Below are 72,089 nucleotides of genomic sequence, written 5' to 3'. Positions count from 1 at the left end.
CAGAACCATTATCTACCAGTGTTCGTCTTATAGCAGTGTCATTTATGATAACCACAATCATCAAGGGATCATATTGATGTTGAATTTCACTAGTAGGCAACTCATCTTGAGTAAACACAATTTGAGCTTTAGGATTCATCATAGAATTAACCAATGACACTATATTACTAGATGTGTTAGGTGGAGGAACATTCAAATCTTTCAAGGCATTTTGTAACATTCCATGATGAGCGGAAGAAGTTTGGATCAAATCCCAAAGGGATATCTTAGCAGGGGTAGCTTTAAGTTGTTCTATAAGATCACATTCCTTACCAAGAACGTGTGAAATATGTGGAGCTTGAGGAAGAATAGGTTGAGAAGGAGGAAGTGAAGTTGGGATAACTGGAGGAAGATTAGGCTGCCTATTATTTCTAGTATTATAAGTATGGGCAACCGCATGATAACTCTCTCTAGTCAGTTGCTTAGCATACTCATAAGGGCTCTTAGTAGAATAACCTCCTTGCACAGTAATAATAGGTTTCTTAGGAGTGCAAAAAGAATCATTAGCATAACCACCTTGAACCACTAAGATAGGCTTATTTAAAGGTTGAGAATTTTGAGAAGGATAGGCACCTTGGACAGTGAAGAGAGGTTTGTTAGGTGTTTCATTCACATGTATCAAATTAATTGAGGATGGTTTAGAGGAATGAACAAAAGTGTTGGAAGAATTGTTGATAGTCTTCTCTTGCACTAAAATCTCATCATGGATTAAATCAATTTTAGGAGAGAGACAAGGGGTAGGCATTGATGTTCCAGTAGGAAGAGTAATACTAGGAAAGGTGATATCATCCTCTATCATCAAAGGATCTACATGGGGAATAAACTCTCTAGGAGAAGGATCAACATTACTCTCTAAGGTCTCACTTTTGAGAGGGAGATCTTTGAAAGACATGTTAACCATCTTGCTTTGAACTAGGGTTTCCTTATGAGTAGAACCAAGTTGAGGAGAGGGAGATGCTTTATTTTTAGAGGGAGAATAATTGAGATTCAAGGAAGGTGAGAAATTATCAAGGGAGAGAGAATAATCTACACCCTCTTCTAATGGTTCATCCCAAATAGTGAAGTGGTTGAAAGGAATGTTTGAAGTATTGTTAATTTCGGGAGAGGAGATAACATTGTTTATTAATTCCTCATCCTTAGGAGGGAGAGCATCAATAGATGTGTTAAACTCATCCTCTTTCCTCAAAATATGTTCAATATGATCTTTAGGGGAGAGAGAATTAAGGAAATTGATTATTATTTCATCTTATTTCTCTAAGGGATGCTTATGGGTAAGACAAACTTTAGGAGAAGGGTAAGCATTTATCATTAATTCATCATCTATAGTGGGAATTTTGTTGGAAAAGGAAATGCCATCAATAGGAAATGTAGGGATAATGTCATCTTCTTGCACAAAAGGATCCTCATGAAGGGAGTGTTTTTTAGGAGGAACATGAACATATTTCTCCAAAGATTCATGCTTAGGAAGGAGATCTTTGAAAGAAGTGTTCATAACCTCTTGTTGCACTAACATGCCCCCATTGGAAGGACCAACTTTAGGAGAAAATAATTCAATGTCCATCAATACCTTTTCACTTAGAGAGGCATCATGTAGGGAAGATAAAGTAACATTAAGAAAGGTGTTTATGATATCATTCTCTTCCTCTAGGATAGCTAAATAGGAAGGGCACATTTTAGGAGAATTGTCAAGATCACTCTTAAAGTCTTCATCCTTAGAACATGGGAGAGTCTCAAAGGGATTGGTAGCAACTCTTTTAGGCACTAAAATGTTGTTATAGATGGGGGCAGGTTCTTTAGGAGAAGGAAAAATTGAAACAAGGGAAGCTAACCCATTATCACATCTATGAAATGAATGCATCATGACAACAATTTTCCTCTTTCAAATGATAACATATGCAAAATAGAAGGAAATGTTTAATTTTAACCAATGCAAGCACTTAGAATGTAGATTTAGAAAATGAAATTTATGATTCAAATGAGTTCCTAAATCAGATTTGATCCCAATTAAGCTATCCACAAGTTCAACTTTGAATTGAAAAATTAGGGTTTTAGCAAAAATTTCCACTAAATTTTTTGAATTTTGCAAGAAATTAAAACTTGTAAATACAAATTTGAATTTGAAATAGCATAAACACTCAAATTTGAAAACATAAATCAGAATTAGAGAAGATTGGAATTCACGTCGGGTTCACCAAAATGTGTGGGGGAAAAAGTGACACTAAGCAAACATGCCCTAATCTCACTTTCAATCACACATTTGTGGAATACGAAAGAGCCTAGAGGTATCACACAATTGGCTACTTCTTTTTGTGGAAGAGAGAGCCATGGGCTACCTATTAGGATTTCTATTCCTTTGTTGCAAATGATAGATAGAATGATGCAAGTTCAATCCCTAACCCCAAAGTGCAAGTATGAACTAATAACAAGATTGCAGAATTGAACTTAAACTATGGAAAGCTGTAAACACAAGGACAAGACAAGAATGCAAATGCGTACTCGGAGTTAAAATCTAAGTGAAGATGTCTGGGACGGGGGCGCGGGTGCCACTGTCCTGATTCTGCACCTGAAACTGCTCCGGAAACTGCTGTTTTACAACCTAGAAAGCTGTCAAAAATGCTGAAAACTGCTATCTGACAGAAGGACCAGGGCACCCAGCGCCCCTGTCCCAGGGACCAGGGTGCCCAGCGCCCCTGTCCTGGTAGGACCAGGGTGCCCCACGCCCCTGTCCTAGCTTTCTGGGTTGGAATTTGGTGTGAAGTTCGGTCTCAGTTTGCTTCTCCCGGATCTGCAACCTGCGTCGTCGTCCGAGTCCCGAAACCTGCACTTATATCTGAAAAGGGTATGGTGGGCGGCTATATAGGGTTTTGCCTTAGTCAAACCCCCACTTTGGTGATTTCCACCTCCATGAATAGCCAAGTTGTATTGTAAAAGTAATGTGTGTGCAGACCTTGTGTGTGTGCAAGATCTAAAATGCAAGTAAGCAAACTAGAGCAACCTAGAAAGTAAACCCTAATTGCTTGTAAATGACAATGTAAATGCTCCAAATCAAGATGCCAAGTGATCTAAAGCATGAATGTAAGTGACATAATGAGGCTTATGCAAAGACATGAAAACAACATGAAATCATACCCAACCCCAAGGGAGGGGTACAAGCCAATCTTCAGTCGGTAATCTCTTATTGCTCTTCAATGTCTTCCAAGCCCTAAATGGATGAATGAAATTGATGAATGCTTGATGGATGGATGTTGAATGTTGTTGAAGTCTTCAAAGATCCGCTCTTTCGCTGCATAGAAGGCCCTTGAAACCAAAATTCCCGCATCCTTTCAAATGAAGAAAGAGAGTTCTTATATATGAAACCCTAGGTCTTAATTTCAACTTTTCGCCGACCTAGAGATTGAATCTCCCACCAATTTCTTGGGGTTAAGCTTTATTTTATGATTGGATCGTGCTCCTAAAATTTTGGGAAAAATGTCCGGGACCATGTGCACACCGGGCGCCATGGTCCTGACAACTTTTCACCAAATTTTCAGGGCCGTCGGATATGATGATTTTAGAGCAAGTCCCGAAGTTACAGGTGATTTCAAGATGTTTTGACCCCCGAAATCAAGCCCCCAAGTTCAAAATAGGACCTAATCAGGGTTTTTAATTAAATGATGTATTGGAATAATAAAATGAAAGGGGCACACCTTAATGAAAAGGGCCCAACTTTATGATATGGAAGATGATGAAATAGGACCTTAGACCTAATTAATTTGATTAATTAAGTGCTAAAGGGGAAATGCAATGCAAAATGCAAAATGCGCCAAGGCGGGTGCTAAACTAGGTGTGAAATTGTACCACCCTAGCAAGTGCGTACAATTTACGACGCTACAAATAGCATACTGGTTCTCTTGCCAGTTTGCTTACTTCAATATACCGGTTCATACTTCAGCATATTGACATCAATGACAACATACAATATCATCATGTCATCAAGCTCTGCACATATGCCAACAGACATCAATGACAACAACATATCCTCACAGCAGCAATGACCAACCATATCCAACAATCTCCCCCTTTGGCATTGATGGCAACATATGAATGTGAAAAATGATCAATGTAAAGAAAGAAGATATCTCCAACAAACTCCCCCTAAGATCAAGACAGATAAAGCAGTGTTTCACATGATCTCTCTCCCCCTTTGACAACAATGCCAAAGATCTCAAAACAGAAAACCAAACTTACTCTCCCCCTTAGAATATAAAACATTAATCTCTCTCCAAAACACAGACTACTCCAACATAGGAGCAACACCAACACACCAATTTGGATAAAAGGATAAGGCTATGATACCAATTTTTAGCAGCAACCAAGAGGGAAGACTAAGGGGGGGTGAATCAGTCTTCACAAGAATATCAAACTTAATCACAAAACACAAATATGATAAACTGCAATAATAAAACAAATAAGCAAATTAACAGCACAACACAAAAGACCAAGATTTTTAATGTGGAAAACCCGGTTAAGGGAAAAACCATGGTGGGAACCTACCCACAATAACATGATACTCTGCAGTAGTATGTGTAAATATTACAATGGGGAATGCACATGCAAGGCACACTACCTAGAGCTCACTACTCAATTATAATGGCTCAAAAGGCTACAACCCTCATGAAAGTCTCACAGACTTACAACAAGATTCAGACTAAAATCCAAAATAAATGAACTGAAAGAATAACATCTCCAAATTTGATTACAGTTCTAGTTAAGCACAGATGTCTGCCCTGCAACACCAATCTCACCTTAAACTCAATACCGAAGGATAAATCACTTGTTCACACATAAACCTATCTTTGATAATGCAAACAAAACATTGACACCTAAATTACATGAATATATCTCCTATATATACAAATCATCAACCTTGACAACAAGGTCGACTAAACCCTCAACCCTCAATTACAAAATTACAACACACGATACAAAGATCGACCACTAGACCAATATAATGATTTACATAGCATAACATGGACCTAAATCAAATTCCCAAATGCTCAACTCCACCAGAAATCATGCCAAGATCAACCACAACACGCTACATACTAGCAAAATGCATAACACGAAAATCATCATTGGTTCATAGAAACCACCAAAAACTCGCACAAAGATCAATATGGATCACCAAAAAAAATATGAAATGACTAGGAAACACCAGCAAGCATGTTAGAATCATCAAGAACAACTACACCAACACCACTTATCAAATCGTCATCAGTCAACATTTGAAAGCTCAAGAACACAACCAATCAGCAACTGTCACAAAGAAAGATAACTTGCGGAGCACCAAATCACGATCCAACTAACATGAAGATACACAAGACCATCCTAAGAAATATCCCAAAGTCTCAGCACAAGATCTGATCACACCGAAATATACCGGAGGATATACCAAATTATGCAAAAAAGTGATCATCAAAACAATACTGCAAATCGGATCATAAGATCTTCCCAATCACACTGGAGCAAATCACAAGAATATGTTGATATCAATGACAACAACATATCCTATCAAAAGCAATGACCAACCATATCCAACACTAATATTATATATTCTTAAATATATATTATACATTCCTAAGTATAATAAGTTAAGCACTTGTGGCATGTTTAACCTTAACAGAAATTTTAGTTAAGACACCAATCCCTCTTAATTAGGATGAAGTTATATGTTCCCACATAGTTAAGCTTATAAATAAAGAAGCGAACTCTCTCTCATACCATCATATCATCAAATATTAAATTCACATATTATAATATAATTATTGGAAGTCACCCCCTTGAAGTGGTCTACAATATTTTTTATTGTTACAAATATTTCTAAGAAATATCATAACAAGTGGTATCAATGCTACGATTTGGGTCAATATTTTTGTTTCCATCAAATTGTTGGAGTATATATTATTTACTCGTGCTTAAGTCTGACTTAGGCATTTATCATTTAATAGTTTTAGTCACATCTAAATTGTGTAGTTGGCTTCTACCTACCCTCACATGCTATTGAGACACATGTCCATATCATGTGATATCCTACCTATCGCTCTTTCCTCTTTAAGAAAGGCTATTGCACATTCTCTCTCTCTCTATGGAAGTTCTTTGCAGTCATGATCCTAGCTTGGGAGGTTGCAAACTCCAACATGGTATCAAAGCCTTTCAATCTGCTCTTCTTTCCAGTCTAAGACCCTTCATTAGCCTTTGTTGAGATCCTAGGAGTAGCCATATTGGTGATATATATTTTTGCTAGTTCATTTGGTGTCACCAAATCTATTTCATATTTTACTCTTGGTTAATTACAGTAGTATTTCTCTAGTTTGTTTGTAGGCCTGCATTAATGTTTTCCTGTGATATTTTAGATTGTGTATATTAGTATAATTTGATTGGACAACGATATTATTAGGTGAGTGCATCGTCTTGAAAAGCATGCATTTAAATATGGTTTTATTTCTTCCTAAAGGGTGACAAGTTGTTTGTATGCATTGAAGCATGTTTTGTCTTCAAACACTTACCATTCTTGCAAGCGATTATCCCTTGTGGGGGAGCTAACTAGTCTCTCTCTTTCCCTCCTATGGGGGACTACTTGTATAGGGGAAAAAGTGAGAGTAAGTATGGAAACCCTAATCCCACTCTCAGACACACTCATGGAATACAAAAGAGCTTAGGGAGGTAACGCAGGTCGACTACTTCTTACGAGAAAGAGAGAGTCATGGATTACCTCTTAGGTTTTCTATTCCTTTGTTGTAAATGAGAGAGAGGGATGATGCAAAATGCAATCTAGCCTAGAATGCAAGTAAGCAAGAAAACCCTAATCTGAGAATGCAAATCAAAGAACAACTGATACACTATTGAAAAGTACAAATGAGAAGGCAAAATCAGAGGTGCACCTGTGTCTAAAATATGAGAAAAAATGTTCGGGACCAGGGTGCCACACCACTTTCCTGATTCTACAATTCTGGAGCCTGCAAAGTGTTGTTTTGCCAAGAGGGCAAGACCATGGCGCCATGCCACTTTCCTAGGAAGGACCAGGGTGTCATGCCCCTATCCTTGGGGTTTCTGCCAAGATCTATAACCTAGAACTATCCCTATGTGCTCTTCCGGTCCCGAAACTCCCAACGATGCTAGGATCCGAACTTGAAGTTGAAGCTGAAAAAGAGGGTTTGGGGTGGCTATATAGGGTTTTGCCTTAGTCAAACCCCCGTGTTGGTGATTTCCAACTCCATGAATAACCGATAATGTACTGAAAATGTGTGTGCAAGAACCTTGTGTGTTGCAAGATCCTAAGAATGAAAGTAAACAACCTAGAGCAACCCTAAAGAGTAAACCCTAATTGCTTATAATTGACAAAGTAAATGCTCTAAATCCATAATGCAAAGTGATCTAAAGCATGAATATGAATCAAAATTAAGCTTATGCAAAGATAAGAAAACAACATGAAACCATACCCAACCCCAAGGGAGAGGTACAAGCCAATCGTCAGTCGGTGATCTCCTATTGTTCTTCTACATCTTCAAAATCTCCCAATTGATAAAATGATGCTTGATGAATGTTTGATGGATGAATGTTGAATTTTTTTGAAGACTCCAAAGATCTACTCTTTCGCTGCAAAGAAGGCTCTAATACTCCAAAAACCTACTCTTGTATTCTTAGAAGAAGACCCCTTCAAATGAAGAAAGACAGCTCTTAAGTATGAAACCCTAGATCTTAATTTCATGTTTAGGCCGACCTAGGATTTGAATTTCTCACTGATATTTTGGGGTTAAGCATTATTATATCATAGAATTGTGCTCCCGAAATTTTGGGAAAAAAGTCGCAGACCATGTGCATTCCCACCACGGTCCGACCAACTTTTCACCAAATTTTTGGGGCCGTTAGATATGATGATATTAGAGAGCATCCCAAAGTTACAACTGATTTCAAGATGTTTTGATATACGAAATCGGGCCTAAATAGTCAAAATAAGACATAATTAGGGTTTATGATTAAATGATTCATTGGAGGAATAAGATGAAAAGGGACACACTTAGGGTAAAGAGCCCAGCTTTATAATATGTAAAGTAATGAAACGTGACCTTAGATTTAATTAAATTAATTAATTAAATGCTTAAAGGGGAATGAGAAATACAAGTTGCAAGACACACTAAGGTGGGTGCTAACCTAAGTGTGAAATTGTACCACCCTAGCAAGGGTGTACAATTTACGACACTATATACACTATTGTATTGTCCATTCTCATGATGGATGTAGTTCTTGGGGGGTATTGGTGTTGAGATCTCCATTCATCACTCATCCTAACACTTATTTTCATTTGCAGTATCTCTTTTTTGGAGAGGGGTTTTATCTCGTGAGGTTTTCTCCTTTTTTCCATTTGTGAGAGATTAGTTGCATGGTTAGTTGTATATGGGTACCTAATATGGCCTAGCTGTCGAGACTCGTATATTGCATTCACTTATTAGTATTTCATTTTGCATAATAATTCTTCTCCCTAAGTTGCACTTGGGGGGGTATTAGAGAAATTTTCTTTTACTTATGCTTAAGTCCAACTTAGGCATTTATCATATAATAGTTCTAGTTGCATTTAATGTTTGTAGCTGGGTAGTTGGCTTCTACCTTCCCTCACATCCTATTGAGACACATGTCCATATTATGTGATCTCCTACCTACCTACATGTGTACATTATTTCTTATCTCAACATAATATACATTTCTTGGTGAAATCTCTCTCTCTCTCTCTCTCTCTCTCTCTCTCTCTCTCTCTCTCTCTCTCTCTCTCTCTCTCTCTCTCTCTCTCTCTCTCTCTCTCTCTCTCTCTCTCTCTCTCTCTCTCTATGTAGAAGTTATTTGCAGTTGTGATCTTGGCTAGAGAGCATTTTTACAAACGAACTTCAAACCAACATGAATTTGGATCTAATTTTTTATAGGTTTTGAGGTATGTATTAGACAATCTCTCAAAATAAAATTCAAGCTTTGAAGGTACATTTGCGAAAATTTATCAATATTTTATATATTTTCATAAATTGTCTCTATAGACTGCAATTTTTGAAAATTTTAAAATTAGATAGGGTTAGTTCTTTGTAAACGTTTTTAGAAATAAAATATATTCTTTAATTTAGTGGCCAAATTTAGTCAAAACTTTCATTAAATTTTCTCTAAAAGCTATAATTTCTGGAAAAAGAAAATAAAATTATATTTTTGGAAAGCTTATAAAAAATTAGGTAGGGTTAGTTTTTTAGATCTATTATTAGACATAAAATATATTTCTTAATTTAGTGGTCAAAGTTTGGTGCAAACAAAAACATCAAATTCTCTCAAACCAAATACTTTCTTACCTTAATAAATCTTAAAATAATAACACAATTAAAGTCATATCATGTTTAGGATTAGAGTACCTTTCTCCACATTAAAAATATAAGGACCCAATTTATTTTCCACCACCTAAAATAAATTGAGGAAAGAATTCCACAAGGACATGAAGCAACTAAATATTTCTGTGAAGATAAATTGTTTGACCCATTTGTAAAATATTTAAATGAGGATTTAAAGAAGTTTACAAAGGAATTTTCATTAGAATTGAAGTCCCAAATAAACCAAATCAAGGAATAAGAGAACATTTTTGAGGTGAATAATCATACCTATTGTAGCATCGTAAATTGTACGCACTTGCTAGGGTGGTACAATTTCACACCTAGTTTAGCACCCGCCTTGGCGCATTTTGCATTTTGCATTGCATTTCCCCTTTAGCACTTAATTAATCAAATTAATTAGGTCTAAGGTTCTATTTCATCATCTTCCACATCATAAGGTTGGGCCCTTTCATTAAAGTGTGCCTTTTTCATTTTATTCTTCCAATACATCATTTAATCAAAAACCCTAATTAAGTCCTATTTTGAACTTGGGGGCTTGATTTCGGGGGTCAAAACATCTCGAAATCAGCTGTAACTTCGGGATTCTCTCTAAAATCATCATATCCGACGGCCCTGAAAATTTGGTGAAAAGTTGTCGGGACCATGGCGCCCGGAGAGGACCATGGCGCCCGGAGTGCACATGGTCCCGGACATTTTTCCCGAAATTTTAGGAGCGCAATCCAATCATAAAATAAAGCTTAACCCCAAGAAATTGGCGGGAGATTCAATCTCTAAGTCGGCCTAAAGTTGAAATTAAGACCTAGGGTTTCATATATAAGAGCTCTCTTTCTTCATTTGAGAGGGGAACGAATTTTGGTTTCAAGGACCTTTTATGCAGCGAAAGAGCAGATCTTTGAAGACTTCAACAACATTCAACATCCATCCATCAAGCATTCATCAATTTCATTCATCCATTTAGGGCTTGGAAGACATTGAAGAGCAATAAGAGATTACCGATTGAAGATTGGCTTGTACCCCTCCCTTGGGGTTGGGTATGATTTCATGTTGTTTTCATCTCTTTGCATAAGCCTCATTATATCACTTGTATTCATGCTTTAGATCTCTTTACATCTTGATTTGGAGCATTTACATTATCATTTACAAGCAATTAGGGTTTACTTTCTAGGTTGCTCTAGTTTGCTTACTTGCATTTTAGGATCTTGCACACACACAAGGTCTGCACACACATTAATTTTACAATATAACTTGGCTATTCGTGGAGGTGGAAATCACCAAAGTGGGGGTTTGACTAAGGCAAAACCCTATATAGCTGCCCAAAACACCTTTTCAAATATAAGTGCAGGTTTCGGAATTCAGACGACGCCGCAAGTTACAGATCCGGGAGAAGCAGACCGAGATAGAACTTCACACCAAGTTTCAGAGCAAAAGACTAGGACAGGGGCGTGGGGCGCCCTGGTCCTGCCAGGACAGGGGCGCTGGGCGCCCTGGTCCTTCTGTCAGACAGCAAGTTTCAGTATTTTGACAGCTTTTCAAGTTGCAAAACAGCAATTTTAGGAGCAGTTTCAGGTGCAGAATCAGGACAGTGGCGCCCACGCCCCCGTCCCAAACATTTTCAATCAGATTTTAACTTCGGGTACGCATCTGCATTCTTGTCTTGTCCTTGTGTTTACAGCTTTCCATTGTTTAAGTTCAATTCTGCAATCTTGTTATTAGTTCGTACTTGCACTTTGGGGTTAGGAATTGAACTTGCATCATTTTATCTTTCAATTACAACAAAGGAATAGAAATCCTAATAGGTAGCCCATGGCTCTCTCTTCCACAAAAAGAAGTAGCCAATTGTGTGGTACCTCTAGGCTCTTTCGTATTCCACAAGTGTGTGGTTGAAAGTGAGATTAGGGCCTGTTTGCTTAGTGTCACTTTTTCCCCCACACATTTTGGTGAACCCGACGTGAAACTCCAATCTTCTCTAATTCTGATTTATGTTTTCAAATTTGAGTGTTTATGCTATTTCAAATTCAAATTTGTATTTACAAGTTTTAATTTCTTGCAAGATTCAAAAATCTAGAGGAAATTTTTGCTAAAACCCTAATTTTTCAATTCAAAGTTGAACTTGTGGATAGCTTAATTGGGATCAATAATTTCAAATCTGATTTAGGAACTCATTTGAATCATAAATTTCATTTTCTAAATCTACATTCTAAGTGCTTGCATTGGTTAAAATTAAACATTTCCTTCTATTTTGCATGTGTTATCATTTGAAAGAGGAAAATTATTGTCATGATGCATTCATTTCATAGATGTGATAATGGGTTAGCTTCCCTTGTTTCAATTTTTCCTTCTCCTAAAGAACCTCCCCCCATCTATAACAACATTTTAGTGCCTAAAAGAGTTGCTACCAATCCCTTTGAGACTCTCCCATGCTCTAAGGATGAAGACTTTAAGAGTGATCTTGACAATTCTCCTAAAATGTGCCCTTCCTATTCAGCTATCCTAGAGGAAGAGAATGATATCATAAACACCTTTCTTAATGTTACTTCACCTTCCCTACATGATGCCTCTCTAAGTGAAAAGGTATTGATGGACATTGACTTATTTTCTCCTAAAGTTGGTCCTTCCAATGGGGGCATGTTAGTGCAACAAGAGGTTATGAACACTTCTTTCAAAGATCTCCTTCCTAAGCATGAATCTTTGGAGAAATATGTTCATGTTCCTCCTAAAAAACACTCCCTTCAAGAGGATTCTTTTGTGCAAGAAGATGAAATTATCCCTACATTTCCTAGTGATGGCATTTCCTTTTCCAACAAAATTCCCACTAGAAATGATGAATTAAGGATAAATGCTTACCCTTCTCCTAAAGTTTGTCTTACCCATAAGCATCCCTTAGAGAAAGAAGATGAAATAATAAGAAATTTCCTTAATTCTCTCTCCCCTAAAGATCATATTGAACATATTTTGAGGAAAGAGGATGAGTTTAACACATCTATTGATCCTCTCCCTCCTAAGGATGAGGAATTAATAAACAATGTTATCTCCTCTCCCGAAATTGACAGTACTTCAAACATTCCTTTCAACAACCTCACTATTTGGGATGAACCATTAGAAGAAGGTGTAGATTATTCTCTTCCCCATGAGAGAACCCTAGGCAAAGGGGATGAAATCAAGATTGAAAACTCCCTTGATAGTTTCTCACCTTCCTTGAATCTCAATTATTCTCCCTCTAAAAATAAAGCATCTCCCTCTCCTCAACTTGGTTCTACTCATAAGGATACCCTAGTTCAAAGCAAGATGGTTAACATCTCTTTCAAAGATCTCCCTCTCAAAAGTGAGACTTTAGAGAGTAATGTTGATCCTTCTCCTAGAGAGTTTATTCCCCATGTAGATCCTTTGATGATAGAGGATGATATAACCCTTCCTAGTATTACTCTACCTACTAGAACATCAATGCCTACCCCTTGTCTCTCTCCTAAAATTGATTTAATCCGTGATGAGATTTTAGTGCAAGAGAAGACTATCAACAATTCTTCCAACACTTTTGTTCATTCCCCTGAACCATCCTCAATCAATTTGATACATATGAATGAAACACCTAACAAACCTCTCTTCACTGTCCAAGGTGCTTGTCCTTCTCAAAATTCTCAACCTTTAAATAAGCCTATCTTAGTGGTTCAAGGTGGTCATGCTAATGATTCTTTTTGCACTCCTAAGAAACCTATTATTACTGTGCAAGGAGGTTATTCTACTAAGAGCCCTTATGAGTATGCTAAGCAACTAACTAGAGAGAGTTATAATGCAGTTGCTCATACCTATAACACAAGAAACAATAGGCAACCTAATCCTCCTCCAGTTATCCCAACTTCACTTCCTCCTTCCCAACCAATTCTTCCGCAAGCTCCTCGTATTTCACAAGTTCTTGGTAAGGAATATGATCTTATTGAACAACTTAAAGCTACCCCTGCTAAGATATCCCTTTGGGATTTGATTAAAACTTCTTCTGCTCATCATGGAATGTTACAAGATGCCTTGAAAGATTTGAATGTTCCTCCACCTAGTAATATAGTGTCTTTGGTTAACTCTGTGATGAATCCTAAAGCTCAAATTGTGTTTACCCAAGATGAGTTGCCTACTAGTGAAGTTCAACATCAATATGATCCCTTGATGATTGTGGTTATCATAAATGACACTGCTATAAGACGAACACTGATAGATAATGGTTCTGGCCTTAATGTGTGTAGCATTAATCTATTGCATAAGATGAATGTGGATACATCCCTTATTGAGCCTGACTCTCGTCCCATTCGAGGCTTTGATAATGTGGCTAAGTCTTCATTAGGTATTATCACCTTACCCATCACGGTGGGAACTGTTACTTTGCCTACTCCTATCCATGTTATGTTGGGAAATCTAACATACAACTTGTTATTAGGGAGACCTTGGATTCACAGTATGCAAGCTGTCCCCTCTACATTGCATAGACAAGTTAAATTTATTTATAACAATAAGACATATACCTTGATAGGTGATACTAATCTTCAGGCTTGTTTGCAAACATCTACTTCCAAAGGGAGTTCTTCTAAGCCTTCCTCTTCTAGTGATGACTGTTGAAAATATTCAGGACTAACCAAGTTACTGAGAGGGGAGGGGTGAATCAGTAACACTTAAACTTTTTAACTCATTTCTGCACTTGTATATATTAAACCATTCATTCATTTAATCTACTGTATGCATGAAAGTATAATCATTCATAACACTTAACACAAAGATTTGGTGACCCAGAAACCTTTCAAATAGAAAGTAAAACTGGGGTGGGGATGGTACCCACAAAACTTTGGTACTGCAGTAAAAGTTGGCCGGTTAAGGCTTACAATGATCACTTCTGATGATCTGCCCTGTTAGAAGCAAATTTTGGACTGCTAGGTCCACCTTGTTAGAGGATTTACAAACATACAATGAAGTATGCACTCGGTTAAGAGATTTACAAAAGACTGTTAAGTCTACCCGGTAAAAGGATTTACAAACTGATTCAACTGTTAGGATGAAACAGTAGATCTTGACTTACAACTTTATTGCTGATAAGATCCTTTGAGTATTGATCTCCTTCTGAGATAGATATGTCGATTCTGCTCCTTTACTGACTCTGTGAAAATGTTCTGGTCTGCTGCCTTAATGCAGTTTCTGCTCTGCTCTTTCTAATTTAGCATATTCATACATCTTACATACATTTTCACATTTTTTCGGATTACAGATGGTATAATACATCACATATATATACCGTCCATAATTACATTTACATTTCATAAAGTCGGCCTCATACAAATTAATAACATAAACTCATTCTTAAGTCGGCCTTACATAGGTGAACAAAATATTACTGAGTTGGTAGATACTCGGTTCCTCAAGTTGGCTCGGTGATCTTCTGATACAGAGCGTCCACTACAGTACTCGGCATCGTCATGCTCTCGGTAAGAGTAGAAGCTCGGTCCATACTAGTCCCGAAGTGTAGCTTGGAACTCGGTAGCTGCGGTGACTCGGTAGATATAGTGTCACTCGGTAACCACTGGTAACTCGGTAAGAACTGACTTCTTGGTTACTGTTGTTTGTCTCATATGCTCGGTAATAGTCTTACTGCTCGGTATGAACTGTTTAATCGGTAAGCTTTGCCGAATGCTCGGTATAGGCTGTGGACTGAATGATGAGCTCGGTAAGCATTCAAAATCGAATAAGTGTTTTCGCTAAGTGTTATTCACTAATGACAAATATATCATTATTCCAACAATCTCCCCCTTTGGCATTAGTGACAAAAACACTTATGAGACAAAAATGAATCTGTCATGCTGACTTGATTCTTCAAAATTGATACCAATTGTAGATTGTTGTATATACCTGTATATCTCACTGTACATAACTCCCCTATAGAATATACACATGATTCTATACTTATCTCTATACCAATTGTTATTTACATTCTTCCCTTGTCTCTAATAATATGTTCCATATTCTCCCCCTTTTTGACAATAATGCCAAAGAATAGATAACTCAAATAGAGATATTAAAGCGTGAGATAAAATCTGAGTGTACCTGTTTGATATGAGCCAAGGTATTATCCCAATTTCCTTGCAAAATTGTGCAAATAGACAATGCAACTTGAACTTTGGCTGATAGTTCAATTACATGCTCTGCAACTGAAAAACTGTTATCATGGATCAATGTTTTAGAATGTGTAATGTGTTTCTGCATTGTATCCATGTTAGGGAGGATCATATTCTGAATATCTAACAATGTAGACCGGATCCTTGCATCTTCCCTAAGCAATTCTGATTGCTTATCTGATAGGACTCTGATTTTTGAATGGTGAGTTGAGTTTGAGCTGGGGTCAAGCTGCAACTGTTGTGCACTTGCTTTCAGATCATCATCAACTTTCTTCAGTTGATCTCTGATTCCTTTTGTGAACTCGGTGACATCACATAACTTTGCAAAGAATGAAGTTACATTATTAAAAGAATTTTCTAACTTGGCCAAACTAGTGGTCAATTCAACTTGTTTTATTGCTATCTGCTGAGCAATGTGCTCAAGCACCTTGTTATCAAATTTCTTCTCGGTTCGTTCTATCAGTTTCTCTTCTCCTGATGAGTCCTCATTGAATCTATTCACAGCCTCTTCGAGTTGTAGCAAAATGTGTTGAGAGGGATCAACTTTTATGCCTAAGGCATCTGTAAGAATGGTCTTTGCACCATTTATGATGTTGAATTCCCTGTCTCTCTCACTTCTTAATTGTTTTTGTTTTGCTTTCTGTTCTAACATCTGGCTGATCAATCTCATTTCATCAATTGATGCAGTATTGAGGTCTATTTGTGGTATGACAATCTCTTTATCCAGATCTATATCTTCCTCTATAGCCTTGCCGGTAAGCAGAAGTTTTAAAGGTGTCTTTTGTATTACTTCTGTGCTTACTACCTTATCTTTTGATGTAGTTATAATGGTTGATAAGGTTGGACTAGCTGTTATAACTGGAATAGGAAGACTCATGGATGTACCGACTGTTTCCAAAATTGATGTACATGCAGGAGTGCTGATAGGTGCAAAAGAATGTGTCAAAACTGGAGAGGTTGCAAAACTTACTATACATGCTGTAGGAGAAGTTGTGATCTCGGTGACTGAAGAAATCACTTGTTGCTCGGTAGAAGCAACACTCTGCATCCCGGTAGATAATGACATGCTCTGCAGCTCGGTGGATGAGGTAACTATTGGAGTCTGGAGCTAAGAGGTGATTGGCAAGGATTGAGCAATAGATGTAGCTACTGTGCTCACAATCCTGCTGGCTGAAGGTGATGATGCAACGCCTTTCTGCGGTGAGTGAGGAAGAGATGCAATGACTTTTGCTGCTACCTGTTCAGGATCATCTTCTTCATCACCTATTATCACCGTGTCACCTTCTTCTTCTTCACTTATGATTACCGTGTCTCCTTCTTCCTCAGCTGCTTCTTCTTCTTCCTTCTCCTCTTCATCCTCTTCATCCTCTTCTTTTTCACCCTCAGTTGTTACCGTGGGGTCAGATGGCATTGGCAGATTATATATCCTTTTCCACACAATTGTGGCATTATTTACTATTGCTTCTATCTGCTTGGAGAGAACTAAGAAGGTATGAAACCTAAGTGTCATTTGGTGTTCATTCTTCTTTAATGCCTCTTTAACTTCTTTGTATGTCAGGTTTGGTAACAACTGTTTTAAGGTTTGTGCATAAATGTCTTTGACAGTTTGCACTGCTAAAGTCCATCTTGGTCTAATCCTGTCTAGAAGCTCATTTGGAATTTGAGGACTGATATCATCTGGGGTATATTTCCATTTACCAATTTTGTTCAGTAAAAGCTCCTCGATCTGCATCTTTTCTGCATCTGATCTGTTTTCATACCTCAGTGCCTTGAAGTTAGACATGCCAGATCCTTGTTCCAACTGCTTCAATTTTTCTTCGAAGGTAGGAGGGGGTCTCCTGAATAGAATTTCACTTTCTTTTTGCCCTTTTCTGGTTTTCCTTGTGAACACTGCAGTTTTAGGTTTGGGCTTTGTGATTACTACTTTGCCTTTCTTCTTTGATGTTTCTATTTCCTCCTCTGATTCCTCTTCTGTTTCTTCTGTTTTAGCTGCCTTTCTCTTGGTACTGGTGGTGGCCTTTGGAAGCTTGTTTTCAAGCTCAATTCTGGCTTTAGCCTCATCATAAGTGCCAAATGCAGGGGTGTTGGGAATGGCTGGTTCATTTATCAGGGCTTCTATTATATCCCTTGCTTCATCTATGTTAATTTCATAGGGTAATGGTTTTACCCATGACACTCGGGGTATGGCTGCCTGGATGTAAACTTTATCACAGTCTACCATGAAGCATATATCATCCTTGTAATCTTTTACCAACTTAGGAGGAATCCTGAACCTGTTGTTCATTTTGTCCTTAAATTCTTCAAAATAATTATCCATTACTGTCTCAAAATTCTGACCTATTTCTGCTATAAACTCATTTATCTGATACAAAATTGGAGTATCCTTCCTCCATACTACCGTGCCTTTAGAAGGGAAAAAGTTTTGTTCATAGAAAAATATACAAATCAACAAAGAACCAAATTTGCTTGGATTATTCTTTGATGTCCTTATACTGTCCATGTTCTTGTTGAATTGTGTTAGTAAAACCTCTGCTAGGTCAAAATCCATGTTCTTCTTTACTACCTTGTAGGCAAGGTCTACCGCCTCACATGCCACACTATTTAGCCTACTGGAACTATACAACTTATATGCAATGATAATAATACCAAACTTAAGTTCAACATCAGATACATTGTTAATTTTCATTCCTCTGCCATCCCACTCGGCTTGAGTTAACTCCTGCAGTTCGTCCCGACCTAGGGTTTTGGTGGATTTTGCTTTGTCTGACATCGGTAATCCTGTGATTCTATGAATCATCTTCTTTGTTATTAAGATAGGTTGATCTAACCAAAGTTGCCCATCATGTACACGGCTTAATACATACCTAATCCATTTTACTTGAAAGTTTCTTGGTAGGTGTGGGATATGGGTCAAGCCTTTGATTTCCAAATGTCTATGCACGGGTTTCAGGGTTTTGTCAACACATAGCTGATCTAGGGCATTGTCCATTTCCAAAGTCCCTAACTCCTGAATAGTGCATTTGAAATGAGTACGAATGTCATTGATGAGAAGTACCTTGGAAGGAATTCTGGACTGTGCTCCACTTGGGTCGAGTGATTCTGCGATCGCTGGAACGAGTTTGAAGTACGGCCCTGTCCATTTAACTCCTTTCACTAACATATTGGAAGTCTTCTTCGCCTTGCTCCTGCTGGTTGTGCTAGTAGAAGTCATTGCTGAATAACCTGAGTTCCTTTTAGATTCTTCGCTGCAAATTCGTCTTAAATCTCCTTAAGCACTTTGAAAACCTAAGCTCTTCGAATGTTGAATAACGCGGTGAAGAATGAAGTCGATTTTGCCCTTTTTATTAAAATTCTGTCATTAATGCTTGATAAGTGGGTAGGTGAGATGACTTAATGACTTAGCGATTGCTCAGTAAGACTGACCTAACTCGGTGTTCTTATTTCTGACCTAACTCGGTAAGGTCTGCAGTTTTACCATGCTCGGTAACATTCAACTCGGTAAGTGACTTTTCTGTATGTATCGGAAATACTGATTTCATCGATTATGCTTTTGTATTTTGGAACTGCTTATGGTAAGGTTTTGAAGATGCAGTTCCTTATCTTCTTTAATGGATCTAATTTGTAATGGTGGGGTCACCCAATTCTTGAGTGACAGGACCATTGCTTGAATTATCCTGCTCGGTAGGTTTAGGAACCCACTGCTGTCTCATCTGTTTCCGAATGTTGTCAGCTTTAGCTTTCTTTTCATCTTCAATCTTCTTTGTGTTCATGCAGTTCTTGGCTATATGACTGAGTTCAGTGCATGTATAACATCTTATGGTTGTATCTTTCTTCCTTAGATGATGCCTTGTACAATTCAACCCAATGTGTCCATATTCTCCACAATAATGACATCTGCACCAGGTATTGTAATCCCAACCAAATATTGCTTTGACAATTTGTTCTGCTGGAGTGAATATCTTTGTTCTACATTCTGATGCTTTGTGACCTTGTTTCTTGCATTTGTGACATTTGCCTTCAAATTTTGGTTTCTCCTTGCATTCACTAGCCTTGTGACCATGCTGATTACAGTTGTAGCATTTGCCTTTGAATCTTGTCTTTCCATTGCTCCAACATTTGTTTGATGTGTGACCTGTCTTACCACAGTAATTGCATGTAGGTCTTTGATTTCTTTGGCTACCTTGCTCGGAAGATTCACCTTCTTCATTGTAACCAAGACCAGCTTTACCCTTTTGTTTGTGAAGATTTTGCTCATTTAATTGATCCAAGTCTGTTTGAGTTTTCATCATCCTTTCATTTGCTTGCTTTTGAATATCTAGCTCATTTTTCAAACTTTCATTCTGTTCTTTGAGAATTCTGATCTCTTCATTTGCATTGGAGAGTTGCTCGGTGAGATCTTCATGCTGTACAATTTCATTGCTTCTTCCTTCTATTTCATTTTGCATTTTATTCCTTTGTTCCAGGATTTCACAAAATCTTGCAGACTGAATTTCCTGTTCTCTTCTTAGCATCCTTACTTCTTTTTGCAGTAATCCATTCTTTTCTAGGAGTTCTTTGATTGCATTGTTTGCTTCATCTACTTCATTTGAACTACTTGTAGGAAAGAGATCTTCAATTTTTGTTTCAACATACTCATGATCATTTATTTCTTTTGCTAGTTCCTTCCTTCTTTTTAGGATTGGGAAAGATGTTCTCTTGCTTCTTTGAGTTGAGCAATGGCCATTTCCAGATCTAGCTTTTCATTCTCAATAGCTTTGTCAAGTCTGAATATCTCCATTGTCTTGACCTTTTCTCAAGCTGTCAAACTTTTACTCTGAGAACCACAATGCTCTGATACCAATTGTTGAAAATATTCAGGACTAACCAAGTTACTGAGAGGGGAGGGGTGAATCAGTAACACTTAAACTTTTTAACTCATTTCTGCACTTGTATATATTAAACCATTCATTCATTTAATCTACTGTATGCATGAAAGTATAATCATTCATAACACTTAACACAAAGATTTGGTGACCCAGAAACCTTTCAAATAGAAAGTAAAACTGGGGTGGGGATGGTACCCACAAAACTTTGGTACTGCAGTAAAAGTTGGCCGGTTAAGGCTTACAATGATCACTTCTGATGATCTGCCCTGTTAGAAGCAAATTTTGGACTGCTAGGTCCACCTTGTTAGAGGATTTACAAACATACAATGAAGTATGCACTCAGTTAAGAGATTTACAAAAGACTGTTAAGTCTACCCGGTAAAAGGATTTACAAACTGATTCAACTGTTAGGATGAAACAGTAGATCTTGACTTACAACTTTATTGCTGATAAGATCCTTTGAGTATTGATCTCCTTCTGAGATAGATATGTCGATTCTGCTCCTTTACTGACTCTGCGAAAATGTTCTGGTCTGCTGCCTTAATGCAGTTTCTGCTCTGCTCTTTCTAATTTAGCATATTCATACATCTTACATACATTTTCACATTTTTTCGGATTACAGATGGTATAATACATCACATATATATACTGTCCATAATTACATTTACATTTCATAAAGTCGGCCTCATACAAATTAATAACATAAACTCATTCTTAAGTCGGCCTTACATAGGTGAACAAAATATTACTGAGTCGGTAGATACTCGGTTCCTCAAGCTGGCTCGGTGATCTTCTGATACACGGCGTCCACTACAGTACTCGGCATCGTCATGCTCTCGGTAAGAGTAGAAGCTCGGTCCATACTAGTCCCGAAGTGTAGCTTGGAACTCGGTAGTTGCGGTGACTCGGTAGATATAGTGTCACTCGGTAACCACTGGTAACTCGGTAAGAACTGACTTCTCGGTTACTGCTGTTTGTCTCATATGCTCGGTAATAGTCTTACTGCTCGGTATGAACTGTTTAATCGGTAAGCTTTGCCGAATGCTCGGTATAGGCTGTGGACTGAATGATGAGCTCGGTAAGCATTCAAAATCGAATAAGTGTTTTCGCTAAGTGTTATTCACTAATGACAAATATATCATTATTCCAACAATGACTCGTTAAACAAGATACCTATGGATGAATCATCACCCTCTGATAATCAAAATTCTTTGGATGAGTCTGAAGTTCCTGAAGAAGATTCTTCTCAACTTGAATCTACACATGAAAAGGCTTTTGATCCTGAGAAGGTTCTCGCAGAAGACGATTGGGGATCTCTTGATTTTAATCCCACCTTTGTAGGTGAGTATAGGGTTCCTCCTAGAAAGCTTAAAGTTAAAAAGAAGGAAGAAACTAGAGATCAATCAGTCTTACCTGAACCTATGAGCAATAATTTTGTGGCCGCTTCTCAAACTTCTTCTCCTCACACCTCTAATTCTGAAGAATTTGCTTCTTTGTCTTATGAAAAACCACCTTTTCTTTCTGAAATGGCTAATTGTTATGGTCGTGGTTTCCATATTTTGGCTAAGAATGGCTATAGTGGAAATGGTTGTGGCGCAAATGAACAAGGAATTAGAGTTCCTTTAGAGCATAACATGCATGAATATTCATTTGGACTTGGATATAATCTTTCTAAGCCCACCAAAGCATCTAAAAGACCATCTCTCAATGTGAATGCTATATTTAGTAGTGATGATGATCTCACTTCAACTAAATCATCTTCCACTTCTATCAACTCTCATTCCCCTCATAAGGAAATCTTGGTGATGAACAAATTTCTTTATGACTCCCCTCAAATTTCTAAATCCGCTTATGAATCTTTATCTCCTATTCACCATAAAGTCCTTTCCTCTAGGGATAAGGCTCTAATAAATTACACTCATCCCTCTTCTAAGATTTCTTGTGACTTTTCTTCTTCAATTTTTATCACTTTATACATGTTTTTGATCTCACTTATAGTTGAGCATTTAGCATGTCATATTCAAATAACTTATTCAATCTATCATGTCTTTAAATAACATTCATGGCTATTATGTTGCTCATCATTATGTGACATTGGTAGCTCATTTACTGGGGGCTCATTGTCATTCATGATGGTACAATTTCAACTGCAATCATATTTTTTGAAGCAACATAATAGCCTAATTTTCTATGTTATCTCTTGTTCCTATGGGGACAAGAGTGATTTCATACATCTCTTCTTTTTATGATTAAAATTTCCCTTTGGGGTAATAGTGTGGAAATATTGATCATCTTTTCTTTAGAATCCTCTTTTCCTAGATATGGGAGAAGATGTGTATTCTCTTTCTTACCTTACCCACTTCTTGTGAGGAGCATTTTACATACACTAATGTCTTGCTTGCATGAACTCATGTGAGTATGTAGTACATTTTTCTTATGTTTAAATCTCTCCCTAGAAGATTGTGTAAGTCCTTCTCATTGTCCTTATCCTTGGGAGGCAATGATCTTTCCTTATTTTTTTCGAAGGATCCACTTTTTCCTATTCTGTGGATGGTGTGAACTTTATTACTTTATGTTATTCCTTGTATGCATTTGTTGTTGTTTGTTCAAGGATTCTCTCTTACAAGAGGTGTAAGTCCTTGACTACAACCTCTTTTGCACTTGGTAAAATACATCCATAATGAATTCACTCTCCCAATTGGGTTAAAAAGAGCGTCATCCGTCATTAAGAATCACTTTCACCTCTTAAAAGAAGGAAGTATTGCATTCTTATTCTCTTCTTTGTCTTATTCTAGAAGATGTTATATTTGTCTAAGACAATTCCTCTCGGGGATAGGTGTCTTTTGTACAAATATCTCTTCTCCTCTAAGGATCTCCTTTACACATACTACAAGATATCCCTTTTTCAACTATCTTATCCTTGCTTAAAGAGTGCAAAACTCTCTTGCTTGGATCTATGACATTGTTGCATTTTTGGGGGTATCTTCTTTTGTGATGAAGGTAGGTATCCTTGTTCTACTTTGCTTATAACATAAACATTACACTTTTTGAGCAATGGGTCATTCTCAGAACCAGAGCACAGACTCTTAGAGCGAGATGTCTCCATTTTTCTTTTATGCAAGGTGATTATTCTCGGACCCAGAGCACAGACTCTTAGAGCGAGATGTCACGCTTTTGTACTATACATATATAGGTTGTAGCATACTCGGGCATAGACTCTTATGAGGTGCTTCTAACCTCTCGTACACACACATGCACGAGGTTGAGTGGAACTAGCGGCATAAGGCTGGACTTTCTCACTCTCCTCCCTTACATGGATCACCTAGACAGACCCTAGGGGCTAGTTTTCCATGTCTTTTTTCCCATGGATCACCTAGACAAGATCTAGGGGCGAGAAGTCCATGTTTTCTCTCTCACTATTCTTCTCATGGATCACCAGTGTGTGTATTCATGCTTTTTTTTTCCTTTCTTTTCTTCTCTTTGCATTTTGTTTCCATTTACATCCTTCATCTTGTGTTAGAGAACTCTCAAATCCTCACACTCTTTGTTGTGTTGGAATTGAGATTTAGTCCTCTTTCTTACCAAATGATTCTCCATTAGTTTCTGGTCTCATATCAAATCTTCTTGTGAGCATTTTTCATCAATATTCTTTAACAATTCGAAGTGGTAAACATGATACCCTGTTTCAACTCACTAAAATTAGCAAGCCGAAACAGGGGGGGCATATAGCTACCCTCGAATTTTCATCACCTTCCTTAGTAAGCATTAGGTGATTTTGTGATCTAACGTGTGTTTTGTAGGGTGCGGTTCCTAACTGTGTACTGCAGATACCGCTGGGGGCTTCGTCCGACAACTTATGGATATATCCTTTTTCAAATAATGTTTACTTTTCTGTACTTTAGCTTGCATATGCACGTAGTGTTCATATGACCGCTAAAGTGGGGGCTAAATGTAGCATCATAAATTGTACGCACTTGCTAGGGTGGTACAATTTCACACCTAGTTTAGCACCCGCCTTGGCGCATTTTGCATTTTGCATTGCATTTCCCCTTTAGCACTTAATTAATCAAATTAATTAGGTCTAAGGTTCTATTTCATCATCTTCCACATCATAAGGTTGGGCCCTTTCATTAAAGTGTGCCTTTTTCATTTTATTCTTCTAATACATCATTTAATCAAAAACCCTAATTAAGTCCTATTTTGAACTTGGGGGCTTGATTTTGGGGGTCAAAACATCTCGAAATCAGCTGTAACTTTGGGATTCTCTCTAAAATCATCATATCCGACAGCCCTGAAAATTTGGTGAAAAGTTGTCGGGACCATGGCGCCCGGAGAGGACCATGGTGCCCGGAGTGCACATGGTCCCGGACATTTTTCCCGAAATTTTAGGAGTGCAATCCAATCATAAAATAAAGCTTAACCCCAAGAAATTGGCGGGAGATTCAATCTCTAAGTCGGCCTAAAGTTGAAATTAAGACCTAGGGTTTCATATATAAGAGCTCTCTTTCTTCATTTGAGAGGGGAATGAATTTTGGTTTCAAGGACCTTTTATGCAGCGAAAGAGCAGATCTTTGAAGACTTCAACAACATTCAACATCCATCCATCAAGAATTCATCAATTTCATTCATCCATTTAGGGCTTGGAAGACATTGAAGAGCAATAAGAGATCACCGACTAAAGATTGGCTTGTACCCCTCCCTTGGGGTTGGGTATGATTTCATGTTGTTTTCATGTCTTTGCATAAGCCTCATTATATCACTTGCAATCATGCTTTAGATCTCTTTACATCTTGATTTGGAGAATTTACATTATCATTTACAAGCAATTAGGGTTTACTTTCTAGGTTGCTCTAGTTTGCTTACTTGCATTTTAGGATCTTGCACACACACAAGGTCTGCACACACATTACTTTTACAATATAACTTGGCTATTCGTGGAGGTGGAAATCACCAAAGTGGGGGTTTGACTAAGGCAAAACCCTATATAGCCGCCCAAAACACCTTTTCAGATATAAGTGCAGGTTTCGGAATTCGGACGACGCCGCAAGTTACAGATCCGGGAGAAGCAGACCGAGACAGAACTTCACACCAAGTTTCAGAGCAAAAGACCAGGACAGGGGCGTGGGGCGCCCTGTTCCTGCCAGGACAGGGGCGCTGGGCGCCCTGGTCCTTCTGTCAGACAACAAGTTTCAACATTTTGACAGCTTTTCAGGTTGCAAAACAGCAATTTTAGGAGCAGTTTTAGGTGCAGAATCAGGACAGTGGCGCCCACGCCCCCGTCCCGAACATTTTCAATCAGATTTTAACTCCGGGTATGCATCTGCATTCTTGTCTTGTCCTTGTGTTTACAGCTTTCCATTGTTTAAGTTCAATTCTGCAATCTTGTTATTAGTTCGTACTTGCACTTTGGGGTTAGGAATTGAACTTGCATCATTTTATCTTTCAATTACAACAAAGGAATAGAAATCCTAATAGGTAGCCTGTGGCTCTCTCTTCCACAAAAAGAAGTAGCCAATTGTGTGATACCTCTAGGCTCTTTCGTATTCCACAAGTGTGTGGTTGAAAGTGAGATTAGGGCCTGTTTGCTTAGTGTCACTTTTTCCCCCACACACCTATTAAGAATAAACATTGATAATTTTGATCGTAGGAATGCAAAATCATAGACAAGACTCATAAAATAAAAGTTTAACTTCAAAATATACCAAATAATGACATGGTTGACATAGCTTTACTATATTTAGAATTGGGAGCTTACTAATGATACCAATGGAAAATGAGTGTCAAATAAGGACAAACATTCTATTGGCAAGAATTTAGTAAAGAAATAGCAACCTTCATTGAACAACCATGCATTAGAATCTATTTTACCTAACTAAAAATGTACAACAACTAAGATTGATAGCTAAATATAATGCTAAGAATCTAATATTGGGACTTCGAGCTCCTAAGGTGACACCTTAATGAAAGGCTACAATTGTACATCAATAGAATTGAGGACCAAATTCAACATGATGTTCATTTGTTGAGATCTTGTACAGTTAGGAAAGCAATGCAACAAGAATTTCATATTGAGAAACAAAACACCACCAAAGGTGAAATAGTGAGAGTAATTGACAAAAATGTGACTAATACTACTAGTGAAAACATGAAAAAAAATCTTTAACCTAAGATAAATTTGTAAACTCTCTCCTCAAGAAGAGATAGAGAAAAGAGAAAAAAATATATTTTTGAATTGTGATAGCAAAGGGGCAAGGAGGAATAAGTGTTCTCGCAGTGACACAAATAAATGGGGTTGAAGAAGAGGGAGAAGCACTTGCAAAAGAATCAAATATAAATTTGAGAATAACGATTCCAAGGAAAAATAAAGCATTTCTATCTCCCTACATGCATTGAAAGGAGTAAATAAAGGTCACAAACACTCGAAGTAATTCTAGCAATATTAGAAAAATAAAAATGTGAAAGTGTTGGTTGATACTAACAACAGACACAACTTTATTGGTATGAAGCTAGCTTGTGAGTTCAATTTTTTTAGTTATCCAATCTCCAATTTTCAAGCCATGATAGCCAAAGAAAAATATCTCTCTTATAGTGGTAAATGCCATCATATTAAACTCTCAATGGGAAATTATCAATTAGATTGAGAATTATTTGTTATCCCTATTAGGGGTGTGGATGTAGTTTTGGGTGTACAATGGCTTAAATAATTAGGAACAAGTCTTTCAATTTTAAGACTTATCAAGGACTTTTAGGACACACAAGAAAAAATATAATTTTTCTGAAATAAAGTCACAACTAAGTCAAATTGTTAGATCCCATAGGATGAAGAAATTGCTCAGGAATGTTCTTTTAATACAAGGTAACAATTACATTTTATAGAAGTACATGATATGATAACTCAAGATCAACAAAAAAATCAAGAGATTATTCAACACCATAAATAAGTATTTCAAGAACCCAAGGTTGTACCTCTAATTAGAGACCATAATCATGACAATGAATCAATACCAAGAATCATTATTCATCCCAACAAAAGTTCATATTTATTTCCTATGCTTATAACTAAGAAAATGGATAACCCATGAAGAATATTCTCATATTACAAGAATCAAAACAAGATAACTCATAAATACAAGTTTCATATTCCTATTGTTATTGAATTGGAAGATAATAAAATCTATATCAAACAATACAAATGTGTCTTTAGGGTGAAAGAAGTAGAATACTCAAGACTCCTTTTTTTTACTTAAAGGTGTTAAGATGGACCCTAAGAAGAGAGTACTTTTGGATCGAAGAAGATATTGTAGAAGAATTTTCCATGCCTATCATCTTATAAAGAAACATTTCTTTTACAAAGTATTAAAGTGATTGTCCAAAACTTTTGTGGTGGAATTTTTAATATGCCAACAAAATTAAAAGGAAATGCTAGAGACTCAAGATCTCTTACAAATATTAGGAATTTCAATGCAAAAGTTGGTATAAGTAATCATGTATTTCATTATGGGATTGACAAAGTCAAATAATCTTAATGTAATTTTTCTTGTTGTGCATAGACTCATCAAGGATGCATTATTTTGTGGACACTCTCATATATTTCCTACTAATACTATGGAAAAAGTATTCATATAAAATATGTAAAAAATACATATAATCTTTAAAACTAGATTGCAAAATAGAGCCACCTCAAAATTTCTAATCAATTGGAAGAATTTTCTAATTGAAGATGCAACATGGAATGATGAACGATTCATACAAAATGCTTTAGAGTTGCTAACCATAACACAATTATTAGTTAAGACACTAATCCATCTTAATTAGGATGAATGGGTATGTTCCTACATATTTAAGCCTATAAATAAGGAAGAGAACTCTCTCCCATATCATCATATCATCAAATGTTGAATTCATATACTATAATTTGATTATTGGAGGGACCCACCTTCCTATATTTTTTTATTTAAAAAAATATATCATAACATTAAATTTATTAATTTATTTTTACTTATTATATTATAAAAATAAATGATATGAGAGAATTTTATGCTTTCATTTTAGAAGAGTTTTTTTTTTAATTTATTTTTATTTTGAGTCAAAAAAAATTCTTGTTCTTAAACTTATATTAAATTATATGAATATTTTTAATATAAATTTATAATGATATTAAAAAATATTGTATATAAATCAAGATGTTTTAAAAAAAAAATTGATAATATATTTGGTAAGACTCAAGAATCATAAGACTGATTATAGGTTATCACCTTAAGATGCTAGTGTCAAAGAGGTCATCGAGTCTATCGTCAATAACTATAATATAAAAAAAAATGTTGACAAGACATTGACCAACCTAGCAAGCCAAAGTCTACTATAACATGATAAGTTTATACTAATAAACTATCATCCAACCCTACCAACTAATAACCCTTCCCAAGTTTAATACTACCACCTAAAAATTATAACTAAAATATCTTACACAATTCACCCAAAACATAAATTGAGGTTGAGGCAAATTATATGAGCCCTTGGGCCCTCACATTAGCATTCATAATTTTTTCATAAGATGAAACATTATACAAGCAGCTACACCTTAGAAACCTCATCAAAATATTCACCATCATAGTAATCCAGAAAGATTGGAAATCTATCCACATGAAACCTCACCTTCATTCCCTTCACAATCTCTTCAACTACCTTCTACAAACATTGTTTCATCCTCTCCATAGCATGTAAACGACCCAAATGTAATTGAAATAGTAATTTGTCCAATACATAACATATTCAATATTGTCATGTAGCTAATATGATCTAGCCTCAATGGAAAGCATCAAGGTGCAATTCAATTTCTATGCAATATTGAAGATATTTTGTTGTCCCCTCGTGTGACCTAGGTACATAAACATATTCACCATGGTAGATATAAAACCTACACACAACACACCATATCTTTCTCCAACTCTTATAACTTGACTACCTAATGTTGTAACTTTTGATTCATTGTTTACATCTCCAAAAAAAGCCCTAAAATATATAACAATCTCCTCACCAAACATACTCCATTTCTTTGTTTTTACTCTTATTTATGAATTAGGTTCCTTTCCCTTTATATTGTCCACCCTTCTCATCTTTTGAAGTCTTTTATTACCTAAGAACACCATATGTCTACAAACTACATACCATAACCACCATTAAAATATATCAAATCCTTGTAAGTAATAACTCAATGTTACCATCATCATCTTTAGCAATGATTAAATGCTACCTAAATTTGTTATGATATATTCTATCAACATGTTGTCCTTCTTGTCTCATAGTCACGCTCAACCTCACCTACCCTTTATTGAGTATATTTTTTAAAATTCAATTTTAATATTAAATCAAGGTATTTTTATTTTATATATCAATTTTAGTCTTGCTATTTAGTTTTATTTGATTAGGTATATAAATTATGATTAATTTTATTGTATAGAGAAAAAATATTAATCTTAGTTTTATGTCATGTATTAGTGATTTAGATTAATTAAATAATATGAATAAATAATTTAAATTTAGATATGAGTTGAATAATTGAATATTAAGAAAGGATTAAGGTGTACTTTTATTTGTAATGAGGTTGCGGTTTTGATTTTGTGTTTGACTTATTGATGTACAATACATAATTATTATTAATAATTTAATTGTGAATATGTGATTGGTGTCATGTGACAAACTACTCCATATGGTGAGGCCTAATCCTTTGTTGATGTGACTTTTAGAGATCTATGTACTTTTGTTAACTAATCTATTTTTTAATATGTATGTATTGAAAATCATGGTGATAATTGCTACAAGATAGGAGGAAAAATCCCCTCAAGGATGATACAAGTTTGAAAAGTATAAATTAAAGATGCAAAGTCTAATATGATAATATAATATCGTGTCTATATGTAGAATTTAGCTTTAGATGCTATGTAATTTGGAATATGTATTGTATATATTAAAGATGCAAAGTCCAATGAGATAATACATTATTGGTAGTGTTTATATGCACAATTTAGCTTTAGATGCCATGTAATTGAATATATGTATTGCATATATTAAAGATGCAATATCCAGTATGTCAATACAAATATTGTTGTATCTATATGCAAAATTTACATTTAGATGTTATGTAATTAAATATGTATTTAAAATAATTTTGTGATCTTTTGATGATTATTGATGTCCTAGGAGATGTCTATAAATACATGTTCATAATCACCCAACTCAAGGTTTTTTGGCACATGTTATTGATGAGGTAACTAATTGAAAAAATGTTAGATCTAAGATAGAAATTTTAAATTTTGGATGAGATATATTAGGTCACACCACACAACCCAATCGATGGATTGAGCTATGCCATGTGACCTATTACTATAAAATGAATGACTATGGATAAGGATTGACTGAAATCAAAAGGGATTTGTAGTCTCAATTAACTAATAGCTTATAGGGTAAGAGTTAGTTCGTGTGCCAAATAAATCAAATCAAGTAATATGATTATGCATTTTCATACATTCAAAGTGATTTAAAATAAAGGTGAAAAAATGTAAGGTATGCATTTGTATCCATAGAAAACTTAAATCTACAAATCAAATATAATTCTATGTGAATACTAAGCATAGATAGCAACAAAATTATCCTATAATACATATATGGGAGTTCCTTTCACATAAGTTCCTTCACCCGACTCCTATTTATTATACTATCAAGTAGGAGTCATATAATAGTAATATTATTTTTCTTTGTAATCATCTTTATTCAATTAAAAAAAAAATGAAGTTATTGTTATAAAATGTAAGTGATAAATATGTATATCCTACATATTTACTCTTTTTAAAAATAATAAAAAAATAAGTGAAGCATAATTTTCCTATAAAAAATATCATATTAGATGATTTACATGCACTTAGAGCTCTATTGAATGCACTCCGAATTTGTGGGCTACATTTCCACCTTACATGTTTGATTTTTTGAGCAACCTTAGTGAATGCCTTCAATTTAGACCTACTTGGCACTGTCATGAGTAATGTCATACATGCCTTCAATTTAGACCTACTTGGCATTGTCATGAGTAATGTCATAATGTTCAAATTGTCTTGTTTGATACATAGACCCATCCTAACCCTAAAACTCTATGTCCACATCTAACTAGCCACTTTAGCTCTCAAGGTTTTGGACAACTCCCCTTTATATTTATATTGTTATTGTTATTTTTTTTTTGTGTCTTTTATTTTTTTGATATTTTTAATTCCTCTTTGTTTGTTTGTCAATTTCTATTCTTTCTTGTACTAATTTATCATTTTCTTTATTATTATTATTTTTATTTTTTATGTCTCCTTGTTCTTTGTGCCTCCTCCCTCCCTCTTCTAAGCAACCCTGATATGCTACTTGTTCATTTTTCATCTTTGCATGCTCTCTAACTCTTATCATCCTGATGATGGATCACACAGTGTGATTCAAAACATTGATGCAAAAATTCACACACAATCTAATCCGGAAACAATAGATTATTATCTCATGGATTGTGGAAACTTAATGTCTATCATAAACTAGGATGTATCATCATTCGGTCTTCCATTTTTGAAATCTAATTTTATCACTCTGAACCCCAACCCATGTAAAATATGTTTATTGCCCATTGGCTTACATGTTGAAATGCATCAAATTGAGCATTTAGGATCTTATATTTGCAGATAGTTGTAGGCCATTAGTAATTATGAAATATAATAATCAAACAGTTGAGAAAAACCATTATGGAGTTTCTACATCAAGCCTAAGGCATGTTGCATTATCGCACACATCAACATCCATATAATAAGCATCACATTATTGTCTTGGTGTGTCTTCAATATTATTTCATAGACAAAGGGGCTTGACAAGCTATCAGTGAATTCATAAACTTGCCCTCTACACAGTGTAAATTCCCATTGTGCTTTTCAACACTACACCATTTTTAGATGCAAGTATATGCATATTTCTATAAGTTGGAAGGAATAGGGAAATAATTGTACCGATAGGAACAAAAACATGTCAGAAAGACACCACACTAATAGAGACAACAATGCACTACGAAAGTAAATAATATAGATGTAGATTTGTCTAAGATACCACAAAAACTTTATATTAATCCTTTTATACTATTTATAGTAATATATTCTCAATGTATTAACCAATAAAAAAAAGATTGACAACCTCATTAAAATAAATAAACACCATTTATCCCTCTCTTATATTTATATATACTCTCATTTAAAATAAAAATATATGGATAATTTTCTAAAGCTCCAAATTAATCAGCTCAACTAAATGTACAACCATTTCCCACTAATCTATCAAAAGCGTGTTGCTCCTCAATTCTCTCGTACTCATAATAATTAATAAAGAAAGCTCGAATCTATTTGGGGCCACCCTCTGGTCAAAGGACCATGGGTTAAGCTATGACCGTGGTTGAGTTAGCGAGTTAACAGGATATGTAAGCGAATGTTCAGTGCAAAAGGGAAACAGAAGGATTGAGGCGTGGTAGCGTTGGTTGCAAGCTCTTCATCATCACAGAGTGGAACAAAAATTTTTTATTCTTGAGGGTGTTTGTGTTTTCTCCATTGAAGTTTTGACTGTAGTTTCAGATCACTATTTTTTCACTGTAAGTCGCCCTCTCACTATTTTTCAGCCTTTATTTTACTTTATTTGATAAATTATGTTTGTGAATCTATCGTATGGTATTGGCTATTTGTAAAAAATTGGCACAGATCTGAAAACATTTTTTGGGGGATCTCTTGATTTTGAATCCACTTTTCTTGGGTTCCAATAAAAACTTGTGTTCACTGCTAGACGGTATGAGCTGTTTCTCAATTCTATAGAGAATTTTGGGGGTTTGAATCCGGTTGTACTCAGTAATAGTCTCCAATTATTATTCATAACCAAACAATTTTTCTTGTTCCTGTAATTTTTTCTTAAGGACATCTAGATCGAGTAGCCCAAACCCAGATCCAAATGATATCCATTGTTTTTGCTTTTCTTAGTTAAATAACGATTTATTTAGGATGTTAGGCTTAATTCTCTGTATTTTTACTGTAGGTGATGAGATCTGAGCTTTATATAAAAGTCTAGTACTGTAACTGTGAATTCCATTTAGTGTTTAAATAAACTAAATGTATTAATTTTTATAGAAGGTTAGCTAATAAGGCTTGACCACAGCCCATGTGAATTTTGTAAAATTCAATGTTAATTTCTTTCTGTTTCTAGATAAACAGTTATAATTATATGAAAGTGTCATAGAGCGCCTGATTGCTATTTTGGCAGTAGGAAATTCCTTTTGTTAACACCCTTATTTGGTCTGCGGAAAATAATGAATAAATGTATCTTGTCTACAATCTTTAGATTTCTTTTGTTCTTTATTTGCTTTATCCATCTTGAAACAGTTATTCTCTTTTAATGAAAGCATTCTTTTGCCCTTTAAACGTTGGATCTGCCATATCGGATCTCTGTTTTCTTTTGGCCACGTTTGTTTTCCATTAATTTTTCTGGAGCAAGTCACTATCCCATTTGTCATATAAACTTAATCTCACTTTAGTTCAGTGGACAATCATCAAATCAAGGATTCATTGAAATTGAATTCTCTGCCATACGATTCTAGCCACATTGACAGAGAGACCCCTTTAATTTGGGGGACCTGGGTTACATATGTGAGAAGTGTCCCATTTTACTGCAGGACCATATCCTATTGAACTACAGCCAGATCTTTGTTATCATTTATTTGTATATGTAATACATTCACCTTGCCAAAGTTGTTAGGATTTGCCACATTTGATGTCTTATTTCATATATTGAAATGGACAGGGCACCATGAAAACTTGTGTTCTTTATCTGTTATCATGTGTTGGTTATAATTTTTCCTGAATGTTATAATACCATCCCCAAGGTGATAAGAAGCCTAATTTCTGGCCAGAAATATACTACCTAATACACGGTTAGAGCTTCTATGCTACCAGCTTAAAAATTGTTAGTGTTAGTGGCAAATGCCATTCACTGATGAAAAGTTCAAACACAGCATTGATTTAAATACCTTAAGCCATTGTCATTATATTAAGTGTTGCGTTTCACAAATTCTTAGATTCTCAATATTGAGTTCAAAGACAAGAGAACCTGTGTTTACCATGGAACAAATCTAGGTCATAGCCTCTAGTGAATATGTGTGACTTTATAGATTCTATTTTGCGTAAAAGACAAGTAGAGAGAATAGACACTCAATAAATTTTAGCATTTGACAGGTGAGATTTGTGTGCATCTCAGACTTGCTTGCTTATTTGCATCTAATATGTATTGATAGGCAAATTGAATTGTTAAGTTTTCTTGGGTGTGGAGTCACTGCACTTTTTCTTTTGAAGATCTTTGAATCCTTTAAGGAAGTTGAAGTATCATTTGCCACTACTTTTTTGCTATGTTGTAGCATTTTTGCATTCATTTGATATCTCTACTGAAGTTTACTTTTCTTTGTGCTTAGTTTCAGCTAATTAGCAGGCAGAAACACACAACAAAATGGCAGGCACCAATGAAAACTGTGCCCAAGAGCAGGTTAATGAGGAACGAGATGTTAATGAACATTCTGTTGAGGAAATGTCTGATGATGAAAGCCATAACATCCAGAGCAATAGTGAAGGGAACAATAAGCCAAAAGATCAAAGCATGCCATCTACTCAACAAGAGGTATTTTGTGTGACTTCCCGTGAATTAATATTTTGCAAGATATATTGGGAGAAAGGCCGATTATAAACTGATAGATATCCTGAGTTTCTATTTATATTTTTGTAAGCCATTTATTTTATACAGCATAAGATTATATTTTCAGGACTTCAGCTCATCCTTACTGAATAGTTCATTGAACTCTTACTTTAGGAGATGGTAATAAAAAAAAAATATGGAGGAATTGTTCCCAAGAAACCACCTCTTATCTCGAAGGTATTTAATCAGTTATATGGTTTTCAATTAATATAGTGGATCGTAGTGGTATAATCTATTTCTTGAGTCTTATTTGGCACATAGGTTTTTATTGGGCTGGTCAGAGTGGTTTTTGATATTTGTTTCTTATAATCTATTCTTGACTTAGTTTCTCTTGAATTGTACGGTTGGCTCCAGGATCATGAACGTGCCTTCTTTGATTCTGCAGATTGGGCATTGGGAAAGGTAAGCTTTTCGTTGTTCTTGGTTCTGTAAAACTCAATCATTCAGAATTGGAACGAACAAATTTAACCTTCTAAAAAACTTGAAATTGAATAATTTGAAAACTGTATTAATGCCCTGTTCTAACCATCATTGGCAGCAAGGGAAGCCAAAAGGCCCATTAGAGGCCCTCCGACCAAAGTTACAGGTAATGTCAATGTTTTGTTAGCTCACATTCTTTCAATTCTCAGAGATTAAAGTAGAAGATACTTTATATTTTGCCAAGAAAAGGAGGTTAGAGATTAATGACTAAACTTAGAAGTTTTACAAGCTGATACTAATAATAATTGTTGTATTTCCTGAATAGTTGGCTTTGTGAATTTACTATATAATTTTCCTTTGTTCAAAATATTTCTGGCAGCCTACACCTCATCAACAAGTACGATCACGAAGGTCATCTTATGCTCGCAATGAGGGTGAAGGTATGCGCTTTGTATTGCTAATCTTATCTTCTGTGTGAATCCTAGATTTGGCAGTTTATTTAAATGTTGTTACTGCACTTAAACTATAAGGACTGGAAGAACAAATTGTCAAATATGTTTGTAGACATCGTCTTTACAAAAAATTATCTTACTGGTTCTTTCTAACAGATGGAGCAGTTGTGTCCTCAGAGGAGGCAAATGAATAATCTGCTGGAAGCAGCATTAGGTCGGCTTGCCTGCTGTACTTGCATTGCCATGGAGAGGAGCCAATTAAGTTTAGATTGGTTTGGTGAAATCATTTAGTATTTGTACATATATCTTGGGAAATGGGCTAATCTCTGATTGAGCCTCATATATGAGATACTGCTATTAAGAATGGTGTTATTCAATCATTTACTGTTTTTGAAGGCATTTTGATCTTGCATTGATGATGCTTTTTTCTTTGTTGAGCATACAGAGACTGAAAAGTTCCTTCTAAAGTCTGAATTTAAATAACAAATATCAGAATATGATTGGCTTACATAATTAACAGACAATGGCCACACTAAATAAATAGATCTGCAGAAACTCGACTCTCAGGACAAGTAGTAATAAATAGATGTAGATGTATTTGGAAACCCTTGCTAGTTACCAGAGGAACTGTTCCAAGCAGTCTATGTTACTGCTTCAAATTTTAGGAATGTAAGCATTTCATTCTTTCTCCTCTTGTTGCATAGCCTTATCTTTCCAAATGCTTTCTAGGATTCTTTCTCTTCATAATCATTTGATCTGAAAAATTGTGAAGAGACGACACTAAACTATTCAAAATATGAACCTACATACCAGTGGCAGGGCATGCAGACAGGGAAGAGAAAGAATGAATAAATAGATGAAAAACTCTAATTATATTCAAATGATTTGCTGTTTATAAAGCAGAGGTATACAGAAGTAGACTCTTTGAATCATACCACAGATTCGGGATTTACTGACTGAAACAGAACTGAACAAGTCACCAATTATTGAGCTTCTATTGACCCTTTCTCTCTCTCTCTCTCTCTACTCTAGACTACCAGCGATGGTGGCTAATTATTCCGATACTCCTACTTTAGTCAAGATCTACTGTTTGCTGATTTGTCAAAATTCCAGTCTTCTCAAAGCATGATTCATATTTGAGCTTAGGGAGACTTTTCAGCATACATATTTTTGGTGCTACAAGACTTCAGCTCCACATCTCCATCATCAGTTTTCTCACAAACAATGTGGATCTGAATTTCTATATGATTTGTTCTTGCACGTAACTTGGGATCTCCTGTTGGAATTATGCAACTCTGATTATCACAGTATATGATAGTGAGTTGTTGCTGCTCGTATCCCAAATCTTTGAGCACTGTCCTTAACCAAACCGCTTCCTTCATTACCCGTGTTACTGCCATATATTCAACTTATTTGCTGGACAAAGCAAAAGTTGGTGCCTTTACTTTCTCAATTGACTGAGCCATTTCCAATTTGAAAACAGTAATTGATTGTTGATCTTCTTCTATTAATATTAACTGCCCAATCCGTGTCACAATACCTTGTTGCTTGTGCAAGCTTTGTAGCAACTTTGTTTCTTTGAAAATGAATTCCATGAAAGGTTGCTCCTTTCAAATAATTGAAGATTCTCTTGACAGAAATCCAGTGCCGTTCTTCTCTATTCAAAGAGTACTTGGTCACAAATCCTATCGCATATGTAATGTCAAGTCTTGTGGAAACAATTGCATACATAAGGCTGCTCAGTACACTTTGATATAGGATCCATATCATCCTACTTTCTTCTTTTGTAGTTTTTAGAGACATTTGCAGTTAGTTTGACTTTAATTGCTGTAGCTATGCTTATTGGTTTGCTCATATCCAAAGCAAACTTTTTTAGAATGTTCTCAATAAATCTTATGCTAATTGAAATGAGTCAAACAAGCACTTTCGTTTCACTGCACTTGAATATGTAAGCAATAGTGTATCTCTCCATGATTTGTCATATTAAACTCAAAAAGCTAACACTGCCTTTGTATCATTTGAAAATGTAAAATAATTGCTTGAATTATTGTGTCATCTGCATATAATGCATTTATAATCTTTGAGTAATTTGTTTTCAACACATAAATATTCAAATCAACATTAATTTCTATAAATCAATTGCGAAGCTCTTGGTGATTTCTTTAGTCTGTATAGGGTCTTTTGTAGCTTGCAGAACCAGAACCTTTTGGATGGTCTATATAGTAGATATCTTCTTAGAGTTCTCCATTGATGAATCTCGTTTTGACATCCATTTGATGGATCTCTGAGTCTTTAATTGTACTAACAAGAAAAATTGAAATTATTTAACCACGTGAAAATGTTTAATGATCATAAAAACCTACTACTTTTGAATAGTCCAGCTACCAATCAAGAGCTCCACGTACTTTGAGGTTTTGGAGCAATGACTTGTATTCAGAATTCATTGCTATTTTCCACTTAGTTACCTCGGGACTCATTAGTGGTTTAGATAAGTTATTAGGTTTAATGGTAAAGGATGCTAAACCAAAGATAACTAAATATATTTTCTTACTTCTAAGAGAAGGCTTTGAAATCCTTACCAACCTTAGAAGTTGCAACGAAGATTTTGCAATTTCTTCTTTGCATGCCCCATCAGCACCTTGTTCTTCTTCACTAGGTTGTATGCCTTATTCTTCATCACTACCTCGATCAATTTCTCGTTTAAGTGTATACATTAAGTTGCAATCCAGAGCAGTTTCAGGAAGCTCATTATTTACCACTTTGTCTTGTATGCCTATGCTTTCATGAAGTGTTGCATCTCTACTATTTGTCACGGAGCATTTATCAGGATTCCTCACCTTGTAGACTTTTAAGTCCTGACGCATATCAAATAAAAGACTTGATTTTTCATGTCCAACTTCTTCCTTTTCTTATCAAGTGAGTGTACACATGCTGTGCACCCAAATACCGAAAGGTGGGTTGCAATTGGTTTGATCCCTGACCAAACTTCTTTTAGAGTTATTCCAATCACTAGCTTAGTTGGAACTCTATTTCCACGTTATGATGTAGCAGCAGCTGCATCAACCCAAACACTCTTCGACAGTCTGGCATGTTTCAACATACTCCTTGCTTGTTCAATTAGCATTATATTTTTGCCTTAAACAAACTCCATTTTGTTTAGGTCGGGTGGGGATGTCCGATATCTCTGCATTCCTGCATCCATATAAAAAACTTGAAGATTATTTTGAGCTATATTACTTACCATTCTCACTCCTGATCTTTATACATTTTCCTACTTGTTTCTCCATAAAACTCTTGAAGCATTTAAACTTATAAAAAACTTAGGACTTTTGTTTAGTGAAAGAATACATAAGTATACCTCGAGTAATCATTGATGAAGGTTGCAAAATACTTCGCTCCTCCTATTAACATGGTTTGCTTCAACCAGTATATGTTAGCTGCTTTGCCCAAGTACCTCCTTCCTTTGGAGGCTTTGTCTGATGCTTGCCTAAAATGCATGATATGGCTTCAAATTTGATCCTTTGTTCAAATCCAAACGCAATATGAGTTTCTGGTTATCTACGAGTGTAAAATTATGTATGTTGATGTGCCTGAATTTTTGATGCCATAAATCTACCTTGTAGGTTTTCTTGGATCTGCCTACAACATTATGCTCTTATACAATTAAGAAGCAGATTTGTATAGGTTGAATAAAATTAGAGTTTTTCATCTATTTATTTTTCAATTTCCTTCTCTATCAGCGTTCCTTGTCACTATTATGCAGGGTCATATTTTGAATATGATATCAGAACCAAATTCACACTAAAGGTAGTGTAAGGACCAAGCTATGGATTACAAAAATCTGCAACTATAAAATAGAGGTTTACTCAAGTGGGCAGATTTAGATTTTTTCAGAAACGGTTGGCCAAATAGGTGAGCAAATCAAGATGATGGAGTAATTCGGTAGAGTTCTTGAAATCACTCCATCTTGATTTGCTCACCTATTTGGCCAACCGTTTCTGAAAAAATCTAAATCTGCCCACTTGAGTAAACCTCTATTTTATAGTTTCAGATTTTTGTAATCCATGGCTTGGTCCTTACACTACCTTTAGTGTGAATTTGGCTCTGATATCATATTCAAAATATGACCCTGCATAATAGTGACAAGGAACGCTGATAGAGAAGGAAATTGAAAAATAAATAGATGAAAAACTCTAATTTTATTCAAATGATCTGTCATTTATAAGTAGGGGTAGACCAAAATAGACTCATCCAATCATGTCACGGATTAGGTATTTATTGACTGAAATAGAACTGAACAAAGTACCAATAATTTTAGCATCTATTGATTGACTGTATACCCGATGTAGACTACCACTGATGGCAGCATAGCGTTCCGACATAAACATAGATTTACATATGTAATCAAAATACTAAACTTTTTGCAATAAATGCCCTCTATAAGCGAAGAGCACCAACTTCTTCTCCTCCCTATCTTTTTATTATCTAAATGATGCAAACTGTTTTGTAGTGGCCAATACCTCTGATTCTCCGATGGATTGGTAGGAAAAGCTTTCATTTAGTCAAGTCTGCAATACACAAGACTTCAATCCCATTCTCTGATTACATAGGGAAGCCAATAAAATTGGAAACCTGGGTCAGGTCAGGATGAATGCCACAGAAACTAATGGATTGTATTGTCTGGAACATTTTTTATTATTCAAAGCATGATTATAGACATTGCTTCAATGGAAAAATCAGCTGAAAGATGAGAATGAGATCAAACACCTGAGTTGACTGAATAGGTTGCGGAGTCAACTAAATATATGGAAATTTGCCATTTCGAAGTGATGAGGAGATAATAATGAATTATTAAAAATTAATTAATGGATAAAAGTGATGAGCAAGTTTCTATTTCAAGGTTAATTAATGGATGAAGAAGAATTTTTTAAAAGAAGACCAAGTTAATTGAGGAATGAAGATAGAGATGCTAAAACAAGGAGTTAACTAATTAGAGAAGAATGAATTGACTAAAGAGATGTGCTAAATTTGGATCAGATTTGATATGTGAGTAGTTTTAATTTTATTTCTATTACTTAGTTCACAACTAAGCTATATGACTATGAACTCTATGTGCAGGTTGCTGCAAATATGAGAACACAAATTTATTCACAAAGTATTTGCTGGACTGCAAATGAAGGAGATCGATGTCTTATTGGCTTGCACTTTCGATTTCTGTACTTGCCTTTAGAATCGAAATCGATCATGATATATATGACATTGTTTGGGCATGTCGATGAATAGACATGTCTCCGGCATGTCGATGAATAGACATGCCTCCACGTACGTGGAGACATGTCTCTTCATCGAGATGCCTCTCTAAACAGCAATTACGTGGAGGCATGTCTCTTCATCGAGATGCCTCTCTAAACAGCAATTCACATAATCGTTTATTATTATTAACAGTAAGATAACGATTCACATAATTGTTTGTTATTATTAACAGCAAGGTAATGATTCACATAATTGTTTGATATTGATTATCGACCATAGTCGATTCAAATAACAATTAATAATATCAAATTGTTTAATGTGGATGATTGATTATTATATTGATCATTCCATTTGATCAATATAATCGATACTTATGATCATTTAGCAAATGATAAATAATTCGGTGCTCATATTCAATTTGGTATAAACAACATGATTATAAATTCAATTTAATCACTAGATTAATATAATTGATATTGCTTATCGATTCAACATGAATTTAATCTCATTGATTTATCAACAACATGATTAATGATTTAATATTCCAATCATAAATTACGTATGTATAAATATTCATATATATAATAATAATAACACATTATTATTACAATTAATATGTATATATACATATTAACAAATCATTAATCATGCTGATGGTATAATCAACATTACTTATACATATGATTTGATGGGATTACTTCGACTGAAGCTATAAATCATCAACACTCCCTCTTAGCTAGGGAGGAGGATCATAAGGTACTTATAGTAGAACTACACATAGTGTAGTAGATATCATCACATGATATTAGGAGCAATGGTCTACAAATATCAACACTTATGATATTTACCAAAGGTTCACAATATCCATTATGGTATGTGCATTAGCATCAACCATATGATGCTTACCGTGGGGATACAAAAGTTCATGGCATATCCACAGATATCAAGCACTTAATATCCACCATGACATATCTCAACAATCCAGCCTATAGATATCAACCTTATGATATACAATCGATATTGTTTTAAGAGATATGGACTATCTTGACATGTTCACAGATATCGACCATATGTTATCTATCATGATAGACTGTAGAGTTATTGTAAAGTCGTCACCTTTCAATAACTACTAGAAGTACAAGTGATTATCATTTAGAAGTCGTCACTTCTCAATGATGCACACAAGGGCTCATAAAGTCATGAAATGACAAACAGAGTTTATATTAAACATCTTTAGAATATATTAGTACAATAATAATGCTGAGACTCAATCTCAGAATTTACATTTCAATCATACCAAGCTTACCTCTGAAGTGTTCTACCTTTGTTTTGGCAAGAGGCTTGGTGAGAATGTCTGTTGTTTGATCTTCAGTACTAATATACCTCAATTGGATTACCTTTCTCTCCACCATGTCTCTAACATAGTGATAAGGTATTTCAATATGTTTGGATCTGTCATGAAATATTGGATTTACTGAAAGATTTATACAACCCTGGTTGTCACAGTGGATGATGGTAGGATCTAAGTGTAACTAGGAAAATGGAATGCATCAAAGCAATATTAAACTAGCTCAACCACAAAAACTAGATTGCAATGATAAGAAATCCCAAAACATTCAATAAAGGCATGAAGATGAAATACTAAAATAAAATGCAAACCAAAGCATGCATCTCCTTCATTGTTCCTCCATTGTTCTTCTTTCACCTTCAAATTTGATGTGGATCTCACCTACAAGTGCAAAATGCAAGTGGAAAACAAGTTGTTGATGAAATTTGCAATATAAGGTTACTCGAAAATGTGATTGATTGATTGATTGAAGAAAATAATCCAATTTATAGACAAATTGGAGAGAAGACAAGATTAGCATGAAGAGATTTGAAAGGAAATTCAAATCAAGAATGACAAATTATGACAAATTATGACAAGATTGAAATGCCATTCCCATGACAAAAGGGAAGAGAGAAAATAGCCTCCATGATTGCAACAAATGGAAGCATAAACATAGGAGAAAATGAGGGAATGAAATTAGGGGAAATATTAGAAAAATTAAAGAAAATAGGAGAAATATAAATTAGGTGAATTAATTAATAGGTTTTCATCCATTAATTAATTCATGAAAGAGACCTAGGACTAAATAAATAGATTTATTTAACCCATAAAGAAGAAGAAGAAAAGGATTAAATGAACAAATCATAAAACCCTAGAAATAAGAGGACAAAGAATTAGGTCAAGACAATAAGAAATTAATGTAGGTTCGATCATGATTCTAATTGACAAAGGACCAATGTTGATAAATGATTGAGATTGGTTGACAAAAATCAATGACAAATTGACCAAGATTGACAAGGAGATCAAATTGATAGGCGCCAATTGACGAGGAACAATGACTAATCGATCCAAATTGACATGATTGTAAAGGACAAGGATCGATGATGAATCGATCGCAAAATGACGAGATTGACAAGGACAAGGATCAATGACGAATCGATCGCAAAATGACAAGGCTGATAAGGATAAGGATCGATGACGAATCAATCGCAAAATGACGAGATTGAGAAGTTGATAATCGCAAATGATTACTAACAAACTAAAGATGATTGAAAGATTGACAAGAGGACAAAACCCCAATTCTATCATTGATTAGGATTGACGATGTCCAAAATGATGATAAATGAGCACGCACCATGATGCAACAAGATAAGATTGACCAAAATCATGACTGAAGATTGCTATCGACAAGACCTAATTCGAAAGCAATAAAAATGAGGAATGCAGAAGGAGGACTTGATGCTCGCAAATGATAAAGACCAAGTGCACAACATAGAAGAAATGTTAATGCGACGCAAGAACCCTAAAATAAGGCAATGCACAAATGTTAAAGTATGACTCCACAAGCGTTGACCATTTTTAAACGTCTACACTAAGGATTGTCCAAACAATCTTACAAAGAGTTTTCTCAACCATACTGCTTCTCATGCTCCCATAGATGCCACAATGTACTTTGCTTTTGTGGAGCTCTGAGCAACTGAAGATTGCTTCCTGCTAAACTAGGATATCATAGTTGATCCTAAATTGAAGGAGCACCCTGATGTGCTTTTACGATCCACCACACTTCCAACCCAATCTGAGTCTGTATATCCATATAAGCTTAAATCTACATCTTTATACTTTATGCCATATCCAATTGTTCCACGAAGATATCTCAAGATGTGTTTTGTTGCAACTATATGTAATTGCTTCGGTTCACACATGAACTGACTGAGTGCATTCACAACATAACAAATATCTGGTCTAATATTGATCAAATACATCAATGATCCAATCATTTGCCGGTAGAGGGTGGAATCTGCTGATTCAAAACTTGTAGCTGCCTCTCTTAACTTGTGTTTGTTTCCATGGGAGTGGACATAGGCTTACAATCCATCATTCCAAACCTTTTCAGAATGTCAATAGTGTATTTCCCTTGATTTAGGATAATCCCAGTTTGCTGCCATACTTTTAAACCAAGAAAATAGTGTAGAAGCCCTAAGTCCTTCATGTCAAATTCGGATGCAAGGTCTTGTTTACACTTGATGATGAGATGCTCTTCGCTTGTGATTAATGTCATCAACATAAAGAATAAGAATTAAGATATCTCCATTTATTACCTTGAAGTAAAGGTTCGGATCTGCATCATTCTTCGAGAAGCCAAGTCCTGATACATAGTGATCTATCCTTTCATACCAAGCCTGAGGAGCTTGTTTGAGCCCATACAAGGCTTTCTTTAATTTGCAAACATGAGAATGTTGTCCATTCACTACAAATCCTTTAGGTTGTTCCAAATAGACTTCCTCCTCTATTATGTCATTTAGAAATGCAGTCTTTACATCCATTTGATGGATTTTCCATCCCTTTGATGCAGCAATAGCAATCACAACTCTGATAGAAGTGTATCGGGCAAAATGAGCAAATGTCCCTTCATAATCAATTCCCTCTTTCTGAGAGAAACCTCTATTGTATTTTTCAATACTCCCATATGCAGCATGTTTGATTTTGAAAAGCCACTTAGAAGACACCACTGATTTGTCTTTAGGCCTAGGCACAATGTCCCAGACATCATTCTTGAGAATAGACTTATACTCTTCTGTCATGGCTTCTTTCCAGGCTTGATGTTGGAAGGCTTCCTCAACATTAGAAGGTTCTGAGTTTATGATTTTACTCATTAGTGCAACATAGCTGGAGAATCTATTAGGTCTTTTACTTTCCCTAAAAGTTCCTTTTGGAGTTGTATAATTTTCAGTCTCCTCAATCATCTTCCCAGCCCATAGTGGTATTTTTTTAGTCACATTAGTGTTCTAGGTTCATCTGTATAGTCCATAGGTTCAATGTGATTGTTGCCTTGAATTGATTCGTGAGTCTCACTCTGAATCTCATAGGAGTGATCTTTTTCACTGTATTTAGGAGATTCATCATCTATTTCATTAACATCCTTAGATCTTTTGAATGCAATATCCTCTTCAAATATTACATCCTTGCTTAGTTCAATTTGTCTTTGACCAGGAATATAGACCCTATAGGCTTTAGAATTTTCACTATACCCAACAAAGATTCCCTTTTTTCCAGAGGGTTCTAATTTAGATCTTTTCTCCTTAAGGACGTGAATGTAAACATGACAGCTGAAAATTCTTAAGTGACCTATGTCAGGTTTGATTCCCGTGAATGCTTCTTTAGGAGTTTTATTATCAAGAAAGGAATGTGGACATCTGTTTTGGATATACACAACAACACTAGAGGCTTCGGCCTGAAATGAGGTATGAAGGTTCTGGGCATGCATCATGGCTTTGGCTGTTTCTACTATAGTTTTGTTTTTCCTTTCTACTACCCCATTTTGTTGAGGGTTGTAAGGAACAGTGAACTCCCTCTTCATCCCAACATTATTACAATTTTTTTTAAATTTTTTCAGAGATGTATTCCCTCCTATTATCTGATCTAAGGATCTTTATACTTTTACTTGATATATTTTCTACTAGAGCCTTGAATTCCTTAAAGCTTTTAAGGACTTCATTAGACTCTTTACACTTTAGAAAATATATCCATGTCTTCCAAGAATAATCATCTACAAAAATAACATAATACAAAAATCCTCCTAAAGAGGATACTAACATAGGTCCACATAAATCAAAATGAACAATTTCTAATACATTTTTGGATTTACTTTCACTATTATGAAATGTGCCCTTAGTATTCTTCTCTAAGACACACCCTTTGCAGATTCCTTCATGTTCTTGAGTCAGCTTAGGTATCCCTATCACCGTTTTCTCTAGAGAGGGTAAAGCACAAAAAATGAAGATACCCTAATCTTCTATGCCATAATTCACTAGTGTTAGAAGATTCATGAGTAAGTGTTTGTGAAGGAGAGATGCAAAGTTTGTACAGACACCCATGCCGAACTCCGATGGTGTGTGCCTTCTTGATATTTGAGTTCTTAGGCTAGGCTAAGACTTTCCCATCCATGAAGGTGATTCTGTATCCCTTGTCTTCAAGAGCTGATATGGAAACTAGGTTGCGTTTGATGCTTGACACAAATAGTACACCTGTTAATTGAAGGGAGATGCCTGATTTTAGTTGAATGGTATAGGTTTCGATCCCTTTCATTGGGTAGTTTGAATCATCTCCAATTGTGACTTCCTCATCAGAATTTTCTACCATAGTGTCTAGGTGCTCTCTGAATCCTATTATATGCCGAGATGCCCCACTGTCTATTACCCAGGTGTTAAGGCTAGTAGATACTTGACTGGATAGAGCTAAGTAGAATATAAACCTTTCAAAATCTGTGTTGGCCTCACTAACTTCTGTAATCGAGGCTTGAGGCTTAGGTCTGTCAGGACACTTTACAACAATATGACCATATTTATCACATCTAAAGCATTGTACTTTAGATAGGTCCCCCTTCCTTTTGAATGACTGCTTCCTAGTTGAGTCCTTGCCTTTCCTCTTCTTGGAGTTATTCCTCTTTCATCTTTTATGAGATTGAGAGTTTAGGGCTTGCATATCTTCATTTGTGGAGTTAATTCCAATCCCTCTAGTGATCAACCTGGATTCTTCTTATATACAATCAGTTTTCAACCGATCAAATTTGGGAAGTTTGGATCGGGCACTAATCCCTTGAAAAAATGAATCCCAAGAAGTAGGAAGCCTGTTGAGTGCCAGCATGGTCAACTCCTTGCTATCGAATGTGTGACCAATTGTAGATAGTTGGTTCCTTAGCTATGTTATCCTCATGAAATATGAAGTGATAGTTTCACCTTGGTTCATTTTGATGTGGTGGAGTTGTTGTTTCAGAGCAAGAGCCTCGCTAGTGTTATTTATCTCAAACATGTTCTCTTGAGTTGAGAACATTAGATAGGCAGTATCTAATTTTGAGATAATAGGAACAATACGATCTTTTACTCCATCCACCAATAGGTTCTTAGCTTTATTGTTATTCCTTGTCCATAGGAGTTTCTCATCTTCTTCATTGGGCATGGGTATGGCCTTTTCTACAAAAAGTTTAATTCATGTTCCTTTAATGCAAGCATCATTGTAAACTTCCATGATACAAAATTTGCAGCTCATTCAAGACGATCCTTAGGTCTAACTCCATCCACCATTTTGTTGAATATAGAATTCTAGAAAATTTAATGGAGGTTAGTTGTTTCCTTTTATAAATCTGATCGGATCTTTTCTTCAAACTAGCTCTGATACCATGTTAAATTTGGATAAGATTTGATATGTGAGTAGTTTTAATTTTATTTCTATTACTTAGTTCACAACTAAGCTATATGACTATGAACTCTATGTGCAGGTTGCTGCAAATATGAGGAGAACACAAATTAATTCACAAAGTATTTGCTAGACTGCAAATGAAGGAGATCGATGTCTTATTGGCTTGCACTTTCGATTTTTGTACTTGCCTTTAGAATCAAAATCAATCATGATATATATGACATGGTTTGGGCATGTCGATGAATAGACATGCCTCCACGTACGTGGAGACATGTCTCTTCATTGAGATGCCTCTCTAAACAATGATTCACATAATCATTTATTATTATTAATAGTAAGATAATGATTCACATAATCATTTTTTACTATTAACAACAAGGTAATGATTCACACAATCGTTTGTTATAATTAACAAGGTAATGATTCACATAATTGTTTGATATTGATGATCGACCATAGTCGATTCAAACAACAATTAATAATATCAAACTGTTTAATGTGGATGATCGGTTATTATATTGATCATTCCATTTGATCAATATAATCGATACTTATGATCATTTAGCAAATGATAAATAATTTGATGCTCATATTCAATTTGGTATAAACATCATCATTATAAATTCAATTTAATCACTAGATTAATATAATCGATATTGCTTATCGATTCAACATGAATTTAATCTCATTGATTTATCAACAACATGATTAATGATTTAATATTCCAAGCATAAATTATGTATGTATAAATATTCATATATATAATAATAATAACACTTATTATATATATATATTAACAAATCATTAATCATGTTGATCGTGTAATCAACATTACTTATACATATGATTTGATGGGATTAGTCCGACCGAAGCTATAAATCATCAACAAGATGAATATAAAATTTTAATTTGAAAATAGATATTTAACTTGGAAACACTTATGCACCATACATGATGCACCTTTGACCATGATAATTAATTAATTAAAAATAAAAATTCACTATATTCTAAATTTTAATTAATTAATAAATATGGTCAAAGACATCCTATATGTTGCAGAGAGTAAGACATGTAACTTTCATTTAATTAAATAATAAAATATTATTTAATTAAATAGATGAATTGATAAAGTTGAAAGACTTATTAATTAATGAATAATAATATGTAGACCTGAAATTTGATGGTCATCCCTACCTATCATATGAAAACTTTATGACAGTTTGGTCATTTGAATGCATTTCATTTTATTGGTATGTGGCGATCAATCATATTGTTAGGCTTAACTTTTGGTGACTTTGATAGCGGCGTTTTCCTCCCAAATCAATAAATGAGGGGTGAGGGGAAGGGCCAAGGGGCTTTTGGGCGAGCCTCTTCTATGAGACTTGGGGTGGACTTATCCCCCCAATAGAGGCCCAAGGGTAGAGCTCACGATAGAGATCTAGAGGCAATGCCTCCAATATGGGCTCAAGGGTGAATTGCCCTCGAAGCAAAAATTGTTCATTATTCCATAAAGGAATCAATTATTTTTTTTGGTATATAAACTAACCTTTATAAATTGCCAAAAATGGCTTGATAAATAAATGGTTATGAAATGTATAATACAAGAGATTTGAGGCAGCATTACAAGTGCTTTGATATAACACATAACGATGGTTTATGTTGCAGAAGATTGTAATTCATTTTCATTGGATAATAAAGGAAAGTCGGTGTAGCCTATATTGGGCGAACCATGTTAAATTTGTGTTGTTATAAATTGTTATTTTTGCATTTTAGTCTATTTTATAATTGATATTATTTATTGCTTTGGTTTGTCTAAATTCTAACGCATTTGACATTTTAAGAAACATATAATTGTCAAAAAAAATTTAATTTATGAAGAATTCTATATAAATCTTTTATATTTAATTTTTTTGTCATATATATATATATATATATATATATATATATATATATATATATATATATATATATATATATATATATATATATATATATATATATATATATATATATTCTTGAATGATAGAATTATATAGGACTTTCAATGAACTTTTCATTGGAAAAAAAAAGTTATGGAAGATCAAATTTTGATACATTTTATTAGCAAATAAATTCAAAGATAAAAATTACATCCAACAAAGGTGTAGGCCCATTAGACTTCCTACAAAAAACTCATCAAAGAATATCTATCTCAACACATGATCTCAAGAAATAAGAGATCTCTTAGCCTCACCCAAGTCTCAAAGTATCCATGAGAACTTGTAACCAATAAATCCATGCCAAGCGCCAAATGAAACATAAAACCATCACGAAGCTCCCAAGAAAATGACCAATGTACCCAATACAAAGAGAACTAACAAGATCAATTTCAAAGATCCAATTGTAGATTCAAGAATCCAATGATGACATCATGATCTTACATTTCCTTAAAAGCAAATCATATGCTCCGATGAACATACAATACTCCTCAGAGCACCTGTATCATACCAAAACTCTAAACTAGCAATCAAGAGTACATCACGACATAATAGTAAACGTCTTGTAATCAAGGATCACTTGTCAAAAAGTCAACAATACATAAACCAACACCTTAAAAAAAAACTTCAAGAGTCTTTCATGGCTAAACAAGATGTCAACGTCTCTAAATCACATGAAGATAACTATCTCCTATCAATGAAACCCGAGATGCCAATGAACTCTAATTGTATAGAAAACAAGATTCAAGAGCTCCTTCATGACACCAATAACCACTATAGAAGATCCTCCGCCATCAAATGATGAATCCACATCACTTCCAAAAGCTCCCATTGAACCATGATATCGAACTACACATGGCATCATGATGAACATCTCCTCATTGAAGATAATCTATGGCCCCAACATAATCAAAGAACTCAACACCAAGATCTCCTAAAGGGTAGAGTACAACCATAATCTCCAATAAAGAAGATACAAGGTTGCCAAATCATCATTTTCACAAGCTCCCACTAAAACATGCAAGCAAGCTATCCATGACTTCATGATAAAAATATCCTAATTGAAGATCGACCAAATTCCCTCACACAATCAAACAACTCAATTGCAACACCATAAGCTCCCAAAAGGAAAAGTAAAATATTGATCATCAAACAAGAAGATACACTACCACAAATGATCATGAATCAAGCCAACACTTGTCCCAACAATGCACATGAAAAAACAATCATGTCATTTCAAAGTCCCAAATCCACAAGGAACATCCATGACACCATGATCACTACCAAATATATCATCATCAAAATCCCACCATGTCACACATGTCTAAATCACATAGTCAACAAGCATAGGTCCCACATCATGACTATAATAGGTAACACTATCTCTCCACCTCATAATGAAAATTAAATAATTGGAACTTGTGATAACCAAGTCACAAAATGAAATTGCATCAACGCTAAAACATCTATGGGTACAAACAACTCACATTCAAGTCATATATGCAATGTGCAAGATATCCTACAACAATGCACAACTCATAGATATCACAATACAACATACAAATTCAATAATATACTGGTAACCATGTAAAATAAGGATAATCAATGATGTACACGTATGTATCCAATGAATCAAACACCAAATCATCCTAGATTCAATTTGTCATCAACTCACAAAAGTACCATAGTCAATAGGAATCCATAAATGGCTTAGATGACAATAATACCAAATAAATCATACCAAAAGATCTCCAAACTTGATTTTCTTTTTATAGCACTATGAACAAAATTTCTATCAACTATAGGAAGTCTACAATTCAACTTTGTATGCAATAGTAATGACCTAAAATATAAAAAGGACATCCCACTTTTAGTTTCCATCAAACTAGAAAAATATGGAAAACCCACTAATACCACAACATAGTGCTAAAAAATACATTTCCAACAACTATTGGAAGCCAAATAACCAACACTCTAGGTGAAAGTTATGCCCATTTAAAAAAGGAACCTATTTCTCTTGTGCATGGCAAAAACAAGGTCGTACGATCTGTTGATGTCAGCAACTAATTGAGTAGATCGATGGATTTCAAAAAATAAAATTTTTTTGGGAAGATTTTTAAAAATAGAGATTCTTTGGCCTCAAAGGGTGCAAGTGGCCCCCCACAACACTAGGGGCAAAGGTTGCTAGCTCGGGGGGCAATTCTATTGGTGATGATATTGGTGTTAGTGCATACCATAGGGTACTTGTTGAAAGGAATATTGCATACACAAGGGGGATGTTGAGGGGTGTACAGATCCCCCCCCAAACCAAGAATGCTACATGAAACACATAAAGTGGCATTGATAATTTTGACCCCATGTGATGTGCATGTTCCTAGATCCCCTAGATGCACCACAAATAATATTAAATTGCATTACAACATAATTCAAGATGTACACCACACCTTTTCCTAAAAACTATATGGATGTATAATCATCATGACATATAGATGAAATACAATCATAAGGTTCAACAATGTTACAAGAAATAAATCATATCTTCCATGGGAACAAGATGTGATTTTAGTTCTATGGTCCAAATAAGGAAAAATTCATCTCAATGGGAATTAGGGGATAAAATCCTCACCAAAGAGTTTCATACTATAGGCTCTAGGAAATTTGTAGAGAACAAATGGTAATAAATAGATTCTCTCCTAGTTCCAAGTACACAAACTTAATATGCATACATAATGATAACACAAAAAAATAAAATTTTTACCATGTGCTTCACACACACACACACACACACACACACACACACACACACACACACACACACACACACACAAATGATGATGTCTAAATAATGATGAATCAATCATTGTACTCAATTAGACCCATGCACATTTTTAATGACTAAGTTAATTTCAAGATAAATATACAATGAATACTGTGTATGGCTTATTATTGGGGAAAGATATGAAAATGATCACATGATACCATGCCCACACCCTAACTTAATATATTAAAATTCTCATTTCATCTTGAGATACATTTGCACCTAAATATTAAATTAGTGATGATATGAGTAGGAAGTTGAAACTATTTAAAGAAGGTACCAATAAGGTTGACAATTTGGTTCCAGTAGTTCCCTCAACACTCCTAGATAAACTCCATAGTACATGATTATAAAAAAATCATATGGGATAATTATTATAATAAAATATAGGATTGAATTAAAAGAGGATGGATACCTAAGATAATGAGAATGGAATGGGCATGCAACTTTCATGGTGGCCTAAACTTAAACTCTAGTTCCCTATGTTAAATATCATGTTCTTAAGTAAGATATATATCCAACACAACTTAACATTTTACTGCCATGCTAAAATTAGCAATAGGTTCCTCCAATTGAATATCAAAATTCACAGTGTACACGCAAAACACCCAAATTAAATGATCACGAGTTAGAATTTTTTACATAGATATTATTAACATGACCATGGAAATTTATGGTACTTGAATCATGAAGATTAGTAACTAGTGTATCAAATTTATTATAGTATAGAGATATATTCCTACGAAAACATCATATCCATGTAGAGGTTCATGTTTATACTCTACCCAATTGAGCAATTTCTAGGGTCAACAAGATTTTTGAGAAATTTACTTGGTATATTGAGTAGTAGGATAAGTTCTACAATGGTCATGTAATGCAAGGGATATTAGATCAATGGAGGGAATTTTGATGCCGTTTATAACACTTTTTAATTTTGTTTTTTTTAGATGGAAAATCGCTTCTTGATACATAGTTGGGGTAGCATTGCATGCACTAGCTTGACATTTGCGGGTTCTCTATTACATTTCCTCTTTGAATTAAATGTCTCCATATTCATGCATACGCAATTTTTAGTTAGGTATATCTTGGGAGCCTATCAAACAAATATTTGATGAAAAACTCATAATATTCATTATGTTTATTAGAAAAATATAATATACCTTTATAGGTATCGATTTCATTAACTTCAAGAATTAAATGTTTCTTTACCAGATAAAATATTGTCATCACTAAGGGTGAGGATATAAATAATATTAGGTGTGATTGGTATGAAATTGTAGACATGAAATTAATTAGTATATAGGGAATAATTATCTAGATCCATATGAGATTCATTCAAAATAATGGGATTGGATGAATTTTTAATGTGAATTCCATTGCCATCATTTAGGTCAGGCATTTGCAAGTATTTATTTTTCTTAATGAAAGAGAAATACAATCAAATTTTATTTTTCATAAGGAATCAAATCGTACATATAAGTAGGGGAATTCAAGGGTTAAATCTCATTGGGGCATAAATTTTATTTGCTCTCAAGCATGTAGTAATAGATAAAATTATAAAGGTTGTAAGTATAGGATTCAAGATTGGTTGTGGCTATATATAGCAAGGGAGAGATATTTTCGTTATCATATAGCACATGGGAAAGTGGCCATAACCAAGAGCCTAAAGAATAAACCATTGATCTACCACAATGGCCTCATTGCAACCTTCCATTTAATTCTACACATTAGGAAAAAATATTTACAAACATTGACATTTCCTGAGGTTAAATGTATGAAGATATGAGTTTAAGGAACACATTTTTGAATGAGAAAAGGGGATTAAGTCCATTTCAAAATTAAAAGAATCATATTAAAATTAATAATTGATTCTATAGAATCACAATCAACCAAAAAAATAAATTACATGCTAACCCTAATTGATATTCTCCTTCATACCTAAAATCATAGTCAAATACCTCAAAGACCTATGCACTCTACATTATAATCTATCAAAAAATGCTAAACCCTAAAAATTGCAAAAGATGTATAAATAAAAGTGTGATATATACCAGAGATGAAGGAAACACTATTGTGTAGGAAGGAGGTAAAATAGTTTTTGGATGGGCATTGGAAATGTGGGTAACCATTCTAAACTTCCCTTGCTAGTCACAATCATTGTGTAAATGTACAAAATAAAAAAAAAAAAAAAAAAAAAAAATGATCTTGTAGGATCTTAAAAAAATAATAGCTTTATGAAACATGTACCCATTCTGAAATGGGTATGCATTTATAACGAGTACATTGTAGTAATGGTATCCCAAAGCATAATGGGCACCCATTTCAAATGGGAAATGGGTGTGTTTAGGTTTGAGACCTTGATCCTATCAAGATTTTTCAAAGCCCAAAACTTCTAGTAAAAGTGAATCCATTAGCTTTCACTTGAAAAAAATCCTTTGGAGATATATTGGAAAGAGGAAGCTTTTCTACCTTGAACCGAAAAGAGAGATATATAATGTTTTACCACTCCTCCTTTCTATAATGAAATTCTAGAAAAAAGAGGTGTTCTTATCCCCATATTAAATCTAGTTAATGCTTCTTTTTACTTCCAAAAAAATCTTCTCTAAGCTTGTATTCATTAAGTTCTCTAGAATAAAGATATTTGTGAGGATGAACTCGTTCATTTTAAATTTCTTGATCTATAAAGTGATACCATCCAATTTTTCCTAAACATGTGCCTTTTTCTTGAATATGTTTTTAAAACAACTTTTTGTTTCACTACTTCAGATTGAACTTAATAAATAAAATATTTTGAAGAAAGAATGCATAGATATACCAAAGGTAGGCTTTTCCTCCAACTAAAATGCAACCATGTACTCATGAATATCAATATACTTGAGCCACATAAGCTGAAACTTGAAAGGAGGTTTTCATTGAAGAGATCTTGACAAAGAGGATGAAAATTTAATATGGTTGATAATTTGATCTCTTTCACCCCAAAGTTTAAAAAAAGAGTTCCAGTTATCTCCAGTACAATAGTTAAAGACTAAATAATTATCAAGTCATTTAGAAGTAGAAAATTAGATCCACATCTTGTGTTATTTCAAATAAAATATATATATCCTAGTTTGATATCCATTGAGTTAAGAACATTTGAATTATCTCTCAACATGGTGAATGACAGGTCTAATTAGATAGAGGCCCAAAGTTTCTCATCAAGAATAAGGATATCATTAAATTAAATTTCTATGATCCAAATAAAAGGAGGATCTATTGATTGAATAAATCTAATATGGGACTAGAGTTGGAACTTACCTTGAAAATCAATAAGATAACAAACATTAGTTAGTAAAATGGAAGTGCCAAACTTAAATCAAGAAGACACTATTGATAGCGATTATGTGATTGATATTTAGAAAGTAGAAGTGATCTTATGAGGTTCAAATTAAAAAATCTTTAATCTAGAAGTTGATGCTTGAGCCCCTATACATTGACACTAACTACCTATCCAAATCTTAGAAGAAAGGGAAACCATTTCCTCCACACAAAAAATAGTTTTTTGAAGAAACATGATATAAATATTATAATCCTTGTAAGATCTTGAACAACTATATTATGATGGGTGTTGTCCAAACCTTAACATTTAAATAAATAATAATTATTTTGATGGAGTATAGAACTGACTATCAAATGTTTGAATGGCATTATATTCAACAAAGGATTCCGATATCATCTCCAGTTTCTCTTAATCTCTATCTTTTCCCACCTTAGAAACATTTTCTAGTCTTCCTACTTTGAAATTTTTATTCTGTAGTTCAAACAAAGGAGGATATTTGTTTCTTACCATCATCTTTTCCCATGGGGCTCAAGGAGTCTCAAACATGCTTCTATCAACAAGGACTTCCAAAACAAGGATAAACTTTAACAACTTTAGAATCCACATTATCAACTTCCTAATTATAAATAGGTCTCTTAAGATGATGGAAGGGGGATAGACCCCTTATTTGGATACCATTGTATCCTTATTGACGTGATAACTTCAAGATGCCAAAATCAAGAAGGTTCAAGTCTTGTTCAACATGGATCTTCTCAAGAAAGTTGAATTCAATTTCTTTAAATTATCAAAGACATAAAACATAATATAAAAGTTTCCTCTTTGGGGATCCTTTCTCTGATGGTTTACATTCTTCCCCTTATTCTAAGTTTTCATAGGGATAAACCCATTTGAGTCTATTCTTTTGAATGAGCTAGTGGTTTTTCTTTTTCCCTAATGTTAGTTATTGAGACCTTTGTAACATTCTTAAGATAGTTTTACTTAAAATTCACATAAGTGTTACAATCACGACTTCTAAAATGAAGAGATTCATAGTATATTCGTTGGACCCATTGCATGTTACCCAATCTAATTTATAGAATCAAGCAATGGATTATTCAAATCACTTTAGACATAAATGTGTATAATTATTTTGCATTTACTCTCAAATATGATGAAAATGCACTAAAGGTTTCCCAAGAATGGATATTATGTATTATAGGACATATGATTTTCAAAACTCCATAGGAAGCCAAAGTAGGTAGACCTAGACTAAAAATTTAGAAGGTAACTCCTCCACTAGATCAAAACCCATATTTTAGGGTTTTATGAATATACTTATTTGATTATGGAAATATGAACCATCCTCTAAGATCATATGGTATCTCTAAAGGGCTTCAAGATGACAATGATAAAGTCTCATGAATTGGCGGAAGAGCCCCTTAACACGACATGCCCATTTTACCTGATTTGCCTACTTGTGGGGTTTCACAAGCCAAAATTTGGAGAAACTAGAATTTTTTTAAGGTTATATATGAATACAAAGCAACCTATTTGACAAATTATAGAGGATGAGTTGTCACCACAAAAAAATATAATCTAGTAGGAAAGAAAATGGATTTGACTAGGTTATTGATTCACATGTTCATTAGACATGGAAGGTTGTCTTATAAATTCAATATTATGGGAAATGTTAGCAAAAGAGAATCCTAAATTTGATTCTTATGGGCTTTGGGAACTAGAAAAATTAAATGATATAGGCTCTTCCAATGAAGATGTTGTTTGTTTCTTCAATAAGAGGTTGAATTTTTAAGAATAGTGTAAGACCTCAAGTCTTGGAGAAAAGGGTGAGGACAAATCATTGATGCTTGAAATGAAATTTATTGATAATGACCGTAAGAAAATTAAATTTGAAGTTGTTTCTAAGGTTTCTCACCATGATTTCGTTGGGGAGATTGACTTATACCAACAAATAAAAGAACAAAGAGTATTAGTTCATTATTATTTCATCATGAATAGGATGACAAAGGATCCATAACAAAGTTAGTAGAAGTAAATTCAAAGGTAAGAGAATTGGGGAATGTTCTTGAAGTAGCTATCAACATATCTTTGGAAAAAATAATTTTTTATGAAAATATGTTGCTAATAATATAGGAGATATCAACCTAATTGAGTGTAGTATAGGCAATACAAAAATAAACAAAGAAAATGGGTTGTAGTATAATATCATAAGAGGGGTAGTAGAAAGTGGAATCACTCGAAATGATAGGGATTAGAAGAATAATATGAGGTTGTCGGTTCCTAAATCAAAAGATTCCCAAACCATAAAGATTTAGCCACTATCTTATCCACAGGTTCGAGGTTAGATTTGGCCAACGAACAAGATTTAGTTGGGCAACTGAAATCTTCTGCACTTTTGGCTCTATGAGACCAAGGTGGGTGTACCTAAGTAATGCCTAAATTACTTTAAGCTTTCAACACTTAAGGCATCACAAGTTATAACAAATATCCCAATGTATATATGCCAAGGAATGTGTATGAATCTTCAGATTTGGCTACAATCCTGGCTTTTAAACTCTCACTCAGTATTTGGGATGGGTTTCTACACTAAACCTACTCCTACAAACAAGAAATAAAAACAAGAAATAAAAGAGGCTTTAAGAGAATGGATTGGTTCCAAAAACTGGAAGGAAACCCCATTACTAGTGCATTGATCAAGGCAATAGAGTCAAATTATGACTGATAGCCATTAAGCCCAAATAGACTAACTATAACCAGTGAAATCTCAGTATTAATGCATTACATCAATACCCCTATTATAGTTCTATTTCAACCATTCTTACATATCCTACATGCACAACACCATTTCATTCCTGTAAAAAGCATTTTAATCTCTTCCTTGAAGAGAAGAAAGAAATAAGATTAATACTTGAGCTTCCAAGGACAAAACAGAGGATCCTTAATCATCTATTTTATAAAATGTTGAAATTACATGCTGGAGACAGTTATAATAAAAGCATTAAGACTTACATGCATTATGGTTATACACTATTTGAAATGGCAGAATGACTACATACTAAAACAAAAATTTAGCATACTCCTAATGTTTGACTATACATGGAAGCCTCTGCATCCAGAATTACATTCAAAATCCAACTCCTTCTCATTGGCCCTGAATTCCTTTTTATATCAACAAGGGAGAAAAACAAGCTACAGGCCAAGTGAGATACACTTGTCACAATTTTATTTCATAATGATTACAGTAAGCCCTAAGCCATCAATCCTTGTACATTGCATTCAATCTAGATGCATTAAATGTGAGCAGCTACAATAGTAGCATCTGGAGCCATGAGCCTACAACCGCCCTGAGCAATCTTCTCGAGCCTTGAAGAAATCTGCCTTCCTGCTGATTAGCCGCTGCCGAAGATTTGATCCTTAGTCATGTACTGGATTAGATTATTGAGTTTGGATTACTATATTTAGTAATATCCTCTGTCCTATGTCTGTTAGGATTAGCGGTGGACAACTGAGAGGGGAGGGGGGTGAATCAGTTGTCAACAAATTATGTGAATTAAAGCACTTAAAACCTTTTACCAGAATATAAAAAAACAGATGCCAAAATAATTGATAAAGAATTAAAGCATAATTGAAAACTAGAGAATCAATACCATGTAACCATAACAAATAACACCATTATTTGTACATGGAAAACTTGGTAAAGGGAAAAACCATAGTGGGAAACCCTACCCACAATCAGGTGATACTTCTGTAGAAAGTATATGATTACAATAGGGGCCTGAACGTGCAGGAAGGCACACTGCCTAGAGTGCATTGCTCATCACAATGGAGTCTCATTGACTACAAAAGAGGTCAACCACCTCAAAATATTTGGACAAAAATCCAGAAAGAAGAACTCCCTATGATATCATCAAACATGCCAGATTACAGTTCCAGTTAAGCTCAATACCAGAGTGATGGTATGGGGTTTGGGATAGACTAGCCTAGTCTATGCTCTTGGATCCTTTCCTTGGATCACCAGGTGTTATAACCACCCCTAGGGTCTCTAGGAATTCCTCTGCTTGTGGAATCCCCTGACCTTTCCCAATCCACCCACCAACAACTTGAAAAACTACTCCTAAGGTCTCACCTACTCATGAGTTTCAAGGAACCCTTACTTAGGCTAATAAGGGTTTGGCTTGTTCCACACCTTCCTAGGTCTTAGCAAGGATAGGTCAGGTCTAATACATGGTTTTTCCACCCATTCTTGTGCCCACAAGTGGTTTCAAGCTTCCTACCCCTTACCGATTTCACAATTTTGTCTTTTCCCTACAAAATAGGGCTACAAGGATTGTGACCAATTAGGCCTCCTATCCGGTCCTTTAGGGCTCCCTCTTGCAAACGATGCACATGCTTGTGAAACTTCCTAAAAGACCTGCTATTCATTTGGTAAGGGCTCAAGGATTTTTCTGGTTTTAGGCCTCCAAGTGTTCGTACACTGCCCTAGGTAGATTTTAAGGTTTTTAAGGGTTTTAAAGAGGGTTTTTAGCCCTGCCAGGGTCACAATGTTGGTTTGATGCTCTTTCCATGTTGTCTAGATTTGTGGAAGCTCCTCCTTCACACCAATGGTGCTCCACTCATCCCTCTACCACTCCTCCAAATGGTGCCTCCTCCTCTGACCTTCCTTGCTCTCCAAGACCTCTGCAACTTAACCCTTCCTAGCCGGGCACTATTCAGTCTTGCCTAGGAGTGGGTCTTTAATTGGCCTCCCTGCATCTTCAAGGGCCTTTCTTTCTTTTAAGTATTGTATAGGGTCTATACTCTCATTCCCCATGGTTTCATGGTGATTCCACAATGGGGAATGGAGTTATGAACCCATTGACACAAACCGGTCCAAAACTGGACAGAGAGAAGGCAATTCACAAAATATTTACAAACACACCTCACTTAAAAATAAAAACCTAATATAAATACTCAAAATGGAAGTAATTACACCATACAAGACACACAACATAGTTTTTCTCAAAAATCAATCCATTAATGATCTTTCTTTACTCCATTTGTGCCGACTGGCAACAAAATTGCAGTCACAGTCAAGTCACTTTGCTTGGGCCGTACAACAACTGACATCCAAACCATTAACTTAGGGTTTGAAATTAATTATACTACCTTTTCCTTGGTCTATGTGCCCATATTAGGGTTTTCCATGCTGCATTAAAGGTTTGGACCACTAGGTGGAAAAGTTGCTTGACAACTTTGAAAAGTTGTCATGCAACTTTTGCAACTTTTGAGCAACTTTCTCAATGTTGCTTTTCTTGACTCCTAGACCCACATTGGGATAACCTAAGGACACCACCATGCTAAGAAGGACCCTAAACACCTCAAAGGCACACATACCCTCTACTTTCAAGAAAAACTCAACTTTGACTTATGACCCTAGGACCTCAACTAGGACCTAAACTAGAACCAATGAGCACATGGCTCTTATTGTATATACAATGGCTTCTTAAAGAAGCAAGAACACAATCAAAAACAAATGGTGGGAGCCCTTTGAAGGGTGCTCCTACACCATACTCCCCCTCTACAACAAACTAAGGAATTAGGGGAGTGAGAAGAGCCGGATCAATGCCAAGCTTCTTGAACTTGCTTTCTTCAACCCAAGTAGCTTCAGACACTTGTTGACCTACCCATTTCACCAAGTGCTCCATGTAGACTTGGTGTCTAGTATAATTCTTCACCCTTGACTCCAAGATCTCCTCTTCTATGGGTTGCTTCACTTGATGTAAGGCATTCACATCCAAGTCTTGTAGTACCTTGGCTTGGTTCTCGGTCTGCCCTGCTATCTCACCCTTATACATGATCAGGTCAGCAACATTGAAGACTGGTGAAATGGCTAAGTCTAAAGGAAGACCAAGCTTGTAGGTGTTCTCACCATATTTTGCCAGAATTATACAAGGTCCTACCCTCTTCATTTGCAGTTTAGTAGGCTTGCCACTTTGCATCCTAGCTTTGCTGAAATGGACCATCACATAGTCACCCACCTAGAACTGAACCTCTCTCCTTTTCTCATCCATTTTGGCCTTCAGTTTTTGAGTGGATTCAAGGATGGCTTTCTTAACCTGCTCTTGGACTTCCTTGATGGTTTGAGTTAACTCCTCTGCTTGCCCACTCTTCATCTCCATGGAACCAAGCTCCCTGAGTTCACACACTCCTCTTAGATGTCTACCATAGACAACCTCTTCTTCCAGTGGTCCTATTTACACTATCATTATATGCATACTCTTCTTGAGGAATGATTAGATCCCATGTCTACCCATACTCCTTAGTTAAACACCTCAACAAATTGCCTAACACCCTATTGATGACTTCACTTTGACCATCAGTTTGTGGATGGTAAGCTGAGCTAAATGAGAGGTTAGTTCCAAGTCTCCTCCACAAAGTTTTCCAAAAATGGCCTATGAACTTGTTGTCCCTATCTGAAACAATGCTTAATGGGAGTCCATGAATCCTAACAATCTCCTTAAAGAACAGATGTGCAACATAGCTAGCATCATGTGTAGTTTTACATGGAATGAAATGGCTCATCTTGGAAAATCTATCTACTACCACATAGATGCTGTCCATACCTGTCTTTGTCTTGGGAAGTCCTACTACAAAGTCCATGCTTACACATTCCCAAGGCCTATTTGGGACCGGCAATGGTTGATAGAGACCAACATTACTTGATCCTCCTTTTGCCCTTTGACACACACCACATTGCTCTACATACCTTTTCACATCTCTTGGCAACTTGGGCTAATAGTAGTACCTCTGTACTAAATCCAAGGTTTTGTTGACTCCAAAGTGTCCACTTAAACTGCCATTGTGTTTTTCTTGGATGAGGTTTTCTCTCATGGATCCTCTTGGCACACACAACTGATTACCTTTGAACAAGAGACCATTTTGGAGAGTGTAATCTACATACTTACCATGGAAATGGTTCTCAAACTCCTTGCAAACCTTGTAGGCTGATGAGAAGTCTTCATCACCTTCATAGAGGTCCTTGAAACCTTCTATTCCTATGCTCTGCAACTATAACTCTTGAACTGTCAACAACTTCCTACTTAAAGTATCTGCCATCTTGTTGAGTTGCCCCTTCTTATGCTTGATGGTGAAGGTGAAGGATTGGAGGTATTCCATCCATTTCAGATGTCTATTGCTAAGCTTCTCTTGAGTGTTAATGTAACTCAAAGCCTAGTTGTCTGTGAACACCACACATTCCTTTGGGAGTAGGTAATGCCTCCATTTCTTTAGAGACTGAACTAATGCATACAACTCTAGGTCATAGGCTGAGTACTTCTTCTTTGCTTCATTGAGATTCTCACTGAAAAATGCCACAGGTCTTCCCTCTTGACTCAATACACCCCCTACTGCAATTCCACTTGCATCACACTCCAATGTGAATAGCTTGTCAAAAGTAGGTAAGAGTAGGATGGGTTTTGTGGCTACTTCTTGCTTCAATAGTTGGAATGATTTATCAGCCTGCTCAGTCCATTTGAACTTAGTTTTAAGGCCTCCTTTAATGGTGTCAAGGACTAGCGCACATATGCCACTGAAGTTCCTCACAAACTTTCTATATAATTGGGCTAAACCATGGAAACTCCTAGCTTCAGTCCCTGTTCTAGGGGTAGGCCAATTCAAGATTGCCTCCACTTTGCTTGGATCCATCTTCAAGGTTCCCTTAGACACCACAAATCCTAAGTAGACCAGCTCTTTCTTCAAGAAGTCACACTTCTCTAGGTTGATTGATAACTTCTCTTGATGCAACCTCTCTAAGACTAACCTCAAATGCTCAAGGTGCTCCTCTTTGGTTCTACTATAGATGAGAATGCCATCTAGGTATAGCACCACAAACTTGCCTGTGAAGTCTTTTAACACCTCATTCATCAACCTCATGAAGGTTCTTGGGGAATTGGTGAGTCCAAATGGCATCACAAGCCATTCATACAATCCCTCTGTGGTCTTGAAAGCAGTCTTCCACTCATCTCCCTCCTTAATTCTAATCTGGTGATAACCACTTTTAAGGTCCAACTTGGTAAAATACATAGCACCTCCTAAATAGTCCATCAAATCCTCTATTCTAGGAATAGGAAACCTATACCTTATGGTGATCCTATTGATTTCCCTTGAATCAGTGCAAATTCTTCACTTGCCTCCTTTCTTTGATGCTAGCACTACCGGGACTACACATGGGCTGATGCTCTTCTTGATCAGTCCTTGTTCCAATAATTCCTGCACTTGCCTTGCTACCTCCTTGTTTTGGTCAGGTGTGAGCTTATATGTAGCTTTGTTAGGTAGGGATGCATCGGGAACAAAGTCTATTTGATGGCTTATAGACCTTCTTGGTGGGAGTGTTGCAGGTGCTCCATCATTCAGTATGTCCTTATACTCTTGCAACATTTGCTTCACCTCCTTGGGTACCTCTGTCTACAACTTGTCTTCCTCCTCCTTTGGCTTCACAAAAATGGCACACCTCACTGTCTCCTCCTCATGTAGCAAGTGTAAGAACTCTTTACCAGAAGCCATTAAGACACTAGGTGTTTTTGAGGTTCCCTCTTCATTCTCTGTCAAAGAATGAATCTTAAAGGTTTTACTATCCTTCTTGAAGGAAATGGAGTTCTCCTCTCCATCATAGATCACCTTCCTATCAAATTGCCAGGGTCTACCTAGCAATAGGTGACAGGCATCCATGGGTAACACATCACAAAGGATCTTATCCTTGTATCCTCCAATAGTGAACTCTACCCAAGTCTATTCATTGACTAGCACACTCTGCTCTTGATTCAACCATGCCACCTTATATGGGTTAGTGTGGGGTATCCTTGTGAGTTTCAACTTCTTGGTTGCCTCCTCTGATATTATGTTATCAGTTGACCCTGAATCAACTATCACCTTGTAAACTTTACCAAGGATCTTGCATCTCACCCTAAACAATGCTCTCCTATGCTTAGGTTCATTTTTAACTGGTTGTCTTATCAAGACCCTATTGAACATCACGTTTTCTCCAATCTCTGATTCAATATGGTCCACCTCAGGTGTCTTGCTACTTCAAGAGTCTTCATGAGCATAAGCAACCCTCTTTCCACTATTTGATGATGTAGGCTTGTCAGGGCATCTATAGGGCAGGTGTCCCAATTGACCACAATTGTAACATTTCATAGTTGTAAAGTAGGAGTTACCCCTACCGGTACCTCTACCCCTACTTGGACCACCTTGTGCACCTCTTCCTCTAGAATGGCCCCCTTTGAGATTGGTTTCACTGCCATGTTCAGTCAACTTGGCTTCTCCTTGGTTCCTTTTCTCATTTGGCTTGCTTTGGTAACCACCTCGGTGATTCAATTGATCTCTACCTCTGCCTCTACCCCTGGTATTAGAGTCTCCTTTCCTTTTGTTCCTCTCTTCCACCTTGGCAGCAAGCTGATGATGTTTTTGGACAGTGGTAGGAGTCCATAGGCTTATCTCCTCTTGAATGTTCCACTTTAGGCCGCGTAGATGCCTAGCCACCTTGATAGATTCATCTTCTTGGACTTTGGATCTAAGGAAAAGCTTTTGAAATTCTTCGGTGTAGGAGGTCACATCAAGGTCTTTTTGCTTCAATCCCTATCTCTTCTTATGAAGTTGGACTTCATAATCCTCTGGCAAGTAGTTCTCCTTGATCTTACTCACCATGGCCTTCCAATTGGCAATAGGTAGCTTCCCCTTGCTAACTCTCTCTTCTTGCAGATACTTCCACCATGTCAAAGCTACTCCCCTTAGTCTTGATTTGGAAACCTTAACCTTTTGAGTCTCTATCACTCCTTCACACTCAAAGTGGTTCTCCATACCCTCAATCCATTCCATGACAGTGTCAATATCCATCCTTCCACTGAAATGTGGCAATCCTTCAAAAGCTTTGGTGTTCAAAGCCTTAATAGCCTTTACAAAAGGTTCTTCATTGAACAAGGGATTTGGTTCAGGTATAATGTCATCTATGTCTATATTTTTCTTTCCTTAATCCTTGGTGTCCTCACCCCAAGGTCCTTGTGTCCTCTGATCCACCACTTCCTCAGCTTATCCCTTGTCTCGCTCATAGCTTCTTCAAGGAGTCTATTCTTCTCCTTCTGATCTTCTACCTCCCTAGCCAGCTCTGTATTAGTGACCATTCTTCTCTCCCCTACTGATTCACCAGTATATAGAGACATGCACGGTCCACCAAATCTTTAACCCACTCTGATACCAATCTGATGGTATGGGGTTTGGGATAGACTAGCCTAGTCTATGCTCTTGGATCCTTTCCTTGGATCACCAGGTGTTATAACCACCCCTAGAGTCTCTAGGAATTCCTCTTCTTGTGGAATCCCCTGACCTTGCCCAATCCACCCACCAACAACTTGAAAAACTACTCCTAAAGTCTCACCTACTCATGAGTTTCAAGGAACCCTTACTTAGGCTAATAAGGGTTTGGCTTGTTCCACACCTTCCTAGGTCTTAGCAAGGATAGGTCAGGTCTAATACATGGCTTTTCCACCCATTCTTGTGCCCCCAAGTGGTTTCAAGCTTCCTACCCCTTACCGATTTCACAATTTTGTCTTTTCCCTACAAAATAGGGCTACAAGGATTGTGACCAATTGGGCCTCCTATCCGGTCCTTTAGGGCTCCCTCTTACAAATGATGCACATTCTTGTGAAACTTACTAAAAGACCTACTATTCATTTGGTAAGGGCTCAAGGATTTTTCTGGTTTTAGGCCTCCAAGTGTCCGTACACCGCCCTAGGTGGATTTTAAGGTTTTTAAGGGTTTTAAAGAGGGTTTTTAGACCTGCCAGGGCCACAGTGTTGGTTTGATGCTCTTGCCACCTTGTCTGGATTGGTGGAAGCTCCTCCACACCAATGGTGCTCCACTCACCCCTCTACCACTCCTCCAAAGGGTGCCTCCTCCTATGACCTTCCTTGCTCTCCCAGACCTCTGCAACTTAACTCTTCCTAGCTGGGCACTATTCAGTCTCGCCTAGGAGTGGGTCTTTAGTTGGCCTCCCTGCATCTTCAAGGGCCTTTCTTTCTTTGAAGTATTGTACAAGGTCTGTACTCTCATTCCCCATGGTTTCATGGTGATTCCATAATGGGGAATGGAGTTATGAACCCATTGACACAAACCGGTCCAAAATTGGACAGAGAGAAGGCAATTCACAAAATATTTACAAACACACCTCACTTACAAATAAAAACCTAATCTAAATACTCAAAATGGAAGTAATTACACCATACAAGACACACAACATAGTTTTGCTTGAAAATCAATCCATTAATGATCTTTCTTTACTCCATTTGTGCCGACTGGCAACAAAATTGCAGTCACAGTCAAGTCACTTTGCTTGGGCCATACAACAACTGATATTCAACCCATTAAATTAGGGTTTTCAATTACTTATAATACCTTTTCCTTGATTTGTGTGCCCATATTAGGGTTTTCCATGCTACATTAAAGGTTTGGACCACTAGGTGGAAAAGTTGCTTGACAACTTTGAAAAGTTGTCATGCAACTTTTGCAACTTTTGAGCAACTTTCTCAATGTTACTTTTCTTGACTCCTAGACCCACATTTGGCTAACCTAAGGACACCACCATGCTAAGAAGGACCCTAAACAATTCAAAGGCACACATACCCTCTACTTTCAAGAAAAACTCAACTTTGACTTATGACCCTAGGACCTCAACTAGGACTTAAACTAGAACCAATGAGCACATGGCTCTTATTGTATATATAATGGCTTCTTAAAGAAGCAAGAACACAAGAAAAAAAAAATGGTGGGAGCCCTTTTAAGGGTGCTCCTGCACCACAAAGGTCTAAAACCTCTTACATAAACCCAATTTGATCACCTATGATTGACCAAATCATCTGCACAAATGATTATTACATTATTCGCTCCTTGCCTATGATCTACACTGAGATCATACAAATATTTATACAAGCCCTCGACCTAAACAATTAGGTCGGACACCCAAATGATAATTCAATAGATCCATTACATAATCCTAAAATAAAACCATAAAACATGTCATCCTAAGTCCAAACAAACATCATCCAATCAATAAAACATCTCGGAAGCGCATCAGAAGGATCCACCAACATGTTTTATGAAACTGATCCATAACCTAGATAGCAGTAGACCTAAATTAGATCCACACACGCCAAAGAAATGACACCAATCAGTTGAGGCACAAACACAATCCCCATCAACATCCTAAATCCCTTCTAGAAGCTGCACCAACACCACTTATGCATTACATCAAAGATCTTCAATAAATCTCTGCTAGTGAAACCCTTACCGGACCTACAAAGCAAGCTTACTAGAACATAAGATAACATCTGATCATCAAGTCAATACCAACTAACTAAAACATACTTCAGAAGCATATGAACCATTCTTTCAAACTTATTCCATCATTCAGATCATACTGGTGACAATCAATTGATAATGTTCCCAATCCAATCCTTCTTCCAGAAGTCGGTAAACAACCATAGCAACTACTGTTGACATCAATGACAAAACATCAATGCAACACATAATCATAATCAATTCCTTCATATTGCCAACAATCTCCCCCTTTGGCATTGATGGCAACACTAGATGTGAAAAACATCCAAGTGCCAAGAAATGCCAAACAAGTCTCCCCCTGTGGAAGACAACCAACAATCTCCCATAAAATGATATAGAAATAAAGCTCTGAACCAAATCAAAATAAAAAGACCAAATACCGCCAAAATCCCCTTGAGGAGTGCAATCAATCTGAAAAATAGATAGCATAGGTTTTTCACATATATTCCCCAGCAATCTCCCATAAAATGATATAGCAATGAAGCTCTAAACCAAATCTGAAGAAAAAGACCAAATACCGCCAAACTCCCCTTGAGGAGTGCAATCAATCTGAAAAATAGATAGCATAGGTTTTTCACATATATTCCTCCCCCTTTGACAACAATGCCAAAGATATGAAATAGATGTCAAACAAAATATGAAAACTCTAAATCTCAAGGCTGACTATTCCCCCTGAGTAGTAGGATTACTTCATCAATCCAGAGCAAAAGATAGCTCTGATAACGCATACCGGACTGATGCACATCTGCATCGTTTAAGTCTCTACTGGAGGGGTAGAAACCCCCAATCTGTCTCTCAAATACTCAAATGATTCCCGGGACAAAGGTTTAGTGAAGATGTCTGCTATCTCTTATTTAGTGTTCATATAAACCAATTTGACTTCTTTTGCTTCCGCCTTTTCCTTCAAAAAGTTATACTTGATTGATATGTGCTTAGTTTTGGAGTGAAATACCAGATTTTTTGATATGTCAATAGTTGCAGAGTTATTAGAATGAATAACAACCGGATCATTACAAATCACTTGTATATCCTTCAACATCTGCTTCATCCATAGAACTTGAGTGCAATTAGTTGTAGCTGCAACACATTAAGCTTCAACAATAGATAAAGAAATGCATGGATGCTTCTTATTGATCTATGAAACCATCTTCTTCCCAAGAAAGAATGCTCCACTAGATGTGCTCTTTCGGTCATCAACATCACTTGCCCAATCTGCATCTGTATATACACATAAAGTAAAGTCATCATCTTTAGGGTAACATAAACCATATTCAGTTGTTCCTTGCAAATACCGGAATATATTTTTATTGCACTTTCATGATTTTCTCATGGATTACATTGAAATATTGATACAACACTGACTATATTCATTATATCCAGTCTAGTCTGAGTTTTATATAGAAAACCACCAATCATGGATTTATATCTTGTAGGATTTACTAGAGGGGATACATCTTTAATTGACAATTTTTCACTTGTAACCATAGGAGTACTAACCGGTTTGGAATTTTCCATACCAAATTTCTTCAATAATTCCCTTAGATACTTACTTCGATAGATAAAGATGCCTTTGTCAGACTGAGTAATCTGCAAACCTAGAAATTTTTTTATTTCTCCAGTCATAGACATCTCAAATTCACTCTTCATATTATCAGAGAATTCCATGAACAATTTTTCTTCACCTTTAAAAATGATATCATCAATAAATACTTCAATAATTAGAATATCACCATTAGTGATCTTATAATATAGGTTACTGTCAGCATTAGCTTTTATAAAATCAAGCTTCAAAAGATACTTATCCAACCTTGCATACCAATCTCTAGGAGCCTATTTCAATCCATATAGGGCTTTCCTTAACCTGTAAACCATATTTTTGTCATTTATTAGTAAAAATCGATCAGGTTTCTCAATAAAGACTTCTTTTTCAATTTCTCCATTCAGAAATGCACACTGAACACCCATTTGATAGACCTTGTAGTTCTTATAGGCTACATAAGCAAGAAATAGTCTAACAACTTCAATTCTAGCTACCAGTGCAAAAGTTTCACCATAATAAATTCCTTCCTTCTGAGAATATCCTTTGCAAACCAATTTGGCCTTGTTTCTTACAACTTGTCCATCCTCATTCAGTTTTTTTCTATAAACCCATTTAGTTCCAATGGCATTCTTATTTTTAGGCCAGGGAACCAAAGTCCAAGTATTATTCTTTACCATCTGATCTAATTCATCTTCCATAGCTCTCATCCAAAATTCATATTTATAAGCTTCAATTACTGATGCTGGTTCAATCTGAGAAATGAAGCATACCTCTTGATTTTCCAATCTTCTTCTTGTCATAACTCCCTTGTTTTTGTCTCCAATGATCTAATTTTTAGAAATGATTTAGCCGTACATACCTTGGTGTTTTCTAATTTTTCAAATTCTCTGCGCTGCTCTTCAATTACAGTTGAGTTTTCTGTTGATGCCAGGGTAACTGGTTCGATATTATGTTTCAGTATAGGCATTATCAGATCAATTATGATCATTTCCACTGCTGGTTCCCTGTCATAAGATTTAGCTTGGTCTTTGTCCTGCTCATCCACTTTCACATTAGCGCTCTCCACAATTCTCTGCAATATTTTGTTATAACATCTATATGCTTTTCTCTTAGTTGAATAACCAAGAAATATTCCTTCATCACATCTAGGGTTAAACTTTCCAATGAAATCATCTCTTTTGATATAACACTTACTTCCAAAGATTTTGAAATAATTAAGAGTAGGGGAATGACCAAACCATAATTCATAAGGTGTCTTACCGATATCTCCTTTGATATGAACTTTGTTGAATGTATAAACTATTGTACTTATTGATTCTCTCTAGTAGATATGAGGAAAATTAGCTTCCATCATCATGGTTCTGGCTGCATCCAAAATGGTTCTGTTCTTTCTTTCCACAATGCCATTCTGCTGAGGTGTCCAGGGTGCAAATAACTGTCTTCTAATGCCATTTTTCTCACAATAGCTGTTGAATTCACCAGATGTGAATTCACCACCTTTATCTGATCTCAGACACTTGATTTTCATCCCTGTCTTTGTCTCAACCATAGCTTTAAATAACTTGAATTTATCAAAGGCTTCAGATTTCTCCCTTAGAAAAGCAACCCACATCATTCTAGATAATCATTAATGATTAACATGAAGTATCTATCTCCTTGAAAGCTTCTTGTATTAGCAGGACCACATAGGTCAGTATGAATAAAACCAAGAATATTGTTAGATTTATCAAGTATTCTCTTAAAAGAATTTCTATTTTGCTTACCCATTTGACATTCCTTACATACTAGATTATGGGGCTTCACAATCTTAGGTAAATCTCTAACTGACTTAGTTGAACTGATCTTTACAATACAATCAAAATTTACATGACACAACCTCTTATGCCATAGCCAAATTTCATCAATATGTGCAATCAAACATGTTTTTTTCACCGAAGTTCAAATGAAAGATGTTACCTTTTGTCC

General features: G+C 35.7%; 1 protein-coding gene across 2 annotated transcripts; it reads left to right on the top strand.

Moving 5' to 3' along the window:
- Positions 1-32,829: 32,829 nt before the first annotated feature.
- LOC131026973 (uncharacterized) lies at positions 32,830-36,509 on the top strand. Of its 2 annotated transcripts, none has more exons than XM_057956966.2 (7): positions 32,830-33,100; positions 34,961-35,163; positions 35,353-35,415; positions 35,593-35,640; positions 35,777-35,824; positions 36,038-36,098; positions 36,267-36,509. In XM_057956966.2, the coding sequence occupies exons 2-7, from the start codon at positions 34,996-34,998 to the stop codon at positions 36,302-36,304; spliced, it is 426 nt and encodes a 141-aa protein (XP_057812949.1). In that variant the 5' UTR covers positions 32,830-33,100; positions 34,961-34,995; the 3' UTR covers positions 36,305-36,509. The 2 variants fall into 2 exon arrangements, with proteins under 2 accessions (XP_057812949.1, XP_057812950.1); XM_057956967.2 differs by having other exon boundaries at positions 32,891-33,100; positions 34,967-35,163.
- The last annotated feature ends 35,580 nt before the right edge of the window (positions 36,510-72,089 follow it).

The sequence above is a fragment of the Cryptomeria japonica genome, chromosome 10 (assembly GCF_030272615.1).
Source record: "Cryptomeria japonica chromosome 10, Sugi_1.0, whole genome shotgun sequence".
Lineage (NCBI taxonomy): Eukaryota > Viridiplantae > Streptophyta > Pinopsida > Cupressales > Cupressaceae > Cryptomeria > Cryptomeria japonica.
Note: the sequence above shows the minus strand (reverse complement) of the source record. Positions and strands in the feature narration are given on the sequence as shown.

Excerpts from the sequence above, each read along its gene's own strand:
- LOC131026973 (XM_057956966.2), top strand. The coding sequence starts at position 34,996 with ATGGCAGGCACCAATGAAAACTGTGCCCAAGAGCAGGTTAATGAGGAA. Across the intron at positions 35,641-35,776 it reads CAGATTGGGCATTGGGAAAG|CAAGGGAAGCCAAAAGGCCC; the intron begins GTAAGCTTTTCG and ends CATCATTGGCAG. Across the intron at positions 36,099-36,266 it reads TGCTCGCAATGAGGGTGAAG|ATGGAGCAGTTGTGTCCTCA; the intron begins GTATGCGCTTTG and ends TCTTTCTAACAG.